We start from the raw sequence: 71,041 nt of genomic DNA on the forward strand, positions 1-71,041 counted from the left end.
CAAGAGGAAAAGAAACGCAGCTTTACAACACGACGACAGTATGTTTGGGCCTCGGCGGCCGCAGAAAACATACGCACACTACAAGGTAAACCGATCCTGGAGGCTCGGACCTTGACAGAGGGGGAGCAGCAGCACCCTCGGCGTCAACTACACCTTCGGCAAAGTCCGACCTTGCCTCGGACGGCAACGCGGTCGAAGGATCTTCGCTCCGAAGGACGACATCAGCACCACGCCCGGGCCATCGCCGCCAGGGTCTTCTCCAGGAATCCGGCCCGAGCAGACGGCTCGGCCGACCTCGGCCGACCACCCCGAAGCCTCATCCAGCTGTCCCCCGAAGACATCAGCCCGGCTCGTGGCCTCGGCAACTCAACTCCGGTGCTGGTCCCGCCATTTGACGGCCCGGCCAGGCTCCGGCCGACGAAGTCTTCTTTTCGAGCCAACTCTGCCTCTGTCCACGCTGACACCGCTACCTCCGGCTTCGCCTCATCGAAGAGCGGCCGAGGGTTCCTTTAACTAAGCAAGAGAAGCCTCGGGCAGCAAGGCCGACCGAGCCGAGGGACTCCTACGCCTCCAGGATACGGATACCTCACTCGTCACCTTTGCACGAGGCAACTCACGCTTGGTAAAGCGGTTCAGATAGCCGACAGGCGAGTCTTAGTGCTCGAAATGAGAAAAAACACGGCTCCGTGCCGAAAATACATACATGTTTAGGCCCTGACAGCCACAATGAAGAGACACCGGCACTCAAGGTGCCATTACAAACGGAACTCCGGTTCCGTCCCCGCGGGTACGAACAACCCCCCACATCGGAGGGCCCGCGGGGCGATAAGGCTTCAGGTGGCCCACCGCCGCCCGCTCCAGCAACAGCGACAACGACCTCCGCTCCGGGTGGCCGAACTGCACCAGCAATGGCCTCAAGGCGGACGCCGCTGCAACAATGCCCTCGCCCACGTCTCCGCTCGAGGGGCGAGGACAAGCTATCAAAGCCAAAGAGCCGGAGGCCCGGAGCGCGGATGGTGGCGGTGATCCCGTCGGCGACGAGGACTTCTTCAGCCGCCACCACCTCAGCACCGACGACAGAAGTCGTCTGCCCACCGGCAGATCCCCACTCAGATCCTCCCGGACGAGCGGAGCACCGACCCCCGTGCAGAGGCGCCGTACCGGGGCAAAGGCAGGACAACCCCAGAACACGAACGCCGCCCTAGCAGCGCGCGACGTCTTGGGCGGTCCTCCGGCGCGCGCGGCGCGACAACCGCTCTTGCGGCGGGAGGGGCACCGGGAGCCGAGCCAGAGCCAGCTGAGCCAGCGAGCCCAACGCGCTAAAGCTGACGACGCTCACCGCCGACCAGCCCCGCGTTGTCGAAGTCTGACCCTCCCGCTAGGCCGGTGAGCGCCCTCTCCCTTGGATGCTGAGGGAGAAGGTGACCCACGAACCCGCGCGGGAGGTGGAGCTCCGGCTCAGCCCGGCCTCCGCCCCAGCCAGGATGATGAAGATCCTTGAAGCTGAGGGCGGGACCAAGATCGCAGCCCGGCTCGCTTGTCCCCACCATCGAGCTGGTGGTCACCGTCTTTGGTGACCACCGGCGAGGGGATGCGGTCGGGCTGCGTGATGAAAATCCTTGAAGCCGAACGATGGCTAAAAGGTACCAACTTCCACGAAGTTGCGTTCCTCCTCCGACAAGGCGGAAAGACTGCGAGTGTCCCCCATCCGGGGGCTCGGAAGGTGGAAAGACGCGATGCATAAGGGGAGCGCGAAGACATGGTTGCCTTTCAGGGGGGTCACCCTCCTTTTAAAGGAAACTCTCCCCACTTGCGTCCTCACCCATCGCGGGCTAAGTCTTCTCCAACACGCTCCAAGGTCCTCCCCCTACGACACGGGGGCTGGGTCTCACACGTCATGCAAGCTGGCCAGGGGCAGAAGAAGCCAAACCGCCGCGCGCGCGGTACGCGCAACTGCCCAGCGGTTACGAGCAATCTTCCACTTTCACCCAGACCAGCGGGTGAAAGGGCGGACCGCCATGCACGCGGCATGCAACCGCACCAAGTGGGCCTACCCTTTCGACTCCAACGCGCCCAGCATGGGGGCCCAGGCCCACACGTCATGTAACCGGCGCGCCGGTTGCTACGTGCAAGATACTGCACCGCCACTCGCGCCACTACCGTGCCTCCTCGACTATGGAACCAGTACCACGACTCGAGGCAACCCTGCGAATGACCCAACAGTGCCAACCAGGCACATCAGTCACGGGTCAGTCAGCCGCGGGAGAAGGCACGACGGTCGATACGGCCAGAAATGGGCCGACAGTAATGGCAGTGGCAGGCGAGCAGAAGCAGCGGTCAAGTCGTCAGCCAAGCTCATGTCCCCTCCTGGGACAGCGAGAGAGCCCTCTCCCACGGCGTGGAGATGGCGCGCCCATGTTCCGTTCCTCGAACGGCTCGCACACGCGCAACGGCTGCCCCGCGAACCACTCGTCCCGTCGCATTAACTCTGCGGCAGGACAGACGACACCTTTGGCAGGAGAAGCAGGCGACGCTTCGCCTTCGCCATAAAGACCGCGTCAAAAAAGGTACGCCACGTCATTCGATTTCGTAACCTTTTCCTTTTCCTCTTTCTCTCTCTTACAACAGGGACCGAGAAAGGGGGATACCCCGAAAGGGATCCTTCTCCGCGAAGGAAACGGGCCCCGAGCCCCCCTACTGATCAGAGGTTCGAAGGCTGGCCCCTCGGAGGGGTTCAACAGCCACCTCAGAGCGCTCGGGCTCCGCGCCCGCTACTGTTCAGAGGTTGGAAGGCCGCCCCCCCCCGGAAGGGTTCAACGGCCGCCTCAGGCCACTCGGGCTCCGCGCCCACTACAGATCAGGGGTTCGTAGGCTGGCCCTCGAAGGGTTCACAGCCGCCTCAGACGCAGAGCGAGGGATGACCCTGGGTACGTTCGATACATAACCAAGGCTCGGGCTACACTCCCGAGGTACCCTAGGACATTTCCGAGACCAGCGGGAACGATCTTGTAACGGAATCCCATCAGAGGGAGGCATCGAGCCCTCAGACCCCGTCAAAAGGGGACCGGGTCCGGCAAATCACCCGCAGGTACTTTTGGAGCGCGCCTCTGGGCCTCTAGCCGACCCCTAACAAATGGGGCACGGGCGTCCACTCGGATTACCCGTTAGCAGCTCACTACAGACACCATGTTCCGCGCCCTCCAAGGGCAACATGGCGCTTTCCCCCCCCCTCCTTGCGGAAAGGCGACGCAGGGGCGTATGTAAAAAAGTCAAGTCTATCCTTGACCGTCCTCTCGCTCTATGCGGAGGCTCGGGGGCTGCTCTCGCAAACCTGGATCCGGCCAAACCGTTGACAGCGTCAACATACCAGCCCGAGAACTTGGGACCCGACTGTGCACCCGGGCTACGGCCAGCTCGCATGAGGGGACAACCAGACCGGCCGAAGCATCGCGAAACGCATTAAGACCTCGAAGGAGTCAAACCATTCCTCCGAGGCCTCGGGGGCTACACCTGGCGGGTGCGCTCGCGCGCACCCCCCGGAACAAAACGCAACCGAGAAAGGCCGGTCCCCTTGCAAAAAAGTGCGACAAAAGCCTCCAAGCGAGTATTAACACTCCATTCAAGGCTCGGGGGCTACTGTTAGGGACCATAATTAGGGGTACCCTCAAGACTCCTAATCTCAGCTGGTAACCCCCATCAGCACAAAGCTGCAAAGGCCTGATGGGTACAATTAAGTCAAGGCTCGGTCCACTCAAGGGACACGATCTCGCCTTGCCCGAGCCCAGCCTCGGGCAAGGGCAGCCGACCCCGGAGGATTTACGTCTCGCCCGAGGACCCCCTCCAGCAACGGACACACCTTCGGTTCGCCCGAGGCCTAGTCTTCGCCAAGAAGCAACCTTGACCAAGTCGCCACGACGACCGACCGTATCATAGGAGCATTTAATGCAAAGGTGGCCTGACACCTTATCCTGACGCGGGCCCTTCAGTCGACAGAGCCGAAGTGACCGCAGTCACTTCGCCGCTCCACTGACCGGCCTAACAAGAGGACAGCGCCGCCTGCGCCGCTCCGACTGCTGTGCCACTCGACGGAGTGAGGCTGACAGCAGCCAAGTTCGGCCTCAGGCGCCATAGGAAACTCCGTATCGCCTGACCCAGGGCTCGGACTCGGGCTCAGCCCTAGAAGACGACGAACTCCGCATCGCCCGACCCTAGGGCTCGGACTCGGGCTCAGCCCCGGAAGACGACGAACTCCGCATCACCCGACCCCAGGGCTCGGACTCGGGCTCAGCCCCGGAAGACGACCAACTCCGCCTCGCCTGATCCTAGGGCTCGGACTCGGGCTCGGCCCCGGAAGACGACGAACTCCGCCTCGCCCGACCCCAGGGCTCGGACTCGGGCTCGGCCCCGGAAGACGACGAACTCCACCTCGCATGACCCCAGGGCTCGGACTAAGCCCTGGCCTCAGCCGACGGTCTCCACCTCGCCCGACCCGGGGGCTCAGACTCGACCTCGGCCTCGGAAGACAGACTCGACCTCGACCTCGGAGGAGCCTCCACCTCGCCCAACCCAGGGCTCGGACCGACCACGTCACAGGAGGCGCCATCATTACCCTACCCCAAGCCAACTCAGGCTACGGGGAACAAGACCGGCGTCCCATCTGGCTCGCCCCGGTAAACAAGTAATGATGGCGCCCCGCATGCTCCATGACGACGGTGGCTCTCAGCCCCCTTACGGAAGCAAGGAGACGTCAGCAAGGACTCGACAGCCCCGACAGCTGTCCTTCCGCCAGGCTCCAGCGCTCCTCCGACAGCCACGACACCACACGAACTGGGTGCCAAAACCTCTCCGACTGCCACGACGGCATGTACTTAGGGCACTAGCTCTTCTCTGCTAGACACGTTAGCACACTGCTACACCTCCCATTGTACACCTGGATCCTCTCCTTACGCCTATAAAAGGAAGGTCCAGGGCCCTCTTATAGAGGGCTGGCCGTGCGGGGAAGGACGGGACGACGTTCGCGTAAGCCTCTCGCTCCCTCCCGTGTGGACGCTTGTAACCCCTTACTGCAAGCGCACCCGACCTGGGCGGGGGACTAACACGAAAGCCGCGGGTTTCCCCTTTCACGCCTGTCTCCCTCCGGCTTTTCTCCCCCCTTCGCGCTCCGTCTCGCGCCGACCCATCTGGGCTGGGGCACGCGGCGACAATTTACTCGTCGGTCCAGGGACCCCTCGGGGTCGAAACGCCGACAATATTCACTCAACCAGATCTCAACCTCCATCAGCAAAGATGGTTAGAGCTGATCAAGGATTATGACCTGGAAATTCATTATCACCCCGAGAAGGCCAACGTGGTAGCAGACGCCCTCAGTCGAAAACCATTCGGAATAAAGGGAACCAACTTTTTAGAGGATTGGAAGAAAGAATCAGCTCAACTGAATACATGTCTGGGAAACAGCGACAGTCTCGAAGTCAAACCAATGCTGGAAGACCTCGTATGCAAAACTCAACGTCTAGACTCACAGACAACAAGACTTGTGGAGAAAGCCCGCAAGGAACAACTCCCGGACCTCAGGACAGATGACCAAGGAGTCCTTTGGTTCAAAAATCGTCTGTGTGTACCAAAAGGGGAGGCCCGAGAAGTCCTGCTCAAAGAAGCTCACAACTCGGCCTACTCCATCCACCCAGGGACTACCAAGATGTACCTGGACCTCAAAACCAGATACTGGTGGAAAGGGATGAAGAAAGAAATAGCTCAGTATGTGGCCCGATGTGACATCTGCCAAGGAACGAAGGCCGAGGACCAAAAACCTGCAGGCCTATTGCGACCCCTTCCGATACCTAAATGGAAGTGGGAAGAAATAGGCATGGACTTCGTAACCGGACTGCCCCAGACGCAAAAAGGGAATGATTCCATCTAGGTAATAATAGATCGCCTCACCAAGGTAGCCCATTTCATCCCAGTGAAAACTACCTTTGGAGGAGCCACCCTTGCACGGATTTATCTCAAGGAGATAGTCAGACTCCATGGCATCCCAAGAAAGATAGTGTCAGACAGGGGAACCCAGTTCACATCCAAATTCTGGACAAGCCTTCAGAAAGCTATGGGCACCAAGCTAGATTTCAGTACCGCTTATCACCCTCAGACAGATGGGCAGACAGAAAGAGTCAACAAAGTCCTCGAAGATCTATTAAGAGCATGTGTGCTAGCATTTGATAGAAGTTGGGAATCCAGTCTACCCTACGCAGAGTTCTCATACAACAATAGCTATCAGGCCAGCATCAAGATGTCGCCATTCGAAGCACTATATGGACGGAAATGCCAGACCCCTCTCATGTGATCCAACGTAGGGGAAAAAGCACTAGAAGGACCTGCCTTTGTCAAAGAGGCGGAAGAGAAAGTTGGACTGATCCGCAGAAGGTTACTTGAAGCTCAGAGTCGGCAGAAGAGTTATGCGGACAACAGGCGGAGGGAACTCCGATTTGAGGAAGGAGACTTCGTCTACCTCAAGGTTTCTCCAATGCGTGGTGTCAGGAGGTTCCAAGTAAAAGGAAAGCTAGCACCGCGATTCATAGGTCCCTATCCCATCATTGGCAGGGTAGGACCCGTATGAAAGGGAAATGTGCCTTTGGGCCATTTCTAAGTATTTTGGTGATTGAGTGCAAACACAAGTGCTTAAATGTGAATTTATGCCCACGGATGAACAAAGTGCAAATCAAGAGTAAAGGTATGTTTCTAAGACTTAGTACATTGGTTTTGTGTACTAATATACTTATCTAAGTGTTAGAAACAGAAAGAAGAAAGAAGAGAAGAGTTGGTTGTGTACAGCCAAAAGGCTGTTTCGGTCTGGGGCACCGGACTGTCCGGTGGTGCACCGGACAGTGTCCGGTGCGCCAGGCTGCCTCGAGCGAAGAGGCCGCTCTCGGGAATTTGCCGACGGCGTACGGCTAAAATTCACCGGACTGTCCGGTGTGCACCGGACTGTCCGGTGAGCCAACGGTCGGCCGGGCCAACGGTCGGCCGCGCGATCTGCGCGAGACACGTGGCCAAGCCAACGGTCGGAAGGGGGCACCGGACTGTCCGGTGTGCACCGGACATGTCCGGTGCGCCATCGGCTCCCAGATCTCCAACGGTCTACAACGGTCGACTGCGCTGTTTATGGAAATAAATCGGGCACCGGACAGTGTCCGGTGCACCCGACGACAGAAGGCAAGGATGGCCTTCCAGATTTGTTCTCAACGGCTCCTAGCTGCCTTGGGGCTATAAAAGGGACCCCTAGGCGCATGGAGGAGTACACCAAGCATTCCTACAACATTCCTAAGCACCAAGACATCGATCTCGCGCATTCGTTTCATTGTGATAGCATATAGAGCTCTTGTGGAGTTGTGAACTCTTTGAGTTGTGTTGCGAGCTCTTGTTGCTGCTTGTGTGCGTGTTGTTGCTCTGATCTTTTGAAGTCTTGTGTGCGTTGCTCATTCCCTCCCTTACTCCGTATTTCTTTGTGAATCTCAAGTGTAAGGGTGAGAGACTCCAAGTTGTGGAGATTCCTCGCAAACGGGATATTGAAAGGCAAAGCAAAACACCGTGGTATTCAAGTTGGTCTTTGGACCGCTTGAGAGGGGTTGATTGCAACCCTCGTCCGTTGGGACGCCACAACGTGGAGTAGTCAAGCGTTGGTCTTGGCCGAACCACGGGATAAACCACTGTGTCATCTCTGTGTTTGATCTCTTGTGGTATTGTGTTTTGTTGAGACTCCTCTCTAGCCACTTGGCAATAATTGTGCTAACACTTAACAAGCTTTTGTGGCTATAAGTTTAAGTTTTACAGGATCACCTATTCACCCCCCCCCTCTAGGTGCTCTCAATTGGTATCGGAGCCATTCTCTTCAAGAAAGGGACTAACCGCCCGAAGAGATGGATCCTAAGGGGAAGGGAATCGTGATCAACGATAAGGAGAAGGAGTCCTTCGTCAACGAGCCCAAAGATGACAAGCCTACCGACTCCGGCTCGGGCCATAGACGGAAGGAAGGGAAGAAGAAGAAGACAAGGCGCATCAAGGAGATCGTCTACTACGACGACAGCGACGAATCTTCCTCTTCCCAAAAGGACAACGACGACAACGACTATGACAAACAAAAGACGGTTAACTCAAACTTTTCTTTTGATTATTCGCGCATTCCGCATAGCTCAAATGCTCATTTGCTCCCCATTCCACTTGGCAAGCCTCCTCACTTTGATGGAGAGGACTACGGATTTTGGAGTCACAAAATGCGTACTCACCTATTTTCTCTCCATCCAAGCATTTGGGAGATTGTGGAAAGTGGAATGAAATTTGATAGCTCGGATAGCCCTTCGTTTATTAATGAACAGATCCATAAAAACGCACAAGCTACTACTGTGTTGCTAGCCTCTTTGTGCAGGGACGAGTATCACAAGGTGAGCGGCTTGGACAATGCCAAGCAGATTTGGGACACCCTCAAGATCTCTCATGAGGGGAATGATGTCACCTTACTCACCAAGATGGAGTTGGTGGAGGGCGAGCTCGGACGATTCGCGATGATAAGGGGCGAGGAGCCAACACAAACATACAACCGGCTCAAGATCCTTATCAACAAAATAAGGAGCTACGGAAGCACGCGATGGACGGATCACGACGTCGTCCGCCTAATGCTAAGGTCATTTACCGTTCTTGATCCTCACTTGGTGAACAATATTCGTGAAAATCCTAGGTACATCAAGATGTCGCCCGAAGAAATTCTTGGAAAATTTGTAAGCGGGCGAATGATGATCAAGGAGGCGAGGTACGTGGACGACGCGTTGAATGGCCCAATCCATGAGCCTCAACCCATTGCTCTCAAGGCAACAAGGAGCAAGGAGGCGCTACCCAGCAAGGTGGCGCAAATTGAGGCGGCCGGTCTTAATGATGAAGAGATGGCCCTCATCATCAAAAGATTCAAGACGGCACTAAAGGGTCGCAAGGGACAGCCAAGCAAGACTAAGACCAAGGGAAAGCGATCATGCTTCAAATGCGGTAAGCTTGGTCATTTTATTGCTAACTGTCCCGACAATGATAGTGACCAGGAACACGGGAGCAAGAGGGAAAAGAAGAAGCATTACAAGAAGGCCAAGGGCGAGGCACATATCGGAAAGGAGTGGGATTCGGATTGCTCCTCCTCCGACTCCGACAATGAAGGACTCGCTGCCACTGCCTTCAACAAGTCATCCCTCTTCCCCAACGAGCGTCACACATGCCTTATGGCAAGGGAGAAGAAGGTATGTAATCAAAACAATGTCACTTATGATTCTTCCAGTGATGATGAAATAGATTACTCTAGTTTGTTCAAGGGATTGGATAGAACTAAAGTAGATAAAATTAATGAATTGATTGATGCCTTGAATGAAAAAGATAGACTCTTAGAAAAACAAAAGGACATTTTGTATGAAGAGCATGACAAATTCGTAGAGGCACAAAAATCTTATGCTTTAGAAGTTAAAAGAAATGAAGTGCTTTCTAGTGAACTATCTTCTTGTCATGAAACCATTGCTACTTTAAAGAGTGTTAATGATGACTTAAATGCTAAAGTAGAAGTAGCTAGTAAATCTAATTCTTGTGTAGAACATGTTGAGATTTGCACTAGGTGTAAAGATTTCGATGTTGATGCTTGTAGTGATCATTTAGTTTCAATTTCCAAATTAACTGAGGAATTGGCTAGTCTTAATGCCCAACTTAAGACTAGCAAGAATGAATTTGATAAACTAAAATTTGCAAGGGATGCCTACACGATCGGTAGACAGCCCTCAATTAAGGATGGACTTGGCTTCAAGAGGGAAGCCAAGAACTTAACAAGCCATAAGGCTCCCATTCCCGCTAAGGAGAAAGGGAAGGCCCCTATGGCTACTAGTGCTAAAAAGAACCATGCCTTTTTGTATCATGATAGGAGACAAACTAGAAATGCTTATAGGAGTTATAATGCGTACGATGATTTTTCTCATGCTATGTTTGCTTCTAGCTCTTTATATGTGCATGATAGAAATGTTGGTAGAAGGGATGTTGTTCATAATATGCCTAGGAGAAATGTTGTTAATATTCCTAGGAAAGTTAATGAGCCTTCTACAATATATCATGCTTTGAATGCTTCCTTTGCAATTTGTAGAAAGGATAGAAAGGTAATTGCTAGGAAGTTAGGGACAAAATGCAAGGGTGATAAAACTTGCATTTGGGTCCCTAAGGAAATTGTGACTAACCTTATAGGACCCAACAAGAGTTGGGTACCTAAGTCCTAAGCCTAAATTTGCCTTGCAGGTTTATGCATCCGGGGGTTCAAGCTGGATTATTGATAGCGGATGCACAAACCATATGACGGGGGAGAAGAAGATGTTCACCTCCTACGTCAAGAATAAGGATTCCCAAGATTCAATTATATTCGGTGATGGGAATCAAGGCAAGGTAAAAGGGTTAGGCAAAATTGCAATTTCTAATGAGCACTCTATCTCTAATGTGTTTTTAGTAGAGTCTCTTGGTTATAATTTGCTATCTGTTAGTCAATTATGCAACATGGGGTATAACTGTCTATTTACAAATGTAGATGTGTCTGTATTTAGAAGAAGTGATGGTTCACTAGCTTTTAAGGGTGTATTAGACGGCAAACTTTATTTAGTTGATTTTGCAAAAGAAGAGGCCGGTCTAGATGCATGCTTGATAGCTAAGACTAGCATGGGCTGGCTGTGGCATCGCCGCTTAGCACATGTGGGGATGAAGAACCTTCACAAGCTTCTAAAGGGAGAACACGTGATAGGTTTGACTAACGTACAATTCGAAAAAGATAGACCTTGTGCAGCTTGTCAAGCAGGTAAACAAGTGGGAGGAGCGCATCACAGCAAGAATGTGATGACCACTTCAAGACCCCTGGACCTGCTGCATATGGACCTCTTCGGACCCGTCGCCTATCTGAGCATAGGAGGGAGTAAGTATGGTCTAGTTATTGTTGATGACTTTTCCCGCTTCACTTGGGTGTTCTTTTTGCAGGATAAGTCTAAAACCCAAGGGACCCTCAAGCGTTTCCTCAGGAGAGCTCAAAATGAGTTTGAGCTCAAGGTGAAGAAGATAAGGAGCGACAACGGGTCCGAGTTCAAGAACCTTCAAGTGGAGGAGTTCCTTGAGGAGGAAGGGATCAAGCACGAGTTCTCCGCTCCCTACACACCACAGCAAAATGGTGTGGTAGAGAGGAAGAACAGGACGCTAATCGATATGGCAAGGACGATGCTTGGAGAATTCAAGACCCCCGAGCGTTTTTGGTCGGAAGCCGTGAACACGGCTTGCCATGCCATCAACAGGGTCTACCTTCACCACCTCCTCAAGAAGACTTCGTATGAGCTGCTAACCGGTAACAAACCCAATGTATCTTACTTTCGTGTATTTGGGAGCAAGTGCTACATTCTAGTGAAGAAAGGTAGAAATTCTAAGTTTGCTCCCAAAGCAGTAGAAGGGTTTTTATTAGGTTATGACTCAAATACAAAGGCGTATAGAGTCTTCAACAAATCATCGGGTTTGGTTGAAGTCTCTAGCGACGTTGTATTTGATGAGACTAATGGCTCTCCAAGAGAGCAAGCTGTTGATCTTGATGATGTAGATGAAGAAGAAGTTCCAACGGCCGCTATGCGCACCATGGCGATTGGTGATGTGCGACCACAGGAACACTTGGAGCAAGATCAACCTTCTTCCTCACCCATGGTGCATCCCCCAACCCAAGATGACGAACAGGTACCTCAAGTGGAGGCGTGTGATCAAGGGGGAGCACAAGATGATCATGTGATGGAGGAAGAAGCGCAATCGGCACCTCCAACCCAAGTTCGAGCGATGATTCAAAGGGATCATCCCGTCGACCAAATTCTGGGTGATATTAGCAAGGGAGTAACTACTCGATCTCGATTAGTTAATTTTTGTGAGCATTACACCTTTGTCTCTTCTATTGAGCCTTTCAGGGTAGAGGAGGCCTTGCTAGATCCGGACTGGGTGTTGGCCATGCAGGAGGAGCTCAACAACTTCAAGAGGAATGAAGTTTGGACACTGGTGCCTCGTCCGAAGCAAAATGTTGTGGGAACCAAGTGGGTGTTTCGCAACAAACAGGACGAGCACGGAGTGGTGACGAGAAACAAGGCTCGACTTGTGGCAAAAGGTTATGCCCAAGTCGCAGGTTTGGATTTCGAGGAGACTTTTGCTCCTGTGGCTAGGCTAGAATCAATTCGTATCTTGCTAGCATATGCCGCTCATCATTCTTTCAGGTTGTACCAAATGGATGTGAAGAGCGCTTTCCTCAACGGGCCAATCAAGGAGGAGGTGTACGTGGAGCAACCCCCTGGCTTCGAGGATGAACGGTACCCCGACCATGTGTGTAAGCTCTCTAAGGCGCTCTATGGACTTAAGCAAGCCCCAAGAGCATGGTATGAATGCCTTAGAGACTTTCTAATTGTTAATGCTTTCAAGGTTGGGAAAGCCGATCCAACTCTTTTTACAAAGACATGTGATGGTGATTTGTTTGTGTGCCAAATTTATGTCGATGACATAATATTTGGTTCTACTAACCAAAAGTCTTGTGAAGAGTTTAGCAGGGTGATGACGCAGAAATTCGAGATGTCGATGATGGGCGAGTTGAACTACTTCCTTGGGTTCCAAGTGAAGCAACTCAAGGACGGCACCTTCATCTCCCAAACGAAGTACACGCAAGATCTGCTAAAGCGGTTTGGGATGAAGGACGCCAAGCCCGCAAAGACTCCGATGGGAACCGACGGACACAACGACCTCAACAAAGGAGGTAAGTCCGTTGATCAAAAAGCATATCGGTCCATGATAGGTTCTTTGCTTTATTTATGTGCTAGTAGACCGGATATTATGCTTAGCGTATGCATGTGTGCTAGATTTCAATCCGATCCTAAGGAGTGTCACTTAGTGGCAGTGAAGCGAATCCTTAGATATTTAGTTGCTACGCCTTGCTTCGGGCTCTGGTATCCAAAGGGTCTACCTTTGACTTGATTGGATATTCAGACTCCGACTATGCTGGATGTAAGGTTGATAGGAAGAGTACATCGGGGACATGCCAATTCTTAGGAAGGTCCCTGGTATCGTGGAACTCTAAGAAACAAACCTCCGTTGCCCTATCCACCGCTGAGGCCGAGTATGTTGCCGCAGGACAGTGTTGCGCGCAACTACTTTGGATGAGGCAAACCCTCAGGGACTTTGGCTACAATCTGAGCAAAGTCCCACTCCTATGTGATAATGAGAGTGCTATCCGCATGGCGGAAAATCCTGTTGAGCACAGCCGCACAAAGCACATAGACATCCGGCATCACTTTTTGAGAGACCACCAGCAAAAGGGGGATATCGAAGTGTTTCATGTTAGCACCGAGAACCAGCTAGCCGATATCTTTACCAAGCCTCTAGATGAGAAGACCTTTTGCAGGCTGCGTAGTGAGCTAAATGTCTTAGATTCGCGGAACTTGGATTGAATTATAGCATACGTGTGTTTCTGCCTTTGATCATGTTCATTCTGCATTTTGTTGCTTATTGTGGTGCTCAAGTTGTACTAACACTCCCTGGACCTCACAAGTCCGTTGCAAAGTGATGCACATGTTTAGGGGGAGATGTGTTACAACTTGACCCTTTGAGACTAACCATATGCTTGAGTTTGCTTGATTTAGTCTCGAAGGAGAATTGAAAGGGAAAAGGTGGACTTGGACCATGAAAGACTTCCACTGCACTCCGATGAGAGGGTAACTTATTCCAAGTCCATCTCACGTACTCTTATTGCCATTTGCTCTTAATTAAAGATTTTGGTGAGGCAATGGGGTTCTCGGGCCAAAGTTGATCCCGTTTTGGTGCTTGATGCCAAAGGGGGAGAAAATAAAGGCCAAAGCAATAAATGGATCAGCTACCACTTGAGAGATTTTGAAAATAGTAGAATAGAGCTTTTGGTTTGTTCAAAACTCTTGCATTGTCTCTTTCATCAAAAGTTGGCTTCTTGTGGGGAGAAGTATTGATTATGGGAAATAGGGGGAGTTTTTGAAATCTTTGATCAATCTCTTTTGGAATGACTCTCTTTATGCTTCAACATGTGTGTTTGACTTAGAGATAGAGATTTGAGTTTGATTTGCAAAAACAAACCAAGTGGTGGCAAAGGATGATCCATATATGCCAAAATTGAATCAAAATAAATTTGAGTTTTATTTGAAGTGATTTTGCACTTGTTCTAGTTGCTTTATGTTGTGTTGGCATAAATCACCAAAAAGAGGGAGATTGAAAGGGAAATGTGCCTTTGGGCCATTTCTAAGTATTTTGGTGATTGAGTGCAAACACAAGTGCTTAAATGTGAATTTATGCCCACGGATGAACAAAGTGCAAATCAAGAGTAAAGGTATGTTTCTAAGACTTAGTACATTGGTTTTGTGTACTCATATACTTATCTAAGTGTTAGAAACAGAAAGAAGAAAGAAGAGAAGAGTTGGCTGTGTACAGCCAAAAGGCTGTTTCGGTCTGGGGCACCGGACTGTCCGGTGGTGCACCGGACAGTGTCCGGTGCGCCAGGCTGCCTCGAGCGAAGAGGCCGCTCTCGGGAATTTGCCGACGGCGTACGGCTAAAATTCACCGGACTGTCTGGTGTGCACCGGACTGTCCGGTGAGCCAACGGTCGGCCGGGCCAACGGTCGGCCGCGCGATCTGCGCGAGACACGTGGCCAAGCCAACGGTCGGAAGGGGGCACCGGACTGTCCGGTGTGCACCGGACATGTCTGGTGCGCCATCGGCTCCCAGATCTCCAACGGTCTGCAACGGTCGACTGCGCTGTTTATGGAAATAAATCGGGCACCGGACAGTGTCCGGTGTGCACCGGACTGTCCGGTGCACCCGACGACAGAAGGCAAGGATGGCCTTCCAGATTTGTTCTCAACGGCTCCTAGCTGCCTTGGGGCTATAAAAGGGACCCCTAGGCGCATGGAGGAGTACACCAAGCATTCCTACAACATTCCTAAGCACCAAGACATCGATCTCGCGCATTCGTTTCATTGTGATAGCATATAGAGCTCTTGTGGAGTTGTGAACTCTTTGAGTTGTGTTGCGAGCTCTTGTTGCTGCTTGTGTGCGTGTTGTTGCTCTGATCTTTTGAAGTCTTGTGTGCGTTGCTCATTCCCTCCCTTACTCCGTATTTCTTTGTGAATCTCAAGTGTAAGGGTGAGAGACTCCAAGTTGTGGAGATTCCTCGCAAACGGGATATTGAAAGGCAAAGCAAAACACCATGGTATTCAAGTTGGTCTTTGGACCGCTTGAGAGGGGTTGATTGCAACCCTCGTCCGTTGGGACGCCACAACGTGGAGTAGGCAAGCGTTGGTCTTGGCCGAACCACGGGATAAACCACTGTGTCATCTCTGTGTTTGATCTCTTGTGGTATTGTGTTTTGTTGAGACTCCTCTCTAGCCACTTGGCAATAATTGTGCTAACACTTAACAAGCTTTTGTGGCTATAAGTTTAAGTTTTACAGGATCACCTATTCACCCCCCTCTAGGTGCTCTCACCGTAGCATACCGTCTGGAATTACCGGAATCCATGTCCGACATCCACAATGTGTTTCACGTATCCCAGCTCCGCAAATGCCTGCAAGCACCAGAAAGTCACATCGAAGAAGAGACAATGCAGATTCAGAAAGACCTTCAGTACCGTGAGAAGCCAGTGAAGATTCTTGATTCAGCAGTCAGAAAGACCCGCACCTCAGAGGTGAAGCTCTGTAAAGTTCAGTGGAGCAGAGAAGGAGAAGAGGAAGCTACCTGGGAGAGTGAGGACTCCTTGAGGAGGGAATACCCTTATCTTTTCTCAAATCCAGTCTAAATCTCGAGGCCGAGATTCCTTTAAGTGGGGTAGGTTTGTAACATCCCAAAATCCCAACCAAGGTTTGAAACCCTAACCTCCTAATCCCCCCCTTATTTTATTTTTCTCCCTTAAACTATACCCTTAGAACCCCTTCTCATATGCATACACTTGAAATAATTAGAGCACCTCACATAGACTATATTCATCACTCAAGATCATTTAGAGAATATTTTTGGTTTCAAAAGAAAAAGAAACAAAAAGAAACAAAAATAGAAAAAGGAAAAGAAAGGAATTAGAATTAGAAAAAGAAAAGAAAAAAGAGAAACTCCTTCCCCCTCCTCGGCTGGGCCGTATCTGGCCCAACCAGCCCCTGCACGCCCGCGCTCCCCTCCTCTCTCCCCGGCCCAGGCGGCCCAGCTCCGCGTGCCACTCCCTCTCGCTGACAGCCTGGCCCCGCCCGTCAGTGTCTCGTCCCCCTCCCTCTCGCGTCGCTCCCTCTCGCTGGCAGCCAGGGCCCGCATGCCAGCTTCGTCTTTCTCGCCCATCCCTCACCGGCGCATCCGCCGCCGAGCCCCCCCCCCTCGCCCCGTCGCCTCGCCATTAAGGCTCGCCCAACCTCCGCGACAACCCCGCCACTGTACTCGAGCCGTCCCCTCACCCCCCCCCCCCCGCCTGCCCGAGCCATCTCAATCGGCGTTAGCGCCATTCCCGCCATCATGGCGAGCTCGCCGGTGCTCGTCGTCTCCTCCATCCCCCTCCCTCCCCCGAGCACCTATAAAAAGACCCGCCCGAGCCCCGTCTTCACCACATAGCTCCGGCCATCTCCACTGCCTTCTTCCCCGAGCCTATCGAGCTAGCGCCGCCGTGCCTCCCTCATCGCTCCGGTGAGCTCCCTTCCCCCCTCTCTAGCGATCCTCTCTAGCCTCCCTCATCCAATTAAACTATGCTCGAAGCTCCACCACACTCTCACGGTCATAGGGCGCCACTTTTCCCCCTCTATTGTGGCCGGCAACCGCACCGGCGGCATCACCGCCGCGGACACTCGCCACCGTGCCGCGGACCGGCCGCCATAGGCCACTGCCGGTCCAATTCACCCCACCCCCGTGACCCCTTCACCCGCCCGTGCTTCGCCACCGCTTCCCCGCCAAAGAACCGGACCCACGATGGAGAACCGTCGCGGGACTCGCCGCTGGCCGGACCCCGGTCGAGCCCCCCTTCCTCCGTGCCGTCAACGCCGTCAGCCCCTCCCTCTCTCTGGCGTGCGGGCCCGCGCCACGGCGCCGTCCCCCGCCGTCGCCCCGCACAGCTGGGCCAACTGGGCCGCAAGCACGCTCGCGCCTGGTGGGCCGAAATCCCCCCCCGGCCCAGCTAGCTGGAAATTCCTTTTTCTTTTTCTTTTCCCATTTCTTTTCCCCATTTTCATATATATATATATATATATATATATATATATATATTTATATGCTGATATTTTATGCACCAAAAATAGTCTAAATAAATTATAGGGCATAAAAATAATAAGGTATAAGAATTTGCACACCCCACTAAAGTCACTATGTTTGATGTATTGTTATTATCTGTGTTTGATTAGCGGAAGAGGGATCCGATCCTTCGGAACTTATAGCTCCGGAAGAAGGGCAAGAACCCGACCCCTCCGAGATAAACCTCTTGTGCCAGGAAAGCTTCGACGAAGGCAAGTCCATCCTTCCCTTGATGCATTATTTACCCATTTCTCTCTACCACTGCCTAAGCCTGGAATATGGGATGGGAATCGAATTGCATGGTGAGCATGAGAGAGCCCGCATTAACTATTACTTTGATTAAAAGATATGGGGTAAGTAAAAGGGTGCAAGTAACATGTTTTCCAAAAAGTGTGCGATGAAGGGTATTCACCCTCATCACCTGGTGAGTAGGATGATCAGGGACTCCCTGGTTTAGGGGAGGGCCTAAGGTGTTGGCTCAGCTGGTTTAGGCGTGAGCAGAAGGATTGTCCTCTCGTATAAGGACCAGTTTGTCATCTTTCATTACCTGTACTCATAAAAAGTACAACCACTCGAGGTTGTGTGGGCAGCCACTCGATCTGAACTCGTACGATCCAACCCCAGGGTTATGAAGGCTGGGGAGCACCGAGAGGATAAGGAGGGGGAAAGTTTTGTCCGGTTTGGACATGGCGGTGGCCCGACTCCTTCCGGTATAACCGTTAAGGTTAGGACGTGCAAGGAAGGAAAGAGTTTCGGATTCGGACCTCATTGGCCATGAGATCGCAGAGTCGGACTAGTGGGTAAAGTGTACCCCTCTACGCAGAGTCTAAACCTATTCCACTGCGCTTTATGATTTTCGGCTCACTCTCGAGCTTGTATCCCCCGGTATTGTAATAACATTATTCAGACTCTGTAACTATTTGAAGTAATGAATGTGGTTACTAGCGTCTTGGGACTAGTAATTGTATCACATTTGAGTCCCAAAGGATCGGGACGCTTCAGTCCAGCACCGCATCGCTGACGATGCCAGGGCGAGGCTGCCCCCGGCTTCCAGTGGGGTCGGCCAGAACCTGGCTGCAGCGGCAATACTACTCTTGGCGATGCCGGAGCCATCCACCATCGAGGGGCGGCGTATCCAGGGAGAACTCAAGAATCTCCTGGAGGATGCCGCGATCCGACGGGCCGAGAGCTCTGCCTCCCAAAGGCAAGGGTACCCCCCGGAGCATCGCGCCGCGACTTCCCGATTCATGCGGGAGGTCTCGGTCCACACCGGGCGCACGCGGGATGCAACGCCTGCAGCCCCGGGTCGCCTCGGCAACGAGCACCACCACCGCGACCGTCGAGCCCACCTCGACGAGAAGGTGCGCCGAGGCTACCACCCCAGGCGTGGGGGACGCTACGACAGCGGGGAGGATCGGAGCCCCTCGCCCGAACCACCCGGTCCGCAAGCTTTCAGCCGGGCCATACGACGGGCGTCGTTCCCGACCCGGTTCCGAGCCCCGACTACCATCACTAAGTACTCGGGGGAAACAAGGCCGGAACTGTGGCTCGCGGACTACCGGCTGGCCTGCCAGCTGGGTGGAACGGACGATGACAACCTCATCATCTGCAACCTCCCCCTGTTCCTCTCCGACGCCGCCCGGGCCTGGCTGGAGCATCTGCCTCCTGCGCAGATCTCCAACTGGGACGACCTGGTCAAAGCCTTCACCGAAAACTTTCAGGGCACATATGTGCGCCCTGGGAACTCCTGGGATCTCCGAAGCTGCCGCCAGCAGCCGGGAGAATCCCTGCGGGACTACATCCAACGATTTTCGAAGCAGCGCACCGAGCTGCCCAACATCACCGACTCAGATGTCATCAGCGCGTTCCTCGTTGGCACCACTTGCCGCGACCTGGTGAGCAAGCTGGGTCGCAAGACTCCCACCAGGGCGAGCGAGCTGATGGACATCGCCACCAAGTTCGCCTCTGGTCAGGAGGCGGTCGAGGCCATCTTCCGGAAGAACATGCAGCCTCAGGGACGCCAACAGGAGGACGTCCCCGAGGCGTCCGCCCAGCGCGGCACGAAGAAGAAGGCCAAGAAGAAGTCGCAAGCGAAATGCGACGCCGCCGATGCAGATCTTGTCGCCGCCGCCGAGCACAGGAACCCTCGGAAGCCTCCCGGAGGGGCCAACCTGTTCGACAAGATGCTCAAGGAGTCGTGCCCCTATCATCAGGGTCCCGTCAAGCACACCCTTGAGGAATGTGTCATGCTTCGGCGCTACTTCCACAAGGCCGGGCCCCCGGCGGAAAGTGGCAGAGCCCACGACAACGACAAGAAGGAAGGCAACAAGGCAGAAGAGTTCCCCGAGGTCCATGACTGCTTCATGATCTACGGTGGGCGGGTGGCGAACGCCTCAGCTCGGCACCGCAAGCAGGAGCGCCGGGAGGTCTGCTCGGTGAAGGTGGCGGCACCAGTCTACCTAGACTGGTCCGACAAGCCCATCACCTTCGACCAAGGCGACCACCCCGACCGCGTGCCGAGCCCAGGAAAGTACCCGCTTGTTGTCGACCCCGTCATCGGCAACGTCAGACTCACCAAGGTCCTCATGGACGGAGGCAGCAGCCTCAACATCATCTACGCCGAGACCCTCGGGCTCTTGCAGATCGATCTGTCCACGATCCGGGCCGATGCGGCGCCCTTTCACGGGATCATCCCCGGGAAGCGTGTCCAGCCCCTTGGACAACTCGATCTGTCCGTCTGCTTCGGGACTCCCTCCAACTTTTGAAAGGAAACCCTCACGTTCGAGGTGGTTGGGTTCCGAGGAACCTACCACGCCGTACTGGGGAGACCATGCTACGCCAAGTTCATGGCCGTCCCCAACTACACCTACCTCAAGCCAGGGGCGGAGGGCCCAGTATGGCCCAATATTGCCTGGGCAATACCTTGGGCCAGCCCAGTAAGAGATTAGGGCAACAGGCTTAGATACGCTAGCCGCTGTTTTCGAGTGACCGAGTGGAGCAGCCGACCAGGAACAGAGGCAGTCGGCAATGACGGCGAGCAACCCGACGAGGCGACGAGCGACGGCCGACGAGGCGTCAAGCAGTGGCGTGGCGGGCCGGCGGCTGCCTGCGTCCCTCCGCGGACCGTGGTTTCGCCTGACCGCCTAGCCGCACGGTGCCCGGCCGCCTGGCTGCATGGTCGCAGTGCCGCACGGCGCCTGGATGGCCTGGTTTACCTGTTCACTGGTTGTAATTTGTAAATTGTAATTTCTTTTAATTTTCAATGTGCAGATTTTTCAATTTGTTTTTTCAATTTCAATAGAAACAAAACAACATGTCTAATCCAATAGATTTTTCAATGTGCAGATTTTCCAATTTCCAAATAGCAGGCATGGGTAGAAACAAAAACAAGAAAAAGAATATGGCCCCAAGCAGTATCTCAAGAGTTGCTTGCGTGTTTTTCTTGTCTTGACCAAGGGATTTGTTCTATAAGTTTGATGTGGATAAACTTGCTTGGCTCGCGGATATCTATTCTGATGATTTTTCTTTTGATGATCGTAAGACTATAAAAGATCAGCTAAGGATATTTATTATTCATGTACGAAGAATTAAAGAGTCCAAAGCTTGTTGTGATCTTGCTAGTCTATCAAAGACAATGGTTCAGCTTGAGAGGCATATTGTGTTTCCATTATTAAGACTGAGTTGTCTAACAAGATGTCAGATGATTGGTTAAATGACTTGATGGTGTGCTACATTAAAAGAGAAATTTTTAAAAGACTCGACCTTTAGAAAACCAAGAAGTCATTTCAAAATAAGAAAACTAGACAAATGCAATTGCCTAAATCTCCTAGAACTAGACTCAACTAGAGGTATATTTTTATTTCACTTGTTCAATTTTTACTTCAATTTGTCATTGGTAACTCATTTTTTCTTTTTTCCAGATTTTGTTCGTTATATGGCATTTGGTTGTAAATAGATTATAATCAAGATGTGACTATTAAATAAGGTATTTTTCGATATCTATTACTTATTTTGTAGCTACAAATTACTTTAAGTTGTGTTGTAATTTTTTATTCGTCGTTGTGTTAGCAACACCTAGATTTTCTAGCGTCCTCCGCCACTGCCTCAAGCTCAAGATGCCGGGCCCCAACGGGGTCATCACCGTCGGATCCACATACTGACACGCGTACGAATGCGACGTGGAGTGTGTGGAGTATGCTGAGGCCCTCGCCGAGTTCGAGGCCCTCATCGCCGACCTAGAGAGCCTCTCCAAGGAGGTGCCAGATGCGAAGCGCCACGCCGGCAACTTTGAGCCAGCAAAGGCGGTTAAGTCCGTCCCTCTCGACCCCAGCAACGACGCCTCCAAGCAAGTCCGGATCGACTCCGAGCTCGACCCCAAATAGGAAGCAGTGCTCGTCGACTTCCTCCGCGCGAACGCCGAGGTTTTTGCATGGAGTCCCTCGGACATGCCTGGCATACCGAGGGATGTCGCCGAGCACTCGCTGGATATCCAAGCTGGAGCCCGACCCGTGAAGCAGCCTCTGCGCCGATTCGACGAAGAAAAGTGCAGAGCCATAGGCGAGGAGATCCACAAGCTGATGGCTGCAGGGTTCATCAAAGAGGTATTCTATCCCGAATGGCTAGCCAACCCTGTGCTTGTGAAAAAGAAAGGTGGGAAATGAAGGAAGTGTGTAGACTACACTGGTCTAAACAAAGCATGTCCGAAGGTTCCCTACCCTCTGCCTCGCATCGATCAAATCGTGGATTCCACTGCTGGGTGCGAAACCCTGTCATTCCTCAATGCCTATTCAGGGTATCACCAAATCAGGATGAAAGGGTCCGATCAGCTCGCGACTTCTTTCATCACACCTTTTGGCATGTACTGCTATATTACTATGCCATTTGGTTTGAGGAATGCAGGCGTGACATACCAAAGGTGCATGAACCACGTGTTCGGAGAGCACATCGGCCGAACGGTCGAGGCTTACGTCGATGACATCGTAGTCAAGACGAGGAAAGCCTCCGACCTCCTCTCTGACCTTGAAACGACATTCAAGTGTCTGAGAGCGAAGGGCGTGAAACTCAATCCCGAGAAGTGTGTCTCCGGAGTCCCCCGAGGCATGCTCCTGGGGTTCATCGTCTCCGAGCGGGGCATCAAGGCCAACCCGGAGAAAATCACGGCCATCACCAACATGGGGCCTATCAAGGACTTGAAAGGAGTACATAGGGTCATGGGATGCCTTGCGGCTCTGAGCCGCTTCATCTCGCGCCTCGGTGAAAGAGGCCTACCCTTGTACCGCCTCTTAAGGAAGACCGAGCGCTTCACTTGGACCCCCGAGGCCGAGGAAGCCCTCGGGAACTTAAAGTCGCTCCTTACAAGCGCGCCCATCTTGGTACCCCCCGCTGCGGGAGAAGCCCTCTTGATCTACGAAGCCGCAACCACTCAAGTGGTCAGCGTCGCGATCGTAGTGGAGAGACGAGAAGAAGGGCATGCATTGCTCGTCGAGAGGCCGGTCTACTTCATCAGTGAAGTGCTATCCGAGACCAAGATCCGCTACCCGCAAATTCAGAAGCTACTATACGCGGTAATTCTGACGCGGCGAAAGTTGCGACACTACTTCGAGTCTCATCCGATGACTGTGGCGTCATCCTTCCCCGTGGGGGAGATCATCCAGTGCCGAGAGGCCTCGGGTAGGATCGCAAAGTGGGTGGTGGAGATCATGGGCGAGACAATCTCGTTCGCTCCTCAGAAGGCCATCAAGTCCCAAGTCTTGGCGGACTTTGTGGCTGAATGGGTCGACACCCAGCTTCCAACAGCTCTGATCCAACCGGAACTCTGGACCATGTATTTTGATGGGTCGCTGATGAAAACAGGAGCGGGTGCGGGCCTGCTCTTCATCTCACCCCTCGGAAAGCACCTCCGCTACGTGTTGCGCCTCCATTTCCCGGCGTCAAACAATGTGGCCGAGTACAAGGCTCTGATTAACGGGTTGCGCATCACCATCGAGCTAGGGGTTCGGCGCCTCGACGCTCGTGGCGACTCGCAGCTTGTCATCGACCAAGTCATGAAGAACTCTCACTGTCGTGACCCGAAGATAGAGGCCTACTGCGACGAGGTTCGGCGCCTGGAAGACAAGTTCTACGGGCTCGAGCTCAACCACGTCGCCCGACGGTACAACGAGACTGCAGATGAGATGGCTAAAATAGCCTTGGGGCGGACAACGGTTCCCTCAGACGTCTTCTCCCGAGACCTACATCAACCCTGCGTCAAGACAAATGACATGCCCGAGCCCGAGGAGGCCTCGGCCCAGCCCGAGGCACCCTCGGCCCCCGAGGGTGAGGCACTGCGCGTCGAGGAAGAGCGGAATGGGGTCACGCCTAATCGAAACTGGCAGACCCCGTACCTGCAATATCTCCACCGAGGAGAGCTACCCCTCGACAGAGCCGAAGCTCGGTGACTGGCGCGGCGCGCCAAGTCATTCGTCTTACTGGGTGACAAAAAGGAGCTCTACCACCACAGCCCCTCAGGCATCCTCCAACGATGCATATCCATCGCCGAAGGTCAGGAGCTATTGCAAGAGATACACTCGGGGGCTTGCGGTCACCACGCAGCACCTCGAGCCCTCGTTGGAAACACCTTCCGACAAGGTTTCTACTGGCCCACCGTGGTGGCCGACGCAACTAGGATTGTACACTCCTGTCGGGGGTGTCAATTCTACGCAAGACAGACACACCTGCCCGCTCAGGCCCTGCAAACAATACCCATCACCTGGTCGTTTGCTGTCTGGGGTCTGGACCTCGTCGGTCCCTTGCAGAAGGCACCCGGGGGCTTCACGCACCTGCTGGTCGCTATCGACAAATTCTCCAAGTGAATCGAGGTTCGACCCCTAAACAACATCAGGTCTGAGCAGGCGGTGGCGTTCTTCACCAACATCATCCATCGCTTTGGGGTCCCGAACTCCATCATCACCGACAACGGCACCCAGTTCACTGGCAGGAAGTTCCTGGACTTCTGCGAGGACCACCACATTCGTGTGGACTGGGCCGCCGTAGCTCACCCCATGACGAATGGGCAGGTGGAGCGTGCCAACGGCATGATTCTGCAGGGACTTAAGCCGAGGATCTACAACGACCTCAACAAGTTCGGCAAGCGATGGATGAAGGAACTTCCCTCGGTGGTCTGGAGTCTGAGGACGACGCCAAGCCGAGCCACGGGCTTCACGCTGTTTTTTCTAGTCTATGGGGCCGAGGCTATCTTGCCCACAGACTTAGAATACGGTTCCCCGAGGACGAGGGCGTATGACGACCGAAGCAACCAGACCAGCCGAGAAGACTCACTGGACCAGCTGGAGGAGGCTCGGGACATGGCCTTACTACACTCGGCATGGTATCAGCAGTCTCTGCGACGCTACCACGCCCGAGGGGTTCGGTCCCGAGACCTCCAGGTGGGGGACTTGGTACTTCGGCTGCGGCAACACGCCCGAGGGCATCACAAGCTCACTCCTCCCTAGGAAGGGTCGTTCATCATCGCCAAGATTTTGAAGCCTGGAATATACAAGCTGGCCAACAGTCAAGGCGAGGTCTACAGCAACGCTTGGAATATCCGACAGCTACGTCGCTTTTACCCTTAAGATGTTTTCAAGTCGTTCAATTACCTCGTTCTCTTTACATACACAAAAAGAGTCTAACCATCAAGGAAGGGTCAGCCTTGCCTCGGCAAAGCCCGACCTCCCTCGGGGGCTAGAAGGGGGAACCCCCTCTGCGTCAAAATTTTCCTCGGAAAAAGTCTTTCTGCCAGAACATCTTTTCGCGCTCTTCGACTGCTTCGATAGCGGGATCCTAAAAACGACAGAGTACACGTAAGCGGCAAGGCCGACCGAGCCGAGGGACTCCTACGCCTCTGGGATACGGATACCTCACTCATCACCTTCTGCGATAAGTAACTCACGCTCGGATAAGCGATTATGCTGACCGAACAAGTCTTAACGCTCGAAAACTTTTCTGCCAGAACGATTTTTCGTGCCTTCTCGACTATATCGATAACAGAATCCCGCGGACGAGTAAGAGTACACGTAAGCGGCGAGGCCGACCGAGCCGAGGGACTCCTACACCTTCGGGATACGGATACCTCACTCATCACCTTCCACGATAAGTAACTCTCGCTCGGACAAGTAATTCTGCTACCGACAAACAAGTCCTGATACTCGAAACAAGAGGAAAAGAAACACAACTTTATAACACGACAATGATATGTTTGGGCCTCGGCGGCCGCAAAAGACATACGCATGCTACAGACAAACCGTTCCTGCAGGGTCAGACATCAACAGAGGGAACAGCAGCACCCTTGGCGTTGTTTCCACCTTCGGTGGAATCTGGCCCGGCCTCGGATGGCGACACGGGCGGAGGATCTCCACCTCGAAGGAAGATGTCAGCACCGCGCCTGGGCCATCGCCGCCAGGGTCTCCTCCAGGAACCCGGCCCGAGCAGACGGCTTGTCCGGCCGCTCTGTAGCCTCAGCCAGCTGTCCCCCGAGGACATCAGCCCGGCTCATGGCCTCGGCAGCCCGACTCCGGGGTTGGTCCCGCCAGTGGACGACCTGGCCAGGTTCCAGCCGCCGCTGCTACGCCTCCTCAGTCTGGGAAGTCACCTGCTCCTGGGCCAACGAAGTTTCTTCTCGAGCCGACTCCGCCTCTGTCCATGCTGACACCGCTGCCTCCGGCTCCGACTCCGGCTCATCGCAGAGCAGCCGAGGGTTCCTTAACTGAGCAAGAGAAGCCTTGAGTGGCAAGGCCGACCGAGCCGAGGGACTCCTACGCCTCCGGGATACGGATACCTCACTCGTCACCTTCCGCGCAAAGCAACTCACACTCGGTTAAGCGGCTCAGCTAGTCGACAGGCGAGTCCCAATGCTCGAAATAAGGGGAAAACACGGCTTCATGCCAAATACACAGATGTTCAGGCCCCGACAGCCGCAATGAACATACACCGGCACTCAAGGTGTCATTACAAACGGAACTCCGGTTCCACTCCCGCAGGTATGAACAACCTCCACATCGGAGGGCCTGCGGGACGACAAACTCCGGGTGGCTCGCCGGCGACCTCTGCAGCAGCAGCGATGGCCCCAGGGCGAACGCTACCGCTGGAAGGCTCTCGTTCGTGTCCCCTCACGGGGGACAAGAACCAGACATTAAAGCCAAAGAGCCGGAGGCCCGGAGCGCAGGTGACGCCGACGATCTCGTCGGCGGAGAAACCTTCTCCGGCTGCCACCACCTCAACACCGACGGCGGCGTCCACCTGCCCACCAACACCTAACCGCCCAGCGGTTACAAGCACTCCTCCACCTTCACCTAAACCAAGCAGGTGAAAGGGCGGACCCCCATGCAGGTGGCATGCAACTGCACCACGGAGACACACCCTTTCGACTTCGATGCATCCAGCATGGAGGCCCAGGCCCACACGTCATGTAACCGGCGCACCGGTTGCTACGTGCGAAAAACTGCACCGCCACTTGCGCCAATATCGTGCTTTCTCGACTGCGGAACCAGTGCCGCGACTCGAGGCAACCCCGCGCATGGCCCTACAGTGCCAACCAAGCGCATCGGTCACGGGACAGTCAACCGCGGGAGAAGGCGCGACGGTCGATATGGCCAAAAGTGGGCTGATAGTAATGGCGGCAGCAGGCGGGCAAAAGCAGCAGTCAAATCGTCTACAGGCTCACGTCCCCTCCTGAAGCAGCAGGGGAGCCCTCCCCACGGCGTGAAGACGACACGCCCGTGTTCCGTCCCTCGAACGGCTCGCGCAACGGCTGCCCCGCGAACCACCCGTCCCGTCGCATTAACTTCATGGCAGGGCAGGCGACACCTTTGGCAGGTGAAGCGAGCGACGTTTCACCTCCACCATGATGACCGCGTCAAAAAAAGGTGTGCCACATCGTTTAATTTCGTATCCTTTTCCTCTTCCCCTTTCTCTCTCTTGCTACAGGGACCGGGAAAGGGGATACTCCGAAAGGGATCCTTCTCCACGAAGGAAACGGGCCCCGAGCCCTCCTACTGATCAGGGGTTCGAAGGCTGGCCCCTCGGAAGGGTTCGACAGCTGCCCCAGAGCACTCAGGCTTCAGGCTCATTACTGATCAGAGGTTCGAAGGCTGGCCCCTCGGAAGGGTTTGACAGCCGCCTCAGACCACTCGGGCTCCGCGCCCACTACTGATCAGGGGTTCGAAGGCTGGCCCCCCCGAAGGGTTCGACAGCCGCCCTAGAACACGCAGAGCGAGGGATGACTTTGGGTACGTCCGATACATGGCCGAGGCTCGGTCTATGCTCCCGAGGTACCCTAGGACATTTCCGAGACCAGCAGGAGCGATTCTGTAACGGAATCCCATCAGAGGGAGGCATCGAGCCCTTGGACCCTATCAAACGGGACCGGGTCTGGCAAATCACTTGCAGGTACTTTTGGAGCGCGTCTCTAGGCCACTAGCCGACCCTTATCGAACGGGGCACGGGCGTCCACTCGGATCACCCGTTAGCAACTCACTGGAGACACCATGTTCGGCGCCCTCCGAGGGCAACATGGCGCTTCCCCCCCCCCTCCTTGTGGAAAGGCGACGAAGGGGCGTATGATAAAAGTCGAGTCAGTCCTTGACCGTCCTCTTGCTCCGTGCAGAGGCTCGGGGGCTGCTCTCGCAAACCCGGCTCCAGCCAAACCGTTGACAGCGTCAACATACTAGCCCGAGAACTCGGAACATGACCATGCACCCGGGCTACGATCAGATCGCATGAGGGAACAACCAGACCGACCTAGGCATCACGAAAGGCATTAAGACCTCGGAGGAGTCAAACCACTCCTTCGAGGCCTCGGGGGCTACACCCGGCGGGTGCGCTCGCGCGCACCCACCGGAATAAAATGTAACCGAGAAAGGTCGGTCCCCTTGCAAAAAAGTGCGACAAAGCCTCCAAGCGAGTACCAACACTCCCTTTGAGGCTCGGGGGCTACTGTCGGGGACCATAATTAGGGCCCCCAAGACTCCTAAACTCGGCTGGTAATCACCATCAGCACAAGTTGCAGAGGCCTGATGGGCGCAATTCAGGTCAAGGCTCCATCCACTCAAGGGACACGATCTCGCCTCGCCCGAGCCCAGCTTCGGGCAGGAACAGTGGACCCAGGCGGATCCACGCCTCGCCCGAGGGCCTCCTCAAGCAACGGGCGCACCCTCGACTCGCCTGAGGCCCAGCTCGGGCAGGCTTCGCAGTGAAGCAACCTTGGCCAGATCGCCTCGCCAACCGACCGTGTCGCAGGAGCATTCAATGCAAGGATTGTCTGACACCTTATCCTGACGCGCGCTCCTCAGTCGGCAGGACCGAAGTGACCGCAGTCACTTCGCCCCTCCACTGACTGACCTGACAGGAAAACAGCGCCGCTTGCCCCGCTCCGACTGCTGTGCCACCCGCCAGGGTGAGGCTGACAACAGCTAAGTCCGGCCTCAGGCGCAATAGGAAGCTCCGCATCGCCCGACCCCAGGGCTCGGCCTCAACCTCGACCTCGGAAGACGGTCTCCGCCTCGCCCGACCCCAGGGCTCGGCCTCAACCTCGACCTCAGAGGAGTCACCGCCTCGCCCGACCTTGGGCTCGGGTTGACCACGCCACAGGGGGTACATCATTACCCTACCCCTAGCTAGCTCAGGCTACGAGGAACAAGACCGGCGTCCCATCTGGCTCGCCCCGATAAACAAGTAATGATGACACCCCGCGTGCTCCCGTGACGACGGCGGTTCTCAGCCCCCTACGGAAGCAAGGAGACGTCAGCAAGGTCCCGTCAGCCCCGACAGCTGTGCTTCTACAGGGCTCAAGCACTCCTCCGACGGTCACGACGCCACATGCACAGGGCACTAGCACCTCTCCGACAGCCACGTCGGCATGTACATAGGGCTCTGACTCCTCTCTGCTGGACACGTTAGCATATTGCTACATCCCCCATTGTACACCTGGACCCTCTCCTTACATCTATAAAACGAAGGCCCAGGGCCCTCGTACGAGAGGGTGGCCGCGCGGGAGGACAGGCTAACGAGCAAGCTCTCTCCCTCTCTCGCGAACGCTTGTAACCCCTACTGCAAGCGCATCCGCCCTGGGCGCAGGATAACACGAGCCGCGGTTCCCTTTCCCCCCTTGTGTTCCATCTCACGCCGACCCATCTGGGCTGGGACACGCAGCGATAATTTATTCGTCGGTCCAAGGACCCCCCGGGGTCGAAACGCCGACACGTATATATACGTATGAGCATATAAAAAATTATTAAGAAAATATTTGTCGGGATTTTAAAAACGATTTCGATAGTATTTCTCATGAGAAAAATATTAGGAGAAATATCGGTGGAATATTTTGGCAATAATTTTGGAAATAATTTGAGGGAGATCTCTAGAGAAATATACGTAGGATATTTTGAGGAGAATTTTGGTGGGAAAATGGACCACTATATTTTCTTTGTTGATATCAATTCGCAACAAACATTTGGAAATGAAATTTGAAATTTATTTTTAATTTAGAATGAGTTTAAGAAATTTTGAAGATTTGAATTTTCGTTGTGCTACACGGTCCGATGGATCCATAGGTCATGAGTGGGAGCGGACCATCGCGCACGATGTGACTTAGTGTCGGGCGGGGCTAATGTGGCCAATCATTTATGACGGGTCCGTCCGGGCCCGAGTGTAGGATCCACTCGAGTGGTTCTCTTCTGACATATCTGTCCTCCCCTGTTAGGATCCGCCCCGCCCGGTCCCGAGCTCGGTGTCGCAGGGTTCGATCGGGAGCGGGTCCTTTTAGGTTTGTCACACATGCCTCTCCCGACTGGCTAACAGGCCCCAACTATCAGAGGCTCTTTATTTAGCGTGCTCATTGACCGGTGGGTCCAAGGATCAGAGTTATTTCTCCAACATTAGGGATATAGATCGGGCCTTTTGGGTCAGCACAAGCACACCCTAAAAACAGGATCCCAAAGCACGACTTAGCACGAAAAATAATATAGGTCGGGCTAGCATGGCCTGAAGGTGGGCGAGGGCTGGGCCTCAAATTCCGACCCGTCGAGCCCCAACACGGCACACACGCATATCGTTTATTTTTAAAATTTAGTAAGGTATATATTTAATGTGGCTATAATATTTGGACCTTATGTGGTCAAATGTTACTCACATTGTCTATTATCTTTAATTTAGTAAGATATGAACTTTATGTTGTTGTAATGTTTGGATTTTTATATGGTTCAAATATATGGACTAGGCTTGGGCCGATACGGAAGACACGACGATTTTTAGGGCCAGACTAGATCACTGTTTATACACTTTAGGATAACAAGTTTTTGAGGATTTATTTGTGCGAGTCCATCTGCTTGAAGTACGGTGGGTCCGGGCCACATTGTCCTAATTCCCAGCACTACTTATGACACTGTTTGTTTCGGCTTCTGGCAGCTTCTGGCCACCAAAACCTGCTGCGGACTGCCAAACGCTCAGTTTTTCAGCCAACTTCTATAAAATTCGTTGGCGCAAAAACTATCCAAAATCAACATAAACACATAATCGGTCAAGTCGTTGTAATAATATGAATCCGTCACTTTCTATATCCTGAGCCCTATAAACAACTTTATTTTCCTCAACACGTAATCGTAATGATACTCAGATTCTTCTCATAGCCAGATTCTCTCTATAGCCAGATTTTTAGAAAAGCTGATCAGAAAAAAGCTTAACCAAACAAGCCGTATGACTCGTGAGTCGTGAGCCACCCAATTCCCAATTCTTGCCCTCTCTCTCCCCCGTCTTCCCGATGGCATATCTACTTGTGCCGCCTCTCATTGCCGTGAGCTTAGGCCTGCTCCCGTGTGAGCTAGCGCCTTCCCTGGCCGATGACAAGTACGTCGACGAGTCCGCCCGATCGAACAATCGTTGGATTCATACGAGCGACGTGAGGTTGCCGAAGGGCTCCGGGATGCGGCCTGTCAGCGCGTTTTGCCACAGTAGCAGTTTCTACAGCCGTGCAGCGCGCCGCCGAGCGACGGCGGCTGTAGGCCCGTAGTAGAGGTAGATGCTGGCGAGGCTGGCGCAGTCGCCGAGCTTCGGTGGGATGGCACCGTGTTGTAGATGGACAACATCAAGAGGCTAGCGACGACAGGAGCAGGTCGAAGATCCTGGTGGGAAGGTCCCTGAAGGTCACCTACCTGAGCCGTTCACGCAGTCTCTAACTGCATCGCTACCCGCCGTCGGCGAGCGGCTGAAGAAGCTCGCGGAGCGAGCTGACGTGGAGTAATGTTTTAGAGCATGTTTGGTTTCTAGAAATTAATGTTTAATTCTCTATTTTATTATATTTTAGTTTCTAAAATATTAATAATTTAGAAATTAAAATGTAATAAAATTGATGGACTAAACATTAGTTTATAGAAACCAAACGACCATTTAAAAAGGTCAAAGCAGTAGAGCTAGATATGTTCAGGCTGTGGTGCGAGTTTTAGTAGGCGGTGATAGACCCATAATTAAACTCGCCTTCGCACTAAGGGCCTGTTTGGATAGGCGCCGCAGCGCGCCACTCCCGCGACGGCCGATTTGGGCACTACACCCGCGGCAGCCGGAGTCAGGGGCGGACCGATGTTGAGCTGAGTGGGGGCACAGGCCCCCACTCAATTTTCTTGGTGTAGCGGATTTTTTACCTTATTTACTGTAGTTACAAAGGTTTATTTATTAACATCACTTCATTTAGGTCCTCACTTACATTTGGCCCCCACTCAATATTTGGGCTGGGTCCGCCACTGGCCGGAGTGTGACGCAGTGTGGCGCCGAACCAGCCCACCAAACAGGCTCACGTGCCTAACGAGCTGTGTCAGCGAGTCCGAGCACGACAGGAGCATCTCTCTGGCCAACCCCCGTGATGAGTTGTGTCAGCGAGTCCGAGCACGACAAGCCTGACGAGCCCGGAGGAGTCTAATATCTGGCCCGCTAGGTCACGGTTGCTGGCGGCGTGCAGTGACTCGAGTAGGAACAAGTCGCCGAGAGACGGCGGGAGCTTGCCGGAGAGGCTGTTGTCAAAGAGGAGCAGATTCCGAAGCGTGGGCGTGAGGGACACCCGCTCCGCCGGGATGGGCTCAGAGACCTGGTTCTTGCGTCGTGGCTTTCCGAGCTACGGTGGGATGGTGTCGGCGAACGTGTGACCGCTGACATCGAGCATAACGAGGCAACAACACTGTTACGGAAGGCAAGCGATAACTTTGAAGAAGTCAGGTGTAGACGGTGGTGGATTCTCCCAACGACTGACGGTTCACATTCACCTTCCTCAAGTTGTTCGCTTCAGATTAAAACCAGTTGTTTGAACTGCTACAACTGCAATATATAGTGATAAAACATTATAGAAGTAGTATAAGTTAATAAACATTAAAGCCAAACGAACAAACTGAAAGGTGACCAATACGGACTTACGGAGACAGTCCAGCCACCGCTATTAATTCCGTGTAAAGCTCTTGAGTGCTATACATTCAAAACCTGAGCCATTATAATACTCACTTCGTTCTTTTTTATTTGACACAATTAGTTTAAAAAGAAACTAGTAGGTAATAAATATTCGAGAATTGAGGTATTACCATTTTTATAATTGTCATGTTCACGGTGTTAAATATCCGAAACCGCTTCTTGGCAGTGCTAGATTGAAAAAATCTCTCTGACCAGTGTCCAGTGACCACGAAGGATATTTCTCAAGGAAAAAAATGCGGCGCAGGTAAACACAGAAGCGAGGCACGGATGGCAGTGAGTAAGGTACTTGTGGGCATACGAAATCATATCCATACCTACTAGGAAAAAATTAACTCATACCCACTACCCATCATAGGTACAAAATTACGCCATACCATACACACCATGGGTAGCGGGTACCCATCGGTACCCATACCCATTAACATTACAATAGACATGATCATTTGAATCGCAAAAATAAGTACCAGCATAACAAATGTATCGAACTCAATATAATTTTATCACAGGTTCAACAATATTTAACATTAAATGGCAATATCATGCCTTCAAATCACACAAAACATAGCATTGATTCTACTCGTGCCCTAATCGGGTTTTTACCCATCAGGAGCAAATTCATTTTATATGAGACATATAAATCCGGACCCACATGTCATATATTAGCGGGTTCCCCATCGGGTAGTGGGTATAGGGCAACAGAGAACATACTCACGTCCACTGTACCTAATGAGCATAACAAATAATCCAATAAAATACCCATAAATATCAAAATTCGCCATACTCGTGCCCTAATAGGGTTTTTATCCATCGGATTTCGGTTACCCGTGGTCTATCTCTCAAGCGAGGCAGAGGCCGCGTCGGACTCGTTCACGCATTCGCGGTTCGCCTCTTTCTCTCCTATAAAAATCCACCGCCCCCCGCCGCCTCCGCAGAATTCCCCAATCCCACCGCCAGGCTCCGCACGCGCCTCGGAACCTAGCCCAGTCGACTCCTTCAGATCCGGCGGGATCGCCGGCTCCTACCCTCGTCGCCACGTTCCGGCATCTCGGCTCCCCGGCGTCCTCTACCCGACTTCTACACCTGCCATCTTCCCCAGGCGGCGTCCCGACGAATCGCTTGGTCGACAGGCTACATCACCACCAAGTCAGCATCGACGACTCGAAGGATTCGTGTCGTCGTCGATCGCCGATAGCCGGTCGCCGGTCGCCGGTCGCCTCTTCGTAGATCGAATTGGTTCTGTGATTATTCTGGTTGCAGTTCGCTGTATTTCATCTGAGATCTGAAAAAAGTTCGGGCCTATCTCGTGATAGAGAGGCCTTTATATATACGTGAAAAAGGAGACATACTCGCCATCCGTCATGGGTGTTGTGTATTACCAATATAAGAGTGAAAAGGAAATCTGTTCTATGCCTGTGCTCCATGCTTTTATCTCTGTGTCTGAACTCAAGCAGCTTATACTGACAAGTGGTAAGCACGGCCATGGGCGAACCCACGGCCGTGCCAGGGAGGATATTATCATCTTCAATGCCCACAGCGGCGAAGGTTCGTTTAACGCCAAATAGCTTAACTGTACGAATACTTTAGTTCTGTATAAACAGCCGACCATGTGATTTTGTAAAACTTCATCATAGTTGTCTTTACTGCATCACAACAGATTTTGCAGCATGATAACATTATGCGCATTTACCTTTGATCATCACAATTTTGGGGAAAATATCATTTAAGCTTTGTTTTTGAGATGTCACCTGTACCACATAGCAGAGTCTAGATAACATTAATCTGATTGGGGATCAGGACACCTGAACTTTGTTTGTGCTCAGTTGTCCATGCGAATTGCTTAATTGTAGGGTAGACCTAGTGAAGGGGGCTTCCACATGAGGCCTTGTTCGGTTTGAGGGCTTGTTCGTTTCACCCTTAACCCATGTGGATTGGATGGTATTGAGTTGGTTTAAATTCATAGTAAGTCAAAATCCATTCCAATCCATGCCAATACACTTCAATCCACATGGAGTTGAAATAAACGAACAAGGCCTAAGGGGGATTAGATCCCCTCTTGTTCAAATTTGAACTGGAGGGGATTTAATCCATTCCAATTCCAATCCCCCTCAATCCACCCCTAAACAAACAAGCCCTGCCCCCCCCCCCCCCCCCCCCAACCCAAGAGAGAGAGAAGAGGCTTAAACTGAGACAAGGCAGAGTCTGTTTGAAATCCGTGACCTCGTTACTGACAGTGAGATAGCTACGAACAAGAAGTGACTTGCATAGATTTTATCAATTGTCCTTTGTTTTGGTGCCAATGATTTTTCATGCATCGTTTCAATCTGGATTTCTCACTCAGTCTGGCTTGACATATAGTTTTATTAATTGTCATAGTTTTGGTGCCAATGATTTTGCATGCGTCATTTCAATCTGGATTCATTGCCCAGTTTGGCTATTTGTGTTGATGCAAGTTGGTGTAACAATTGCAGCTCAGATTTCGTGATACTTTTGCTTTGTGCGTATTTATTCTGTAGGCCACGAATAGGTATTCCGTTAAGTACAATGGTCACAGTTTACTCGTGTTTCCACTGCTGTCGAGTCAAATAAGAGAAATGGAATATGTGTAAATTGCATTTCTGTATGGTCTCCTCTCTCCTGTCATCTTTTATACCCATGGTATGTGTTTCTGCCTCCTGAAGGAGTTCAGCCAAGCTGTATACTGGATGAAGGATGATCCACATGTATCTGGACATCCTAATACACCTTGCCATACTGATCGGAAACTTATATTTATAAATTGTGAAGTGTGTAAATTCTATTGTTCCCAGTATGTTCATGAATCCAGGACATCTCAATAGCGCTGTGAGAAATCCCAATTGTTAACCTAAAGGATAAAGTCAATCTGTCATAGTATAAACAATCTAAACTTCTCAACTTTGATGTTCAATTAATTGCACCATTTGGTGTATATGAGAAGAGTTATCTTATAGCTTGCCAGAATATGTTTGTTTTAGTGGATTATTAGTTGATATCTCTGTTTTCTATTTTTGTGTTTTCAGAATATGCAGATGAAAGAGCATCCATACCTCAGAACACAACTGTGCTGGTCCGCAGAATTTCCATTGCCGGGCAACTGTCAGAGAAGATCGTTTTGTCCCCCACGTATTGTCTCCTCTTCAATCTTTTACTTCGCATTACCATTCACTGTTTGGAAAGAGAGCCTAGGAGTCAAACATTTTAAATCATAGACTAATTCATAGGGAACCTGAATCAGCTCCTAGTAACATTAATACATTTTTCTTAGACGTGTGCCTGCAGTTTGAACAATTTGATTCACAATGAAACCAACAGAGTATTTCTCTCTATTTTCGTACTGTTTTTTTTTTGTCTAAACTGCTCCTGGTAAAATCGGATTGTTCTCTTTGAGTCCCCTGGGCAAACACAGTTTAGTTGCAGTGTCATATTGCGAGATCTTTAGCTGAAGCATCATGAAATAGAACTGTTTCATCTGAGAACATGCAGGGCAGAAAATGAGGACTAAGCGGACTAACTTCATGTAACTAATTACAGGCGGAAAGTCACAGAAGAATTTTCTGTGCCTTGCAAGTCAGTGGTTACTGACTCAAGCTCAAAGTCATGTTCTTCCACGGTAGTGCAAGATGAAGATGCTGCAATTGCTGCAGTGATTGATGCCGCTGAACTCAAATCGTAAGCATATTGTTTTTTTTTCACAAAATGGTAATAGTTTTATCGTTACCTTCACTCTGATAATCTCGTTCTATGGTGCACGTAGGGAACAACTCCCGTCTAAAAAAGGACAAGGCAGTGGAAGGTTTACGTCAGGACGTAACTATGGGTCATTGGAAGGGGAGGCACCTCCACCAGGCTATGTCTGTCGCTCTTGCGGTGTTCCAGGCCATTTCATTCAACACTGCTCACAGGAAAACAAGATACCTCCACCTGGATACATTTGCTACAGATGCCGAATTCCAGGGCATTTTATCCATCGTTGCCCAAGCATTGGTGATCCCAAGTGCGACAACAATAAAATGCTTTGTTCTCTTGTCCCAGTAGTTACACCTGTCAATGGCATTTTGGATTCACTTGTCCCGGCTTCCCCCGTTAGTGCTGTTGATGACTTGCCAGCAGAGCTCCACTGCAGGCTATGTAAAAAAGTGATGAGAGATGCAGTATTGACAAGCAAATGCTGTTTTGATAGTTTTTGTGATAGATGTAAGTGGTTTTCAATTTTTCATATATTTCATTTGTGTGTATCTTCAAAGTCTTTGTTTTGGTGCCATTAAGGGCATGCTTGGTTCCATGAGACTAAACTTTAGTCCCTCTTTTTTAGTCTCTAAATTACCAAAAATAGGACTAAAGACTGGGGAGAAAATCTGATTTATTCCCTTGTAGTCTCTATATTTAGTAATTTATGAACTAAAATAGACTAAAAGGGAGGGACTAAAGTTTAGTCCCATGGAACCAAACAAAACCCCTGAGTGCATTATCCAACAGTACCCAAGATGTTTTACACCAAATTTGTTTTTATAGCAGTATCTAGCTGTTTCTGTGTCAAGTAATTATGATTCGAACAATATAAGGATCGGTTTTCTGTGTACCTTCTATCAGGCATTCGGGATTATATTATTACAGAGTCGAAGTGCATTTGTGGAGTCAAGACACTAGCAGATGACCTCATTCCCAATCAAACACTTCGGAGCACAATCAGCAATATGTTGGGAACACAGACTATCAGTGGTGGAAGTGGTACAACAAGACACAGAAGTTCGTCAGGCAGCAACCCTGACCCCAAAATACAGAGCCACACTGCCTCGACAAGGGAGGTGAAGCAATCTAGAGACCACCAGCTACCAGCAGCATCTGCACTTGATGATGTGCTCCAGGTTGCCACAGAAGGTGCTCTAGTGAACCAGCCTCGGGAGAAATTGGTACCCAGTGCTAAAATCCTTGGTAAAGATGGAGGCAATTTTGCACAAGTGTCAGCAGAGAAGACTGTAGCAAATGCTGAAGCCCTCAAAGTAAAGGATGGAACTGAATCGACTTCAAAGGCCACCACTGTTTCAGGGGCCCGAGAACACAATGTCACAAGGACAGATCAACCGAAGAAGTGGAAGAAGGCAGTCTTAACCAAGAACTTTCAACCTAACAATGTTGGATATGGTTACAATGTTCCATTTGACCCTGCATATTGCAATCCCTTCATCAATGGATATCCTTGGGCAACTGAACCTTACATGTATAGCTCAATGGGGGTGCCGTACCCTGGTTATCCGATGGATCCATATTGTGTAAATTCCTTTACCTGCATACCGTCGCAGGCTCTTGCAATGCAAGGCTATGCAACAAGCTACCAAAGGCATGTATTGTCCTCTTTCATCCTCAGTTTAGACTCTTCTTTTTTTGAACTGAACTATACTCATCTGCCAAGTATTCAGAGTTCTACTTGCTATTTGTGACGCTAATAGTCTATATGGTGGATTCTTCAGGCCTGAAACTGAGCCCATGCATCGTGGGGGCACTGCAGCTGCACCTTCAAAGCGCCCTGAGAGGAGTGACAGGCCCAAGGACACTCGTCATCAGCCCCAATCACGAGAGCACGAGCGACAATTGGGCTCTTCTCATGTCTCAGAATCGAGAACGAGGAACAGAACAAGGTCAAGCTCCGAGGGAAGGGACCGTGGGCATTCCGACAGGGCCTCTGTTGACCACCATGAGGACCACTCTACTAGGAAGCGGACGCGCGATTCCTCTCCGAAGTACGGTGATAGACAGAGCGACCGGAGGTCGAGTCACGGTTCCAGGAGTATGATGACTCCTGAGGAGGATGCAAGCGACGATGAATGTAATTTCAAGAGGAGATGGGGTCGCAGATCATCAGGAGGCGTGGACACAAGGCACTGAACGGAAGAATGTGGACTACGGCGGACCGACCAAGTGCAGCAATACATTGCTGGTCACCAGTGCTCACCTATCCATTTTCTTTTACTCGTAATTGTATGTATTCCCCTGCAAACAAAGGGGAACTTCCGGTTCCCTGGCGAAATGTAATGGTATTACCATGCGATCTCTCCAAATATAAATGGAAGTTTGCTAAGCTCACGAGTTCTTTTTTACTTCTTTTACCCTAACGCCCCGTTTTGGAATCGAATTCCACTCTAATAATATATAATAGTAATTTATGAAGCTAATATGGTTTTATATGAATATATTTTTCTACTATTATTACCAATATTATTAGCAATATGTGAAATATACCGTCTAAATTTAAGATATACTTATATTTGAGCTTTTAAAAGTTGTGAAATATTAAATTAAGTAGACAACTTTATTAAATAAATTTTAATTTCTCTAAAATAAATAGATCGGGCCGGTAAGAGAACTGATTTTGTGTTGATATGTACTTACCAAGGACTTATCTCATGTTCTACTTTACGTGTACCTTGTAAGATTCCGATTGTGCAAGGCTCAAATTTATAGTATGACCACAGTTATAAAATACATTTGAATTTAAGTTAGATTCACCCACTCTTCTGTCATATATAGAAAATCTATAGCTGAGAGGTAATTTTTTACTTCGATTCCATGAAGTATTGGAACAAATGACAATTGTTGAATAAATATCCGAACTGTGACCACAAAACAAGTTGCACACATGTTGTTACTAGTTATAATAACAAGCAAACACAAAGTAGTCACTCGAATCGTCCCATGCGAATGTTGGCCAAGCTGGACATGCCCAATTCTAGATTATATCGCAGACATTCGCTGTGAGCGAACGGTTTTTCTTTTGCGACACATACGGACGTGTTTCTTCTACGTGCATTTCCATGTATACGTATCTCTGTCTATCCTATTCCGTCCTCTATATTATTCACTATTTCAAAATGTACTATAATATAAATTCCTTATTTTACACGATCTACCGTGAATAGCTTAAAGAATTGACCAAGAGTTGAAGCATAAGTGGAGATAATGCGCAAAATGCCACCAAATGTTGGGAAATACTCGATTCGAACACAAAAATTTTGCTAGACGCAGATCAATATATATTCCTTGAAAAGTTAGCGTTACTGAAATTTGAAAAAAAGTGTTTCAAAGGTTATTAGGGTGTTCGGTTGCACTAAAATTTAGTCTATATAATGAATTTTTGAATATCAATTACGAGTATTAAATATAATATAATTATAAAACTAATTATACAGATGAAGACTAAACGACGAGCCAGATTGATTAAACCTAATTAATCCATAATTAGTAAATATTTTAGTATCACATGAGCGAACCATAAATTAATTAGGCTTAGAGTGTGTTTGGTTTCTAGAATCTAATTTTTAGTCGCTAAATTGCCAATCACAAGAACTAAAATAGAGATAATTCCTCTTTTAGTCCATGTGTTTAGCAATTTATAGACTAAAATAAAGAGACTAAAAATTAGTTTGTAGAAACCAAACACTCTCTTACTAGGTTCGTATTGCCATTTAGTTCTCATATGTATAATTAGTATTTATTATTAGATTATATTTAATACTTCTAGCATCCAAACATCCTATAACAGAGAAAGTTTAGTCTTTGTATTTAAACACCCGCTCCAAAAGGTTGTCATAATAAGGTAGCTACTATAAAGTAATAAAAGACTATTTAAAAAGTTATGATTATAAGTTATAGGTCGTAAAACATTAAGCATAAAGACTGTAACTATCTAAAAATAAAAAAAAAACACTGGATTATCTAATTTATCGGCTGAATTGTTAGAAAATAAATAAGTGGAGATAGTAGTGTAAAGCAATCATAGACACCTAATTCACGACAAATGTCTATTCCTATGCATCTAGCATAGCGGTTGTTATTCACATTTAAATTTAGAAGAAATAGTTGGAAAAAAAACAATAACCTTCCCGCGAGATGGAAACACTCAAACAAGTATCCTGAATCTACGAAAAGCAGCTCCTTTGTTGAACTGTCCCACTTTTTTTCGGGTGAATTCTAGATTTCTAGTCCGGGGAGGAGCGAACTGATCACACACGTGTGCAGCACGCTGTCGCTGGCCTAGCGGCCCTAGCAAGAGTCAAAGACGGGCATCGGCAGCAACAGCACCACACTCTCAAGTCCCAACTCCCAACATTACGAGACGCCTCGCCGGCCGCGCCGCGCCCAACTCCTCTGATCCTCTTCCTTGTCCCCACCCTCTTCTCCGATGGCGACGCTGCAGCTCAACCACATCGCGCGGGAGACCTCCGACGTGGCCCGACTCGCCGCCTTCTACGAGGCCGTGCTGGGGTTCGAGCGCATCCCTTCGCCCACCTACTCGGGCTTCCAGGTCGCATGGCTCCGCCTCCCGAGCTCCCCCGACGTCGCGCTCCACCTCATCGAGCGGGACCCCGCCGCGGCACCCGTCGCGGTGGGGCCTGGCGCCGAGGGCGCGCCGCCGTCGCAGCTGCCCCGGCGCCACCACCTCGCCTTCTCCGTCGCTGACTACGACGGGTTCGTGACCGGGCTGAAGGCGCGCGGCACCGATGTGTTCGAAAAGTCGCAGCCGGATGGGCGCACGCGCCAGGTCTTCTTCTTCGACCCTGACGGTGAGAGATGCCCTGCTCGTTTTTGCGGTGATCAAACGAGGTCGCAGAGTCCGCATCCTGTGTTGCCTTTTCTCTTCATCAAAATTAATGAAAAGACAGGTCCATGCTTGTTGCAATTGGCTAGAGAATTGCAGCTCTTCAAGAATTCACAACTTCGAAAGTTCTGAATTTCTGCTAAGTTTATGGTTACCTGCAACTGCAAGTCTTTAACCTTCGTTGAACCAAGTAGAGACTAGAGAGTAGAGACTAGCAGACTACAGAAGTTCAATAGTATATTCCATTGAGTTAGAGTGTTAGACACAAGCCGCCCCTACAGAAGTACAGCAATTACAACATTATTTATTAGAATGGGCACACCACTTCCCTGACTTTATGTTAATTGCAACCTCTAAAATTCTCAGTATTGGCGGTCTCAACAGAACCACGAGGTTCCCCAACACGAAGGCGGTCTTAACAGAGCTTGTAGATGCTATCAATTGACTTTATGCTTGATGTAGATGAAGAAGATCTTGTCTTCACCAAACTGGGACTTGACGTTCCTAGTTGATGGAGAACTTGACGTAGATCTGTGCAACAGTACCTGGACGTGGGTAGACAACCTTTCTAAACCCTCCAATGCCTAATTGATATGCACAACAATGCCGGCTCGCCGGATTTTCCGTCGATGCGCCTTTGTGTGTCGCCGATCTCGACTCTGATCGGAGGAGTGCACAGTGGGGGTGGTGGGGTGGGGTGATGCACCTTGGCCAATCTCTACAGCCTGTGGATCAACCGCGTCTCTGTGGCCTGGCCCATCCTCGGGTGGTCCTTCGTCGCACCGACACAGCCCTAGCCGGCTCTCCTGTCGATGCCCACCTTCATCAACCTTGGACCCCTTGGACCGATGGGTGGGATCAGCAGTCACTTGCTAACTCGTTTAGCACGATGGCCCTGGCTCCTACCTTCATCGACTGGGTGGCTGACTCCAGGGGCGAAGCCAGAATTTGAGTTTGAGGGGGTAAATCAGATTGAGGGGGGGCTATTAAGAGGTATTTTATATTATTTACATGGTGATTAGCTAAAAAAGTAGTAGCTCCTATGGAATTTGGGGAGGATTAGGGGGGACGTTGCCCCCCTGTGCCCCTCCCTGGAATCGCCCCTGGCTGACTCCTACCTTCATTGACTGGGTGGCCGATTCTGGTGCCTCCTACCACACTACTCTTGGATCCTGTTAAACTCTCTTCTTCCCATTTCCCCACCCCTCTCATCTTTCTACCAATCTCCATCTTCTATCAGCAGATGGAATCTTAGATAGATAAATTCATGCTTGTGGCAAAAGGATTTAAGCAGTAATATGGCATAAATTATGAAGAAACCTTTAGCCCTATGGTTAAGGCAGCTACCATCAAGATCATTCTATCATTGGCAGTTTATAGAGGATGGATGGACATTAAGGCAACTTGATGTTTAGAATGCATTTCTTCATGACATTCTGGAGGAGGAAGTCTACATGAGACAAACACCGGGTTGAGAGTAAGACACAACTCAATTATGTCTGCAAGCTGGACAAAGCTATTTATGGCCTGAAGCAAGCTCTCAGGGCCTGGTATTATGGACTCAGTGAGAAACAATTGCACCTAGGCTTTCAGGCTTCAAAGGCAGACACTTCTCTATTCGTTTATAACAAGGGAGGTGTTACTATATTTCTATTAGTCTATGTTGATGACATCATTGTTGCTAGCTCTTCACAGGATGCTATTGATGCTATGCTCAGACTTGAGTGCTGATTTGCGTTGAAAGTTCTAGGACAACTGCACTACTTTCTTGGCATTGAGGTTTATATAACTGATGATGACATTCATTCGTCTCAGATTAAGTATGCCTGAGACTTGTTCAATAGAGTTGGAATGATGAATTGCAAACCCACCATAACACTGCTCAATACTTAAAATTAAGGATTGTAAAGGTGAGTTGCTAGGGCCAGAAGATGCAACAAGGTATAGGAGCATTGTGGGTGTTTTGTAGTACTTGGTCCTTATACGACCTGATTTAAGTTTTTCAGTCAATAAGGTGTGTCAGTTTTTACATGCACCTACCACTCATCATTGGAGTGTTGTGAAGTGATTCTCAGATATGCTAAGTTTACTCTTAAACATGGTCTAAAAATGGCATAGGAAAACTCTTAAGCATGGTCTAAAAATTGTAAAGTTTCCTATGTTTGTGAGTGCCTTTTCTGATGTAGATTGGGATGATGATATTGTTGATAGCCGCTCTACATGAGGTTTTGCAGTATATCTTGGTAAGAATTTGGTGTCTTGGTAATGCTCACAAGCAGCCCACAGTCTCAAGGTCAAGTACTGAAGCTGAATACAAAGCTATAGCCAATGCCACTGCAGAATTGATGTGGGTGCAGTCGTTTTTACAAGAGCTTCTTGTCCTCCCGTTGCAAGGATTTGGTGTGACATTGTTGAAGCAACCTATCTTACAACAAATTCAATGTTTTATTGTCGTATGAAGCATGTTGAGATTGATTTTTATTTTGTGAGATAAAGAGTAGCTAAAGGACTTTCGGGGCCATAATCATATCTACAAAAGATTAAGTTGCAGATGGCTTTACCAAGGCAATAACTAATTAACTATGTAGAAGCTGACTTCATTTAGAAATAATCTTAACTTGAGCAAGTTATGATTGAGGGAGAATGTTAGAATAGAATGTGCTTGTATATTAGGCTATGACCATATTAGATCATGGGTCCATACCGTTGTTCTATATAGAGGAAGACATTGGTCGACTTTGGTTAAAGATAGGATAGAATCAAGTTTGATCTGTCCTAGAGGTAGCGAGTTAGAATAGGAGTCAGTTAAAGTAATTGTACCCGAATTGGACCCTCTTTCATGTTGTAATCCTGATGGCAGTATTCTGCCCTATATGTACTCAGAAACTCAGTTCTCCTCGGTCTAATAGGTCAGGACGAATAGCTTAAACTTGGTGCCATGTTTTCTTACAGTGCTATCTGTATAGCTTGTCTGTTATGATGTTCTTTGAATACTTGCATAAGTTTTAGGAATGTTCATGGCCTACTGGTGCTAACTTTGGCCTTTTAAGTTGTGTTAGTTTTCTTTTTCCCCCCTTGAACTTTGGCCAGAGCTGTGCATTTTCTTTGAGCAACGTATGCGGCGTAGAAGGGTCAATTTGTTATTGGCAACCAGAGAATATCCTACTTAACTATGCAGCGTGCTCCTTTGATCAAAATATCAAATCTATTAAGGTGTCCCCTGTGTACTTTCTGGCCAACTTGTCTTCGACGTACTTGCGTAAAGTGCTGTTGTCAGTGCTGACTTGGTTCTTTTAGAAGTCTCATGCATGTCTGGAAACAGGATTCTAATTTCTCAATAAACAGTGTACACTTTGTTTACCTGCCAACCTGGTGCCAGTTCCTCATTAGTAGTGACCCTATTTGTAACACTTCTGGATTTGTGAAATTTAGAGTAAATAAATGGTGAATGAGGCATTTGTTTACCTTTTCTTGTTTCGCGCAGAAGCACACCTACAGCTCTCTGATTTGGTTCTGTTGCAGGCAATGGCCTAGAGGTTACTAGCGCTGGTGCAGGGAATGAGAAGTGAACAGAGACCATGATTTGCAGTCTACTTCTATTTTATCGTGTAAGCAGATGCTCCTTGGTTTCGTTCTGGCATATGACTCTGTTCATTTCTGGTTCTTGTACATGCATATGACTCTATGAGTGCTAAATTGCCGATATGATCTATCTTATTTTGTGCGGATTGGTTGCAGGCAATACCTCAGCAAACCCTGCCTACATGATGCGATCGAAACCGGAGACGTTCCTGGGTCAAGCTTCGTTCCGTAAAATAAATAAATCCGAAGCACTTCAAAGCTCTACATACTCGCCCTTGCTTGTTTGAGACAAGGGCTTGCGTTCTTGCTGCATCTCATCCGAGATGATTGTAATCCGAACAATGTGTAGTTAATAAAAATGTCGCTTTGCCCTGAAAATGTTTTACGCTGTAACATCGCTCTGTACGTGATTGGATTTCCTACATGACAACTGGCTAATGGAGTCTAAATAATTTCCTTGTCATTCACTCACTCATTCACGTTTCACTATTAGTTTCAGAACTGAAGCATCATTAACCACTGAGAAAGTGGAGACAATCAGCAGTATGCTACCACACGTCGCGAAATGCTCGATTTGGATACCAGAAATTTGGCAGAGAGGCATATCACACAGCATCTATTCTCGAGAAAAGCTCTGTCACTAGTGCTACTAGTCAACAATGGTGTACAAGTCTCAGGGACATCATTACACCGCCGGAGGTTGATGCCTGCTGGCCGGTCCGCTGGTCATCGGCGGAGCGTCAGTCAGTCGTCGGCGGTGGCGAGCTGGACCTTGAGCAGCTCGTCCTCGGGGATGACGCGGATGGTGCAGTCGGAGCGCGGGTACGCGGCGCAGAGCAGCGCGTACCCCCGCGCGACGACGTCGTCGCTGAGCATGCCGTCGCTCTGGTCCACCGTCCCGGAGACCAGCCGCGCCGGGCACGTCATGCACACGCCGAGCTTGCAGTCGTGCGGCACGTCCAGGCCCTCGTCCAGCGCGCGGGACAGGATCGTCTCGTCCTCCTCCACCTCCACCACCCGCGACTCGCCGCCGTGCTCGATCGTCACCTTGTACGCCCGCGGCGGCTGCGCGGCGGCGATGCGTGCCCCCGATGGCCAGCGCGACAGCTGGGCGCTGGGGAGGCGGACGGCGAGGCGAGTGGAGCGAGTCAGGGTCGGGGTCGCGAGGTGGAGAAGCGAAGCTGAGGCAGCGGCCATGGTGTGCAAGGGACTGAGGGGCGGTTCGTGGCTGAGGATAAGGCTGTCTTCCCCTTTTTTTATTTCTTTTTTTTTGTGCCAGAGCGTGTGGACTCATAAGGAGGGGGCAGAGCTAGCCAAGGCGACATGGCCATCACCTCTTCATCATTGCCACCGATTAGGATGACAATGGCACAAATTGGAGAGACTCTAGTAGAGTCAAAACTTATGTGGGTTGTAGCCATACCACCTATGCTTTCAGAGTCTTACGAGTGACCACCTATCGGGGACCATAATTAGGGGTACCCCAAGACTCCTAATATCAGCTGGTAACCTCCATCAGCACAAAGCTGCAAAAGCCTGATGGGCGCGATTAAGGTCAAGGCTCAGTCCACGCAAGGGACACGACCTCGCCTCGCCTGAGCCCAGCCTCGGGCAAAGGCAGCCGACCCCGAAGGATTCACGTCTCGCCCGACGGTCCCCTCAAGCAACGGGCGCACCTTCGACTCGCCCGAGGCCCAGCTCGGGCAGGCTTCGCGGAAAAGCAACCTTGGCCAGATCGCCACGCCAACCGACCGTATCGCAGGAGCATTTAATGCAATGATTGACTGACACCTTATCCTGACGCGCGCTCCTCATTCGACAGGGCCGAAGTGACCGCACTCACTTCGCTGCTCCACTGACCGACCCGACAGGAAAACAGCGCCGCCTGCCCCGCTCCGACTGCTGTGCCACTCGACAGAGTGAGGCTGACAACAGCTAAGTCCAGCCTCGGGCGCCATAGGAAGCTCCGCCTCGCCTGACCCCAGGGCTCGGGCTCAACCTCGACCTCGGACGACGGACTCCGCCTCGCCCGACCCCAGGGCTCGGACTCAGCCTCGACCTCGGAAGACGGACTCAGCCTCGACCTCGAAAGACGGACTCCGCCTCGCCAAACCCCAGGGCTCGGACTCAGCCTCGACCTCGGACGACGGTCTCCGCCTCGCCCTACCCTCGGGCCCAGACTCGACCTCGACTTCGGAGGAGTCTCCGCCTCGCCCGACCTCGGGCTTAGACCGACCACGTCACAGGGGGGGCATCATTATCCTACCCCTAGCTAGCTCAGGCTACGGGGAACATGACCGGCGTCCCATCTGGCTCGCCCCGGTAAACAAGTAATGATGGCACCCCGCGTGCTCCATGACGACGACGGCTCTCAGCCCCTTACGGAAGCAAGGAGACGTCAGCAAGGATCCGACAGCCCCGACAGCTGTCCTTCCACAGGGCTCAAGGACTCCTCCGACGGCCACGACATCACATGAACAGGGTGCCAAAACCTCTCCGACAGCCACGACGGCATGTACTTAGGGCTCTAGCTCCTCTCTGCTAGACACGTTAGCACACTGCTATACCCCCCATTGTACACCTGGGCCCTCTCCTTACGCCTATAAAGGGAAGGTCCAGGGCTCTCATACGAAAAGGTTGGCCGCGAGAGAGAACGGGCCACTGCATAAGGCTCTCTCTCTCACTCTCCCTCGCGGACGCTTGTAACTCCCTACTGCAAGCGCACCCGACCTGGGCGCAGGACAACACGGAGGTCGCGGGTTTCCCCCTTTTGCCGCTTCTTCCCCCTTCGTGCTCCGTCTCGCGCCGACCCATCTGGGCTGGGACACGCGGCGACAATTTACTCGTCGGTCCAGGGACCCCCCGGGGTCGAAACGCCGACAGTTGGCGCGCCAGGTAGGGTCCTACTGCGTGTTGACGAACAGCTTCCCGTCAAGCTCCAGATGGGTAGTCTCCAGCAACCTCTCCAACCCAGGACGATGCTTCGTTTCAGGAGTCTTGAGTTCATGTCCCTCGACGGCAGCTACTACATGATACTCCTTCCTCCGCCGCGCGACAACGACAATGGCGGCCGTCAGCCCGCCCGCCGGCGGCGGAATCGACAACGTCTTCCCCACGTGACGGAAGAGCAACATCCGGGTCTGTCCCGTCACCTTCCCCGCCGACGGAGGAGGAGGCGGGGCAGGCATGGCCAAGCAGGAGGCGGCACCTCGTCGGTTGTCGAGCGAGTCGACGGCGCCGGCGCCCCAACGGGGGACATGTCGGGCGTTGACTTCGCGTCTGAGACGAAGACGAGTATCGTCTCCCCGCAACACGCCAACCCCAAGCAGACGGACGACGCCAGCACGCTCGCGAAGGACTTGCTGGGCGTTAGCCTCGTGCCTGAGACAACGGTGCAGTCCGTCCCTGACGCGACTTCGTCACCGTCCGTCGATCAAGAGGTACTGTCCGTCTCCCATCCCATGCCTTTCAAATTCAGCTGCGACCCACCAAGCGACCCCGCTTCGGTGGACGCTTTTATAAAGGCATGTCCAAACCCTCCGGGGTATCATATGCGGTCACCCTGGGACCGGCTGACGGCCATCTCGACCTACGGGCCTCTGGGTTCCGAGGAAGATGACGAGCCCGACTCTGGTTGGGATTTCTCCGGGCTCGATAACCCCAGTGCCATGTGGGACTTCATGACCGCATGCGACTACTGCCTCTCCGATTGCTCCGATAGCAGCCACAGCCTCGGCGACGAGGACTGTGGCCCAAGTCGCGAATGCTTCCACGTCGATCTAGGGGGTCTCGACGAAGGCAACCATCTTGGTATGCTGGAGGACGGTGATCCCCCTAGGCCTGCGCCTCGCGTTGACATCCTTCGGGAGCTAGCTGTGGTCCCAGTCCCTGCGGGGGGTCAGGACGCACAGCTCGAGCAAATCCGCGAGGTACATGCCAGGCTCGACGAGGAAGCAGGACAACTTGTGCAGCTTCGGCAAAATATCGGGCAGGAGTGGGCAGGCCGAGCACCGGCCGGAGAAGCGCGTCATCTGGCCCAGGACGTCCAGCACCGCATCGCCGACGATGTCAGGGCGAGGCTACCCCCGGCTTCCAGTGGGGTCGGCCAGAACCTGGCCGCAGCAGCAATACTACTCCGAGCGATGCCGGAGCCATCCACCACCGAGGGGCGGCGTATCCAAGGAGAGCTCAAGAATCTCCTGGAAGATGCCGCGATCCGATGGGCCGAAAGCTCTGCCTCCCGAAGGCAGGGGTACCCCCTGGAGCATCGCGCCGCGACTTCCCGGTTCATGCGGGAAGCCTCAGTCCACACCGGGCACACGCGGAACACAGCGCCTGCGGCCCCGGGTCGCCTCGGCAACGAGCACCACCGTCGCGACCGTCGAGCCCACCTCGACGAGAAGGTGCGCCGAGGCTACCACCCCAGGCGTGGGGGACGCTACGACAGCGGGGAGGATCGGAGCCCCTCGCCTGAGCCACCCGGTCCGTGAGCTTTCAGCCGGGCCATACGACGGGCGCCGTTCCCGACCCGGTTCCGAACCCCGACTACTATCACCAAGTACTCGGGGGAGTCGAAGCCGGAACTGTGGCTCGCGGACTACCGGCTGGCCTGCCAGCTGGGTGGAACGGACAACGACAACCTCATCATCCGCAACCTTCCCCTGTTCCTCTCCGACGCCGCCCGAGCCTGGCTGGAGCATCTGCCTCCTGCGCAGATCTCCAACTGGGACGACCTGGTCAAAGCCTTCGCCGGCAACTTCTAGGGCACATACGTGCGCCCTGGGAACTCCTGGGATCTCCGAAGCTGCCGCCAGCAGCCGGGAGAGTCCCTGCGGGACTACATTCGGCGATTTTCGAAGCAGCGCACCGAGCTGCCCAACATCACCGACTCGGATGTCATCGGCGCGTTCCTCGCCGGCACCACTTGCCGCGACCTGGTGAGCAAGTTGGGTCGCAAGACTCCCACCAGGGCGAGCGAGCTGATGGACATCGCCACCAAGTTCGCCTCTAGTCAGGAGGCGGTCGAGGCCATCTTCCGAAAGGACAACCAGCCTCAGGGGTGCCAGCCAGAAGACGTCCCCAAGGCGTCCGCTCAGCGCGGCGCGAGGAAGAAGGGCAAGAAGAAGTCGCAAGCGAAACGCGACGCCGCCGATGCGGACCTTGTCGCCGCCGCTGAGCACAAGAACCCTCGGAAGCCTCCCGGAGGCGCCAACCTGTTCGACAAGATGCTCAAGGAGTCATGCCCCTATCATTAGGGTCCCGTCAAGCACACCCTTGAGGAGTGTGTCATGCTTCGGCGCTACTTCCACAGGGCCGGGCCACCGGCGGAAGGTGGCCGAGCCCACAACAACGACAAGATGGAGGATCACAAGGCATAGGAGTTCCCCGAGGTCCACGACCGCTTCATGATCTACGGCGGGCAAGTGGCGAACGCCTCGGCTCGGCACCGCAAGCAAGAGCGCCGGGAGGTCTGCTCGGTAAAGGTGGCGGCGCTAGTCTACCTAGACTGGTTCGACAAGCCCATCACTTTCGACCAGGGTGACCACCCCGACCGCGTGCCGAGACCAGGGAAGTACCCGCTCGTTGTCGATCCCGTCATCGGCAACATCAGGCTTACCAAGGTCCTCATGGACGGAGGCAGCAGCCTCAACATCATCTACGCCGAGACCCTCAGGCTCCTGCAGATCGATCTGTCCTCGATCCGGGCCGGCACGGCGCCTTTTCACGGGATCATCCCCGGGAAACGTGTCCAACCCCTTGGACAACTCGATCTGCCCGTCTGCTTCGGGACTCCCTCCAACTTCCGAAAGGAAACCTCACGTTCGAGGTGGTCGGGTTCCGAGGAACCTACCATGCAGTGCTAGGGAGGCCATGTTACGCCAAGTTCATGGTCGTCCCCAACTACACCTACCTCAAGCTCAAGATGCCGGGCCCCAACGGGGTCATCACCGTCGGCTCCACGTACCGACACGCGTACGAATGCAATGTGGAGTGCGTGGAGTACGCCGAGGCCCTCGCCGAATCCGAGGCCCTCATCGCCGACCTGGAGAGCCTCTCCAAGGAGGCGCCAGATGCGAAGCGCCACGCCGGCAACTTCGAGCCAGCTGAGACGGTTAAGTCCGTCCCTCTCGACCCCAGCAATGACGCCTCCAAGCAGATCCGGATCGGCTCCGAGCTCGACCCCAAATAGGAAGCAGTGCTCGTCGACTTTCTCCGCGCGAATGCCGAAGTTTTTGCGTGGAGTCCCTCGGACATGCCTGGCATACCGAGGGATGTCGCCGAGCACTCGCTGGATATCCGAGCTGGGGCCCGACCCGTGAAACAGCCTCTGCGCCGATTCGACGAAGAAAAGCGCAGAGCCATAGGCGAGGAGATCCACAAGCTGATGGCTGTAGGGTTCATCAAAGAGGTATTCCATCCCGAATGGCTCGCCAACCCTGTGCTTGTGAGAAAGAAAGGAGGGAAATGGTGGATGTGTGTAGACTACACTGGTCTAAACAAAGCATGTCTGAAGGTTCCCTACCCTCTACCTCGCATCGATCAAATCGTGGATTCCACTGCTGGGTGCGAAACCCTGTCTTTCCTTGATGCCTACTCAGGGTAGCACCAAATCAGGATGAAAGAGTCCGACCAGCTCGCGACTTCTTTCATCACACCCTTTGGCATGTACCGCTACGTTACTATGCCATTCGGTTTGAGGAATGCGGGTGCGACATACCAAAGGTGCATGAACCACGTGTTCGGAGAACACATTGGTCGAACAGTCGAGGCTTACGTCGATGACATCGTAGTCAAGACAAGAAAAGCCTCCGACCTCCTCTCTGACCTTGAAACGACATTCCGGTGTCTCAAGGCGAAAGGCGTAAAACTCAATCCTGAGAAGTGTGTCTTCGGAGTCCCCCGAGGCATGCTCCTGGGGTTCATCGTCTCCGAGCGGGGCATCGAGGCCAACCCAGAGAAAACCGCGGCCATCACCAACATGGGGCCCATCCAGGACTTGAAAGGAGTACAGAGGGTCATGGGATGCCTTGCGGCCCTGAGCCGTTTCATCTCGCGCCTTGGCGAAAGAGGCCTACCTTTGTACTGCCTCTTAAGGAAGACCGAGCGCTTCACTTGGACCCCCGAGACCGAGGAAGCCCTCGGGAACCTAAAGGCGTTCCTCACAAGCGCGCCCATCCTGGTGCCCCCCGCTGCCGGAGAAGCCCTCTTGATCTACGTCGCCGCTACCACTCAGGTGGTCAGCGCCGCGATCGTGGTCGAGAGACGAGAAGAGGGGCACGCATTGCCCGTCCAAAGGCCGGTCTACTTCATCAGTGAAGTACTGTCCGAGACCAAAATCCGCTACTCGCAAATTTAGAAGCTACTGTACGCGGTAATTCTGACACGGCGAAAGTTGCGACACTACTTCGAGTCTCATCCAGTGACTGTGGTGTCATCCTTCCCCCTGGGGGAGATCATCCAGTGCCGAGAGGCCTCGGGTAGGATTGCAAAGTGGCGGTGGAGATCATGGGCGAGACTATCTCGTTCGCCCCTCGGAAGGCCATCAAGTCCCAAGTCTTGGCGGACTTTGTGGCTGAATAGGTCGACACCCAGCTTCCAGCAGCTCCGATCCAACCGGAACTCTGGACCACGTTTTTCGATGGGTCATTGATGAAAACAGGAGCGGGCGCAGGCCTGCTCTTCATCTCACCCCTCGGGAAGCACCTCCGCTACGTGTTGCGTCTCCATTTCCCAGCGTCCAACAATGTGGCCGAGTACGAGGCTCTGGTTAACGGGTTGCGCATCGCCATCGAGCTAGGGGTCCGACGCCTCGACGCTCGTGGCGACTCGCAGCTTGTCATCGACCAAGTCGTGAAGAACTCCCACTGCCGCGACCCGAAGATGGAAGCCTACTGCGATGAGGTTCGGCGCCTAGAGGACATGTTCTTCGGTCTCGAGCTCAACCACATCGCCCGATGATACAACGATACTGCGGACGAGCTGGCTAAGATAGCCTCGGGGCGGACAACGGTTCCCCCGGACGTCTTCTCCCGAGACCTACATCAACCCTTAGTCAAGACCGACGACACGCCTGAGCCCGAGAAGGTCTCGGACCTGCCCGAGGTGCCCTCGGCTCAGCCCGAGGCACCCTCGGCCCCCAAGGGTGAGGCACTGCGCGTCGAGGAAGAGCGGAATGGGGTCCCGCCTAATCGATACTGGCAGACCCCGTACCTGCAATATCTCCACCGAGGAGAGCTACCCCTCGACCGAGCCGAGGCTCGGCGACTGGCGCGGCACGCCAAGTCATTCGTCTTGCTGGGTGACGAGAAGGAGCTCTACCACCGCAGCCCCTCAGGCATCCTCCAGCGATGCATATCCATCGCCGAAGGTCAGGAGTTATTACAAGAAATACACTCGGGGGCTTACGGTCACCACGCAGCGCCTCGGACCCTCGTTGGAAACGCATTCCGACAGGGTTTCTACTGGCCAACCGTGGTGGCCGACGCCACTAGGATTGTACGCACCTGCCAAGGGTGTCAATTCTACGCAAAGCAGACCCACCTGCCCGCTCAGGCTCTGCAAACAATACCCATCACCTGGTCGTTTGCTGTGTGGGGTCTGGACCTCGTCGGTCCCTTGCAGAAGGCACCCGGGGGCTACACGCACTTGCTGGTCGCCATCGACAAATTCTCCAAGTGGATCGAGGTCCGACCCCTAAACAGCATCAGGTCCAAACAGGCGGTGGCGTTCTTCACCAACATCATCCATCTCTTTGGGGTCCTGAACTCCATCATCACCGACAACGGCACCCAGTTCACCGGCAGAAAGTTCCTAGACTTCTGCGAGGATCACCACATCCGGGTGGACTGGGCCGCCATAGCTCACCCCATGACGAATGGGCAAGTAGAGCGTGCCAACGGCATGATTCTGCAAGGGCTCAAGCCGCGGATCTACAACGACCTCAACAAGTTCGGCAGGCGATGGATGAAGGAACTCCCTTCGGTGGTCTGGAGTCTGAGGACAACGCCGAGCCGAGCCACGGGCTTCACGCCGTTTTTCTAGTCTATGGGGCCGAGGCCATCTTGCCCACAGACTTAGAATACGGTTCCCCGAGGACGAGGGCGTACGACGACCGAAGCAATCGAACCAACCGAGAAGACTCACTGGACCAGCTGGAAGAGGCTCGGGACATGACCTTACTACACTCGGCGCGGTATCAGCAGTCCCTGCGACGCTACCACGCCCGAGGGGTTCGGTCCCGAGACCTCCAGGTGGGCGACTTGGTGCTTCGGCTATGACAAGACGCCCGAGGGCGCCACAAGCTCACGCCTCCCTAGGAAGGGCCATTCATCATCGCCAAGATTTTGAAGCCCAGAACATACAAGCTAGCCAACAGTCAAGGCGAGGTCTACAGCAACGCTTGGAACATCCGACAGCTACGTCGCTTCTACCCTTAAGATGTTTTCAAGTCATTCATACACCTCGTTTACATACGCCAACAAAGTCTAACCATCAAGGAAGGGTCAACCTTGCCTCGGTAAAGCCCGACCCTCCCTCGGGGGCTAGAAGGGGCGAACCCCCTCTGCGTCAAAATTTTCCTTGGAAAAAGTCTTTCTGCCAGAATGTCTTTCGTGCTTTTCGACTACTTCGAAAGTGGGATCCTGAAAACGACGGAGTACATGTAAGCAGGCAAGGCTGACCGAGCCGAGGGACTCCTACGCCTCCGGGATACGGATACCTCACTCATCACCTTCTGCGATAAGTAACTCAAGCTCGGATAAGCGATTCCACTGACCGAACAAGTCTTAATGCTCGAAAACTTTTCTGCCGAAATGATTTTTCGTGCCTTCTCGACTATGTCGATAACAGAATCCTACGGACGAGTAAGAGTACACGTAAGCGGCAAGGCCGACCGAGCCGAGGGACTCCTACGCCTCCGGGATACGGATACCTCACTCATCACCTTCCATGAAAAGTAACTCTTGCTTGGACAAACAATTCTGTTACCGACAAATAAGTCCAGATACTCGAAACAAGGGGAAAAGAAACGCAGCTTTATAACACGACGACGATATGTTTGGGCCTCGGCGGCCGCCAAAAAACATACACACACTACAGATAAACTGTTCCTGCAGGATCAGACGTCAGTGGGGGAGCAGCAGCACCCTCGGCGTCGACTCCACCTTCGGTGGAATCCGACCCGGCCTCGGACGGCAACACGGTCGGAGGATCTCCACCTCGAAGGAACCTGTTGGCACCACGCCTGGGCCATCGCGGCCAGGGTCTCCTCCGGGAACCCGGCCCGAGCAGACGGCTCAACCGACCGCTCCGTAGCCTCAGCCAGCTGTCCCCCGAGGACGTCAGTCTGGCTCATGGCCTCGGCAACCTGACTCCGACGTCGGTCTCACCAGTGGACGACCCTGCCAAGCTCTGGCCGACGAAGCTTCTTTTCGAGCCAACTCTGCCTCTGTCCGTGCTGGCACCGCTGCCTCCAGCTCCGGCTCGTCGAAGAGCGGCCGAGGGTTCCTTTAACTAAGCAAGAGAAGCCTCGGGCGGCTAGGCCGACCGAGCCGAGGGACTCCTACGCCTCCGGGATACGGATACCTCACTCGTCACCTTCGCACGAGGCAACTCAGACTTGGTTAAGCGGTTCAGTTAGCCGACAGGCGAGTCCTAGTGCTCGAAATGAGGAAAAACACGGCTTTACGCCAAAATACATAAATGTTCAGGCCCCGACAACTGCAATGAACAGACACTGGCACTCAAGGTGCCATTACAAACGGAACTCCGGTTCCGCCCCCGCGGGTATGAACAACCTCCACATCGGAGAGCCTGCGGGGCGACAAACTCCTGGTGACTCGCCAACGACCTCTGCAGCAGCAGCAGGGCCGGTCCTAGGACGGACACTGTCGTCGGAAGGCTTTCGTTCGCGTCCCCACTCAAGGGACGGGAACCAGACATTAAAGCCAAAGAGCCGGAGGTCGGTCCGCGGGTAGCACTGATGGGCTTGTCGGCGGAGAAGCTTTCTCTAGCTGCCACCACGTCGGCACCGACGGCGGCGTCCACCAACACCGCACCAGCGAGCGCCGGCCGCCCCAAAGCGCACCTGCAGGTCCTCACTCCCGTCCTCGCCACGAAAGCGAGGACAAAGGACGGAATGTTGCACCCTGGCTGGGCAGCAACAGTTCGCCTTCCCCAGCATGGCTGGAGGGCGCCTCCTCCGCAGAGCTGGAGGATGGTTTCCACCCTCAGAAGCTGGAAGAAGAGGTGGCCAGCCGACCCATGCGGGAGGTAGAGCTCCGGCTCGCCTCGCTCTCCGCCCCAGCAAGGATGATGAAGATCCTTGAAGCTGAGGACGGGGCAGAGGCCGCAGCCCGGCTCGCTTCTCCCCACCATCAAACTGGTGGTCACCGTCTTGGGTGACCACCGGCGAGGGGATGCAGCCGGGCTGCCTGATGAAAATCCTTGAAGCCGAGCGATGGCTGAAAGGTACCAACTTCCGCGAAGTTGCGTTCCCCCGACGACGACAAGACGGAAGGACCGCAGGCGCTCCCCATCCGGGGGCTCGGAAGGTGGAAGGACGCGATGCATGAAGGGAGTACGAAGACATGGTTGCCATCCAAGGGGGTCACCCTCTTTTTAAAGGCGACTCTCCCCACTTGCGTCCTCAGCCATCGCGGACTGAGTCTTCACCAACACGCTCCAAGGTCTTCCCCCTACGACACGGGGGCTGGGTCCCACGCGTCATGCAAGCTGGCCCAGGACAGAAGAGGCCATACCGCCGCGCGCGGTGCGCGTAACTGCCCAGCGGTTACGAGCACTCCTCCACTTTCGCCCAGACCAGCGGGTGAAAGGGCGGACCGCCATGCAGGCGGCATGCAACTGTACCAAGGGGGTGCACCCTTTCGACTCCGACGCGTCCAGCATGGGGGCCCAGGCCCACACGTCATGTAACCGGTGCGCCGGTTACTACGTGCGAGAAGCTGCACCGCCACTCGCACCAGTACCGCGCCTTCTTGACTGCGGAACCAGTGCCGCGACTCAAGGCGACCCTGCGCATGGCCCAACAGTGCCGACCGAGCACATCGGTCACGGGTCAGCCAGCCACGGGAGAAGGCGCGACGGTCGATATGGCCAAAAGTGGGCCGGCAGTAATGGCGGCGGCAGGCGGGCGGAAGCAGCGGTCAAGTCGTCTGCAGGCTCACGTCCCCTCCTGGGACAGTGAGAGAGCCCTCTCCCATTGAGTGAAGACGACGCACTCGTGTTCCGTTCCTCGAACTGCTCGCGCACGCACAACGGCTGCCCCGCGAACTACATGTCCCATCGCATTAACTCTGCGGCAGGGCAGGCGACACCTTTGGCAGGCGAAGCAGGCGACGCTTCACCTCCGCCATAATGACCACGTCAAAAAAGGTGTGCCACGTCGTTCGATTTTGTATCCTTTTTCCCTTCCTCTTTCTCTCTCTTGCTACAGGGACCGGGAAAGGGGATACTCCGAAAGGGATCCTTCTCCGCGAAGGAAGCGGGCCCGAGCCCCCTAATGATCAGAGGTTCGAAGGCTGGCCCCTCGGAAGGGTTCGACAGCCGCCTCAGAGCACTCGGGCCCCAAGCCCTCCTACTGATCAGAGGTTCGAAGGCTGGCCCCTCGGAAGGGTTCGATAGCCGCCTCAGAGCACTCGGGCTCCGCGCCCACCACTGGTCAGAGGTTCGAAGGCTGGCCCCTCGGATGGGCTCGACAGCTGCCTCAAGCCACTCGGGCTCCGCGCCCACTACTGATCAGGGGTTCGTAGGCTGGCCCTCGAAGGGTTCGACAGCCGCCTCAGAGCACGCAGAGCGAGAGATGACCCTCGGTACGTCCGATACATGGCTGAGGCTCGGGCTACGCTCCCGAGGTACCCTAGGACATTTTCGAGACTAGCAGGAGTGATTCTGTAATGGAATCCCATCAGAGGGAGGCATCGAGCCCTCGGACCCTACCAAACGGGACCGGGTCTGGCAAATCACCTGCAGGTACTTTTGGAGCGCGCCTCTGGGCCACTAGCCGACCCTTATCGAACGGGGCATGGGCGTCCACTCGGATCACCCGTTTGCAACTCACTGGAGACACCATGTTCGGCGCCCTCCGAGGGCAACATGGTGCTTTCCCCCCTCCTCCTTGCGGAAAGGCAACGCAGGGGCATATGAAAAAAGTCGAGTATGTCCTTGACCGTCCTCTCGCTCTGTGCGGAGGCTCGGGGGCTGCTCTCGCAAACCCGGCTCCGGCCAAACCGTTGACAGCGTCAACATACCAGCCCGAGAACTTGGGACCTGACTATGCACCCGGGCTACGGCCAGTTCGCATGAGGGAACAACCAGACCGATCGAAGCATCACGAAACGCGCTAAGACCTCGAAGGAGTCAAACCACTCCTCCGAGGCCTCGGGGGCTACACACGGCGGGTGCGCTCGCGTGCACCCACCGGAACGAAACGCAACCGAGAAAGGCTGGCCCCCTTTCAAAAAAGTGCGACAAAAGCCTCCAAGCGAGTATCAACACTCCCTTCGAGGCTCGGGGGCTACTGTCGGGGACCATAATTAGGGGTACCCCCAAGACTCCTAATCTCAACTGGTAACCCCCATCAGCACAAAGCTGCAAAGGCCTGATGGGCGCGATTAAGGTCAAGGCTTAGTCCACGCAAGGGACACGACCTCGCCTCGCCCGAGCCCAGCCTCGGGCAAAGGCAGCCGACCCCGAAGGATTCACGTCTCGCCCGAGGGTCCCCTCAAGCAACGGGCGCACCTTCGACTCGCCTGAGTGAAAGGGAAATGTGCCCTTGGGCCATTTCTAAGTATTTTGGTGATTGAGTGTCAACACAAGTGCTTAAATGTGAATCCATGCTCATGAATGAACAAAGTGTAAATCACAAGTAAAGGTATGTTTCTAAGCCTTAGTACATTGGTTTTGTGTACTAATATATTTGTCTAAGTGTTAGAAACAGAGAGAAGAAGAAAAGGAGATTGTTGGCTGTGTACAGCCAACAGGCTGTTTCGGTCTGGGGCACCGGACTGTCCGGTGGTGCACCGGACAGTGTCCGGTGCGCCAGGCTGCCTCAGCCGAAGAGGCCGCTCTCGGGAATTGGCTGACGGCGTACGGCTAAAATTCACCGGACTGTCCGGTGTGCACCGGACTGTCCGGTGAGCCAACGGTCGGCCAGGGCCAACGGTCAGCCACGGAATCTGCGCATGACACGTGGTCTGGCCAACGGTCGGAAGGAGGCACCGGACTGTCCGGTGCGCACCGGACTGTCCGGTGCGCCAGATCTGCAACGGTCGGCAACGGTCGGCTGCGCCTGTTAAGGAAAGAAATCGGGCACCGGACAGTGTCCGGTGTGCACCAGACTGTCCGGTGCGCCCGACGACAGAAGGCAAGGATGGCCTTCCAGATTTGCTCTCAACGGCTCCTAGGTGCCTTGGGGCTATAAAAGGGACCCCTAGGCGCATGGAGGAGTACACCAAGCAACTCTTGAGCATTCTTGATCATCCACACTAAGTCTTTGCGCATTTATTTGTGATTCTAAGTGATTCGAGCTCCGTTCTTGTGAGAAACTGTGAGATAGTCTTTGAGCTCGAATCTTGGCCGTGTGTGTGCGCGTTTCGCTGTGGATTTGTGTGTGTTGCTTCCCTCCCTTACTCCGTGCTTCTTTGTGAATCTTAAGTGTAAGGGCGAGAGACTCCAATTTGTGGAGATTCCTCGCAAGTGGGATAAAGATAAGCAAGGCAAAATACTGTGGTATTCAAGTGGGTCTTTGGACCGCTTGAGAGGGGTTGATTGCAACCCTCGTCCGTTGGGACGCCACAACGTGGAAGTAGGCAAGTTTTGTACTTGGCCGAACCACGGGATAAATCTCTGTGTCTTCTCTGTGATTGTCGTGCAAGATCTTTTCTTTAGCCACTTGGAAATTATTGTGCTAACCCCTAACAAGTTTTTGTGGCTATAAGTTAAGTTTTTACAGGATCACCTATTCACCCCCCCTCTAGGTGCTCTCAATTGGTATCAGAGGCGTTCTCTTCAAGAAAGGGACTAACCGCCCGAAGAGATGGATCCTAAGGGGAAGGGAATCGTGATCAACGACAAGGAGAAGGAGTCTTTCGTCAACGAGCCAAGGGATGACAAGTCCAACAACTCAGGCTCGGGCCACAAGCGAAAAGATGGAAAGAATAAGAAGACAAGACGCATCAAGGAGATCGTCTACTACGACAGCGATGAGTCCTCTTCTTCCCAAAAGGACGACGACAACGACTACAGGAAGACGGTCAATTCGAACTTTTCATTTGATTATTCTCGTATTCCACATAGTTCGAATTCGCATTTGCTTTCCATTCCTCTTGGTAAACCTCCACACTTTGATGGGGAGGACTACGGATTTTGGAGTCACAAAATGCGTAGTCATTTATTCTCTCTCCATCCAAGCATATGGGAGATTGTAGAGAATGGAATGAAATTTGATAGCTCGGATAGCCCTATGTTTATCAATGAACAAATTCATAAAAATGCACAAGCTACTACTGTTCTCTTAGCATCTTTGTGCAGGGAAGAGTACAATAAGGTGAGCGGCTTGGACAATGCCAAGCAGATATGGGACACCCTCAAGATCTCTCACGAGGGGAACGACATCACCATGCTCACCAAGATGGAGTTGGTGGAGGGCGAGCTTGGACGATTCGCCATGATAAGGGGAGAAGAGCCAACTCAAACTTACAACCGGCTCAAGACCCTTATCAACAAGATAAGGAGCTACGGAAGCACGCGTTGGACGGATCACGACGTCGTCCGCCTAATGCTCAGGTCATTTACCATTCTTGATCCTCATCTCGTGAACAATATTCGTGAGAATCCCAGGTACACGATGATGACGCCCGAAGAAGTACTTGGAAAATTCGTGAGCGGGCGGATGATGATCAAGGAGGCAAGATACGTCGACGACGCGTTGAACGGTCCACTCCACGAGTCTCAACCCATTGCTCTAAAGGCAACAAGGAGCAAGGAGTCGCTACCCAGCAAGGTGGCGCAAGTTGAGGCGGCCGGACTCAATGATGAAGAGATGGCTCTTATCATCAAAAGATTCAAGACGGTGCTGAAGGGTCACAAGGGGCAGCCAAGCAAGAACAAGACAAAGGGGAAGCGCTCATGCTTCAAGTGCGGTAAGATTGGTCATTTTATCGCTAACTGCCCCGATAACGACAGTGACCAGGAACAGGGAAACAAGAGGGAAAAGAAGAAGAATTACAAGAAGGCCAAGGGCGAGGCGCATCTCGGCAAGGAGTGGGATTCGGATTGCTCCTCCTCCGACTCCGACGATGAGGGACTCGCCGCCACTGCCTTCAACAAATCGGCTCTCTTCCCCAACGAGCATCACACTTGCCTCATGGCAAGGGAAAAGAAGGTAATCACTCGTAATGCTAATACTTATGATTCTTCTAGTGATGATGAATCTAGTGAGGATGAAATTGATTACTCTAGTTTATTCAAGGGATTGGATAGAACTAAGATAGCTAAGATTAATGAGCTGATTGATGCCTTAAATGAAAAGGATAGAATCTTAGAGAAACAAGAAGACCTTTTATATGAAGAGCATGATAAATTTGTTAGTGCTCAAAATTCACTTGCTCTAGAAGTTAAAAGAAATGGAATACTTTCTTGTGAACTTTCTACTTGTAATGAAACCATTTCTTCTTTAAAAGGTGAAATTAATGTTTTAACTGCTAAACTAGAAGTAGCAAGTAACTCTTGTGTTGAAAATATTACAAGTTGCACTAGGTGTAAGGATTTTGATGTTAATGCTTGTAGTGAACACTTAGTTTCAATTTCAAAACTAAATGATGAAGTGGCTAGTCTTAATGCTCAACTTAAGACTAGCAAAAGTGATTTTGAAAAACTAAAATTTGCTAGGGATGCCTACACGGTTGGTAGACACCCCTCAATTAAGGATGGACTTGGCTTCAAGAGGGAAGCCAAGAACTTAACAAGCCATAAGGCTCCCATTCCCGCCAAGGAGAAAGGGAAGGCCCCTATGGCTACTAGTGCTAAAAGGAACCATGCCTTTTTGTATCATGATAGAAGACAAACTAGAAATGTAAATAGAAGTTATGATGCTTTTGATTCATATGTTTATGATTCTCATGCCATGTTTGCTCCTAGTTCTTCTTATATGTATGATAGAAATGTTACTAGGAGAAATGTTGTTCCTAAAAGAAATGTTGCAAATGTTCATAGAGAAGTAGTGAATGAACCCTCTACAATTTATTGTGCTTTGAATGCTTCCTTTGCAATTTGTAGAAAGGATAGAAAAGTAATTGCTAGGAAGTTAGGGGCAAAATGCAAAGGTGATAAAACTTGCATTTGGGTCCCTAAGGAAATTGTGACTAACCTTGTAGGACCCAACAAGAGTTGGGTACCTAAGTCCCAAGCCTAAATTTGCCTTGCAGGTTTATGCATCCGGGGGTTCAAGCTGGATTATCGACAGCGGATGCACAAACCATATGACGGGGGAGAAGAAAATGTTCACCTCCTACGTCAAGAATAAAGATACCCAAGATTCAATTATATTCGGTGATGGGAATCAAGGCAAGGTAAAAGGTTTAGGTAAAATTGCAATTTCTAATGAGCACTCCATATCTAATGTGTTTTTAGTTGAGTCTCTTGGATATAATCTGCTATCTGTGAGTCAATTATGCAATATGGGATATAACTGTCTATTTACAAATGTAGATGTGTCTGTCTTTAGAAGAAGTGATGGTTCACTAGCTTTTAAGGGTGTATTAGACGGCAAACTTTATTTAGTTGATTTTGCAAAAGAAGAGGCCGGTCTAGATGCATGCTTAATAGCTAAGACTAGCATGGGCTGGCTGTGGCATCGCCGCTTAGCACATGTGGGGATGAAGAACCTTCACAAGCTTCTAAAGGGAGAACACGTGATAGGTTTGACTAACGTGCATTTCGAAAAAGATAGACCTTGTGCAGCTTGTCAAGCAGGTAAACAAGTGGGAGGAGCGCATCACGGCAAGAACGTGATGACCACGTCAAGACCCCTGGAGCTGCTGCATATGGACCTCTTCGGACCTGTCGCCTATCTGAGCATAGGAGGGAGTAAGTATGGTTTAGTTATTGTTGATGATTTTTCCCGCTTCACTTGGGTATTCTTTTTACAGGATAAGTCTGAAACCCAAGGGACCCTCAAGCGCTTCCTCAGGAGAGCTCAAAATGAGTTTGAGCTCAAAGTGAAGAAGATAAGGAGCGACAACGGGTCCGAGTTCAAGAACCTTCAAGTGGAGGAGTTCCTTGAGGAGGAAGGGATCAAGCACGAGTTCTCCGCTCCCTACACACCACAGCAAAATGGTGTGGTAGAGAGGAAGAACAGGACGCTGATCGATATGGCAAGGACAATGCTTGGAGAATTCAAGACCCCCGAGTGTTTCTGGTCGGAAGCCGTGAACACGGCTTGCCATGCCATCAACAGGGTCTATCTTCATCGCCTCCTCAAGAAGACTTCGTATGAGCTACTAACCGGTAACAAACCCAATGTATCTTACTTTCGTGTATTTGGGAGCAAGTGCTACATTCTAGTAAAGAAAGGTAGAAATTCTAAGTTTGCTCCCAAAGCTGTAGAAGGGTTTTTATTAGGTTATGACTCAAATACAAAGGCGTATAGAGTCTTCAACAAATCATCAGGTTTGGTTGAAGTCTCTAGCGACGTTGTATTTGATGAGACTAATGGCTCTCCAAGAGAGCAAGTTGTTGATTGTGATGATGTAGATGAAGAAGATGTTCCGACGGCCGCTATACGAACCATGGCGATTGGAGAAGTACGGCCATAGGAACAAGATGAACAAGATCAACCTTCTTCCTCAACTATGGTGCAACCCCCAACCGAAGATGACGAACAGGTACCTCAAATGGAGGCGCTTGATCAAGGGGGAGCACAAGATGATCAAGTGATGGAGGAAGAAGCGCAACCGGCACCTCCAACCCAAGTTCGAGCGATGATTCAAAGGGATCATCCCGTCGATCAAATTCTGGGTGACATTAGCAAGGGAGTAACTACTCGATCTCGATTAGCTAATTTTTGTGAGCATTACTCCTTTGTCTCTTCTATTGAGCCTTTCAGGGTAGAGGAGGCCTTGCTAGATCCGGACTGGGTGTTGGCCATGCAGGAGGAGCTCAACAACTTCAAGCGCAATGAAGTTTGGACACTGGTGCCTCGTCCGAAGCAAAATGTTGTGGGAACCAAGTGGGTGTTCCGCAACAAACAGGACGAGCACGGGGTGGTGACGAGGAACAAGGCTCGACTTGTGGCAAAAGGTTATGCCCAAGTCGCAGGTTTGGACTTTGAGGAGACTTTCGCTCCTGTGGCTAGGCTAGAGTCCATTCGTATCTTGCTAGCATATGCCGCTCACCATTCTTTCAGGTTGTACCAAATGGATGTGAAGAGCGCTTTTCTCAACGGGCCAATCAAGGAGGAGGTGTACGTGGAGCAACCCCCTGGCTTCGAGGATGAACGGTACCCCGACCACGTGTGTAAGCTCTCTAAGGCGCTCTATGGACTTAAGCAAGCCCCAAGAGCATGGTATGAATGCCTTAGAGACTTTTTAATTGCTAATGCTTTCAAGGTTGGGAAAGTCGATCCAACTCTTTTTACAAAGACATGTGATGGTGATTTGTTTGTGTGCCAAATTTATGTCGATGACATAATATTTGGTTCTACTAACCAAAAGTCTTGTGAAGAGTTTAGCAGGGTGATGACGCAGAAATTCGAGATGTCGATGATGGGCGAGTTGAACTACTTCCTTGGGTTCCAAGTGAAGCAACTCAAGGACGGCACCTTCATCTCCCAAACTAAGTACACGCAAGATCTGCTAAAGCGGTTTGGGATGAAGGACGCCAAGCCCACAAAGACTCCGATGGGGACCGACGGACACACCGACCTCAACAAAGGAGGTAAGTCCGTTGATCAAAAAGCATACCGGTCAATGATAGGTTCTTTGCTTTACTTATGTGCTAGTAGACCGGATATTATGCTTAGCGTATGCATGTGTGCTAGATTTCAATCCGATCCTAAGGAGTGTCACTTAGTGGCGGTGAAGCGAATTCTTAGATATTTGGTTGCTACGCCTTGCTTCGGGCTCTGGTATCCAAAAGGGTCTACCTTTGACTTAGTTGGATACTCAGATTCCGACTATGCTGGATGTAAGGTCGATAGGAAGAGCACATCAGGGACGTGCCAATTCTTAGGAAGGTCCCTGGTGTCATGGAACTCTAAGAAACAAACCTCCGTTGCCCTATCCACCGCTGAGGCCGAGTACGTTGCCGCAGGTCAGTGTTGCGCGCAACTACTTTGGATGAGGCAAACCCTCCGGGACTTTGGCTACAATCTGAGCAAAGTCCCACTCCTATGTGACAATGAGAGTGCTATCCGCATGGCGGAGAATCCTGTTGAGCACAGCCGCACAAAGCACATAGACATCCGGCATCACTTTTTGAGAGACCACCAGCAAAAGGGAGATATCGAAGTGTTTCATGTTAGCACCGAGACCCAGCTAGCCAATATCTTCACTAAGCCTCTAGATGAGAAGACCTTTTGCAGGTTGCGTAGTGAGCTAAATGTCATAGATTCGCGGAACCTGGATTGAATTGTAGCATACATGTATTTATGCTTTTGATCATGTTCCTTTTTGCATTTTGTTGCTTATTATGGTGCTCAAGTTGTACAAACACTCCCTGGACCTCACAAGTCCGTTGCAAAGTGATGCACATGTTTAGGGGGAGATGTGTTACAACCTAACCCTTTGAGACTAACCATGTACTTGAGTTTGATGATCTAGTCTCGAAGGATGATTGAAAGGGAAAAGGTGGACTTGGACCATGAAAGACTTCCACTGCACTCCGATGAGAGGGTAACTAATTCCAAGTTCATCTCATGCAATCTTATTGCCTTTGTATTCTTATTAAAGATCTTGGTGAGGCAATGGGGTTCGGAGGCCAAGATTGATCCCGTTTTGGTGCTTGATGCCAAAGGGGGAGAAAATAAAGGCCAAAGTGATAAATGGATCAGCTACCACTTGAGAGATTTTGAAAATAGTAGAATAGAGTTTTTGTTTTGTCAAAAGCTTTTATTGTCTCTTATTGTCTCTATTGTCAAAAGTTGGCTTCTTGTGGGGAGAAGTGTTGATTATGGGAAAAAGGGGGAGTTTTTGAAATCCTTGATCAATCTCTTTTGAAATGACTCTCGTTATGCCTCAACATGTGTGTTTGACATAGAAGTAGAGATTTGAGTTTGATTTGCAAAAACAAACCAAGTGGTGGCAAAGGATGATCCATATATGCCAAAATTGAATCAAAACCAATTTGAGTTTTTATTTGAAGTGATTTTGCACTTGTTCTAGCTACTTTATGTTGTGTTGGCATAAATCACCAAAAAGGGGGAGATTGAAAGGGAAATGTGCCCTTGGGCCATTTCTAAGTATTTTGGTGATTGAGTGTCAACACAAGTGCTTAAATGTGAATCCATGCTCATGAATGAACAAAGTGTAAATCACAAGTAAAGGTATGTTTCTAAGCCTTAGTACATTGGTTTTGTGTACTAATATATTTGTCTAAGTGTTAGAAACAGAGAGAAGAAGAAAAGGAAATTGTTGGCTGTGTACAGCCAACAGGCTGTTTCGGTCTGGGGCACCGGACTGTCCGGTGGTGCACCGGACAGTGTCCGGTGCGCCAGGCTGCCTCAGCCGAAGAGGCCGCTCTCGGGAATTGGCTGACGGCGTACGGCTAAAATTCACCGGACTGTCCGGTGTGCACCGGACTGTCCGGTGAGCCAACAGTCGGCCAGGGCCAACGGTCAGCCACGGAATCTGCGCGTGACACGTGGTCTGGCCAACGGTCAAAAGGAGGCACCGGACTGTCCGGTGCGCACCGGACTGTCCGGTGCGCCAGATCTGCAACGGTCGGCAACGGTCGGCTGCGCCTGTTAAGGAAAGAAATCGGGCACCGGACAGTGTCCGGTGTGCACCAGACTGTCCGGTGCGCCCGACGACAGAAGGCAAGGATGGCCTTCCAGATTTGCTCTCAACGGCTCCTAGGTGCCTTGGGGCTATAAAAGGGACCCCTAGGCGCATGGAGGAGTACACCAAGCAACTCTTGAGCATTCTTGATCATCCACACTAAGTCTTTGCGCATTTATTTGTGATTCTAAGTGATTCGAGCTCCGTTCTTGTGAGAAACTGTGAGATAGTCTTTGAGCTCGAATCTTGGCCGTGTGTGTGCGCGTTTCGCTGTGGATTTGTGTGTGTTGCTTCCCTCCCTTACTCCGTGCTTCTTTGTGAATCTTAAGTGTAAGGGCGAGAGACTCCAATTTGTGGAGATTCCTCGCAAGTGGGATAAAGATAAGCAAGGCAAAATACTGTGGTATTCAAGTGGGTCTTTGGACCGCTTGAGAGGGGTTGATTGCAACCCTCGTCCGTTGGGACGCCACAACGTGGAAGTAGGCAAGTTTTGTACTTGGCCGAACCACGGGATAAATCTCTGTGTCTTCTCTGTGATTGTCGTGCAAGATCTTTTCTTTAGCCACTTGGAAATTATTGTGCTAACCCCTAACAAGTTTTTGTGGCTATAAGTTAAGTTTTTACAGGATCACCTATTCACCCCCCCCTCTAGGTGCTCTCACTGAGGCCAAGCTCGGGCAGGCTTCGCGGAGAAGCAACCTTGGCCAGATCGCCACGCCAACCGACCGTATCGCAGAAGCATTTAATGCAAGGATCGACTGACACCTTATCCTGACGCGCGCTCCTCAGTCGACAGGGCCGAAGTGACCGCAGTCACTTCGCCGCTCCACTGACCGACCCGACAGGAAAACAGCGCCGCCTGCCCCGCTCCGACTGCTGTGCCACTCGACAGAGTGAGGCTGACAACAGCTAAGTCCAGCCTCGGGCGCCATAGGAAGCTCCGCCTCGCCCGACCCCAGGGCTCGGGCTCAACCTCGACCTCAGACGACGGACTCCGCCTCGCCCGACCCCAGGGCTCGGACTCAGCCTCGACCTCGGAAGACGGACTCCGCCTCGCCCGACCCCAGGGCTCGGACTCAACCTCGACCTCGAAAGACGGACTCCGCCTCGCCAGACCCTAGGGCTCGGACTCAGCCTCGACCTCGGACGACGGTCTCCGCCTCGCCCGACCCTCGGGCCCATACTCGACCTCGACCTCGGAGGAGCCTCCGCCTCGCCCGACCTTGGGCTCGGACCAACCACGTCACAGGGGGCCAATCATTATCCTACCCCTAGCTAGCTCAGGATACGGGGAACAAGACTGGTGTCCCATCTGGCTCGCCCCGGTAAACAAGTAATGATGGCACCCCGCGTGCTCCATGACGACGGCGGCTCTCAGCCCCTTACGGAAGCAAGGAGACGTTAGCAAGGATCCGACAGCCCCGACAACTGTCCTTCCACAGGGCTCAAGGACTCCTCCGACGGCCACGACATCACATGAACAGGGTGCCAAAACCTCTCCGACAGCCACGACGACATGTACTTAGGGCTCTAGCTCCTCTCTGCTAGACATGTTAGCACACTGCTACACCCCCATTGTACACCTGGGCCCTCTCCTTACGCCTATAAAAGGAAGGTCCAGGGCTCTCATACGAAAAGGTTGGTCGCGCGGGAGAACGGGCCACCGCATAAGGCTCTCTCTCTCACTCTCCCTCGCGGACGCTTGTAACCCCCTACTGCAAGCGCACCCGACCTGGGCGCAGGACAACACGGAGGCCGCGGGTTTCCCCCTTTTACCGCTTCTTCCCCCCTTCGTGCTTTGTCTCGCGCCGACCCATCTGGGCTGGGACACGCGACGACAATTTACTCGTCGGTCCAGGGACCCCCCAGGGTCAAAACGCCGACACCACCATACAACTTGAGCCGAAAGGATGGATCACCTCTGTCGCATGACTTGAAGGTGGTACTAGCACGAGAGTATGCGGCTGCTCACTAGCTCCCTCGTTGAGACAATGGTCACTCCTGTCTTGAGCACCGTGTATATGAGAGGAGGTGGGGTCTAGCTCCATGGATCTAAAACCTAGGGTATGACCCTAATAGCTGGACTTAGAGGCCACTATTGAGGCATGGGAGTGTGTTATAGGTGCGTCATGATCGACTACAACCTTCTTACGGCGAGGTTGGACAGGTTGATGCGATCTATGGTTAACCATAGCGGCTATGAACCTCGCGACATCCTATCACCATTGCTTAGTGTCTACTTCTCCGATGTAAGGTGTTGGAGGGTTGCAGAGAAGGGATTATGTGGCAGAGGCTCAACGATGTCGTCGATGCCTAAGTCAAGGTGTCGAGTACGCTTGGGGGTTGCCTCATGATGGTCCTAACATGAAGCTAGAGGAGTGGAATGCGCAGAAGGGTCATGCTCCCCCAAAGCCCAGAGAGGCATGAATTGTGACACCTCTAGGGCGTGCATGCTTTGGAAGGAGCATGAACTAAAGCATGGTTTCATGATTAGCACCATGTGACCCTACCAGGCGATATCCTCCCACTCGGACAAGACCAAATAGGATTGCATCACCGTCTATGTTGCATCTTATGATTGAAGTTCCTAGAGTAGGTGTCAAAGGTGACTGCTCCATCAAGTGGACATGTTGGGTGACGCCATGGCTACACATCGCAATAAAGCATACCAAATCTAAGAAAAAACCACCCCTATTCCCATGATATATCCATAACTTTTTCTCTCTTTAGGGTACTTATGGTACCTTGATGTCTTCTTAGTATGTCTGTTGTCTATATTGTTGTGATAGTGCACCTACTTGACCGTAATATCGCCCATCACATTTAATGTGATAGAAGGGAGCCTTATCTAGACTGTTAGTACCACGAGATCATCTAAAGTAGAATTGATCGTAGTACAGGAGCCATACCTTTGGGGGCCTTCTTGCCCTAGGAGTAAGGACATTCATATTCTTTGGTCTGCAGGTGCTCCATATTTAACCGAATCAGGAGTACTGTTTTTAATATGAAGGGCCCTAATCCCCAAAAGGGCCATATGTCCCATTACTTGTCAGGAGTCTAAGGTCAAGGGAACTCCAGGAGTTCGAAAGAGCCTCAAAATCTAGAAAGACCTAAGGGCCTAGGTCTCACTTGTTTCGAGAGATGGTGATGATTGGAAGAGGCTCAGAGGTACGATAACCCTTAGATCGGGTTCCTTGATGAAATGGGCCTATGTATGAGTAGGTAATAAGGTATGGGTCCACTGTGGGCATGTGGCTGATGCTAGAAGGGACACACTATTTCGTCCATTGAGATTCTTGAAAGGTGTCTTGACAGCATTCGAAGGTATAACCTTTCTCATATGCTAACAAGGATGCCATATTGAAACCATTAGAGATAAAATTAGAGAAAGCAAACGAAGAAAGTATTATATTCGTTAACAATGTACTGTGAGAACCAGCTAGTATGTTGGGTAGGTAAGGAAACACCACAATGACAAAAGAGGGGTGAAGCTAATAAGGCTAATTTTATGTCATACAAATACCATTAAAAATAAATTAATGAAACAAACAAACATACACTTGGCTAATTACTAGTGCTAAGTAGCTAACTAGGGATGCATTTTTTTGGGTGGGGAAGTGGCATTTAGGCACACTCCAACGGTTCCTGGGCCCCTCCCCCTGTTGGCCATAGGGTGGCCAGGGACACCTCGACACTCGTCCAACCGCTCCTCATCGGGCCTGCATGCACGGGGGACATAAGATTTTCCCCATGGAAGCTCCCCAGTAATTGATTGTATTTACTGTTAAATTAATCCTATTTGACTTTAATTAATAGATAACAATGTGTATTATGATACTATAAATATGGTACTATTTTTTAAAACTCTAAAAACTGGTATATAAAAGACAAATAACCCAGATAAAGAGTTAAATGGGAGCTGAATAATGGGAATGGTTGGAGATGAGAAGAAATATGGGGAAGAATGGTTGAGGTGGAGATATTTAAATATGAATAGAAAGTATGAATAGAGAGATTTGGGAGGAGGA

General features: G+C 51.9%; 3 protein-coding genes and 1 long non-coding RNA gene across 4 annotated transcripts; 3 read left to right on the forward strand and 1 right to left on the reverse strand.

Moving 5' to 3' along the window:
- Nucleotides 1-20,337: 20,337 nt before the first annotated feature.
- LOC111590612 (uncharacterized) lies at nucleotides 20,338-20,717 on the forward strand. Its single transcript, XR_002749749.1, has 2 exons — nucleotides 20,338-20,555; nucleotides 20,676-20,717. It is a non-coding gene; the product is annotated as an uncharacterized lncRNA (long non-coding RNA).
- A 12,980-nt stretch (nucleotides 20,718-33,697) lies between these two features.
- Nucleotides 33,698-38,899, forward strand: LOC100216835 (DWNN domain a CCHC-type zinc finger). Its single transcript, NM_001329121.1, has 6 exons — nucleotides 33,698-34,349; nucleotides 35,846-35,948; nucleotides 36,357-36,494; nucleotides 36,580-37,019; nucleotides 37,416-38,163; nucleotides 38,294-38,899. The coding sequence occupies exons 1-6, from the start codon at nucleotides 34,166-34,168 to the stop codon at nucleotides 38,706-38,708; spliced, it is 2,028 nt and encodes a 675-aa protein (NP_001316050.1). The 5' UTR covers nucleotides 33,698-34,165; the 3' UTR covers nucleotides 38,709-38,899.
- A 2,013-nt stretch (nucleotides 38,900-40,912) lies between these two features.
- LOC100282507 (lactoylglutathione lyase) lies at nucleotides 40,913-45,471 on the forward strand. The gene is made up of 3 exons (NM_001371867.1): nucleotides 40,913-41,383; nucleotides 44,941-45,026; nucleotides 45,157-45,471. Exons 1-2 carry the CDS (start codon nucleotides 41,002-41,004, stop codon nucleotides 44,985-44,987), a joined length of 429 nt encoding a protein of 142 aa, NP_001358796.1. The 5' UTR covers nucleotides 40,913-41,001; the 3' UTR covers nucleotides 44,988-45,026; nucleotides 45,157-45,471.
- Nucleotides 45,472-45,558: 87 nt separating this feature from the next.
- On the reverse strand, nucleotides 45,559-46,261 carry LOC100284745 (ferredoxin). The gene has a single exon (NM_001157640.1). It carries the CDS (start codon nucleotides 46,195-46,197, stop codon nucleotides 45,745-45,747), a length of 453 nt encoding a protein of 150 aa, NP_001151112.1. The 5' UTR covers nucleotides 46,198-46,261; the 3' UTR covers nucleotides 45,559-45,744.
- Nucleotides 46,262-71,041: the final 24,780 nt, after the last annotated feature.

The sequence above is a fragment of the Zea mays genome, chromosome 1 (genome assembly GCF_902167145.1).
Source record: "Zea mays cultivar B73 chromosome 1, Zm-B73-REFERENCE-NAM-5.0, whole genome shotgun sequence".
Taxonomy (NCBI): Eukaryota; Viridiplantae; Streptophyta; class Magnoliopsida; order Poales; family Poaceae; genus Zea; species Zea mays.

Coding starts and splice junctions, on each gene's coding strand:
- LOC100216835 (NM_001329121.1), top strand. CDS start 34,166: ATGGGTGTTGTGTATTACCAATATAAGAGTGAAAAGGAAATCTGTTCT. Junction 36,495..36,579: donor GATGCCGCTGAACTCAAATC/GTAAGCATATTG, acceptor TGGTGCACGTAG/GGAACAACTCCCGTCTAAAA. Junction 38,164..38,293: donor TATGCAACAAGCTACCAAAG/GCATGTATTGTC, acceptor TGGATTCTTCAG/GCCTGAAACTGAGCCCATGC.
- LOC100282507 (NM_001371867.1), top strand. CDS start 41,002: ATGGCGACGCTGCAGCTCAACCACATCGCGCGGGAGACCTCCGACGTG. Junction 41,384..44,940: donor CTTCTTCTTCGACCCTGACG/GTGAGAGATGCC, acceptor GTTCTGTTGCAG/GCAATGGCCTAGAGGTTACT.
- LOC100284745 (NM_001157640.1), bottom strand. CDS start 46,197: ATGGCCGCTGCCTCAGCTTCGCTTCTCCACCTCGCGACCCCGACCCTG.